The sequence below is a fragment of the Hypanus sabinus genome, chromosome 17 (genome assembly GCF_030144855.1).
Source record: "Hypanus sabinus isolate sHypSab1 chromosome 17, sHypSab1.hap1, whole genome shotgun sequence".
Lineage (NCBI taxonomy): Eukaryota > Metazoa > Chordata > Chondrichthyes > Myliobatiformes > Dasyatidae > Hypanus > Hypanus sabinus.
In genome coordinates this window covers 727136-799224 of record NC_082722.1, presented here as the reverse complement: position 1 = coordinate 799224, position 72089 = coordinate 727136, and the positions used below count along the sequence as shown (strand labels likewise).

Sequence of the window (72089 nt, the reverse complement as noted above, 5' to 3'; positions counted from 1 at the left end):
GTCTGATAAATCCTGTGGATTATTTTTGTGGAGGGAGCAAGGGATATAGAAGACCTTTGGTGAGGTCCCATATGGGAGAGTGCTTCAAAGTATTAGGGCCATAAGATATAGGAGCAGAATTAGATCTTTCAGCCCATCGAGTCTGCTCTGCCATTCCATCATGGCTGATCACAGATCCCATTCAACCCCAAACACCTACCTTCTCGTCATATCCTTTGACGCTCTGACCGATCAGGAAATGATCAAGTTCCACCTTAAATATACCCATGGACTTGGCCTCCACTGCAGTCTGTGGCAGAGCATTCTACAGATTCACTACTCTCTGGCCAAAAAATATCCTTCTTACCTCTGTTTTAAAGTGTCACCCCTCATATTTTGAGGCTGTGCTCACTAGTTCAGGGTACTCCCACCATAGGAAACATCCACCCTATCTAGTCCTTTCAACATTTGGTAGGTTTCAATGAGATTTCCCCATATTCTTCTAAATTCCAGTGAGTACTGACCCAAAGCTGCCAAATGCACCTCGTATGTTAACCCCTTTACTCCCAGAGTCATAATAGTGAACCTCCTCTGGAGGCTCTCCAATGACAACACATCCTTCCTGTATTGAGATTAATTCCCAAAACTGCACACTAGTGCAGCCTGACCAGAGCCTTATAAAGGCTCACCATTACCTCCTTGTCTTATATTCTATTTCCCTTGAAAAAAATGCCAACATTGCATTTAATTTCTTTACCACAGACTCAACAAGTAAATTAACCTTCTGGGAGTCTTGCACAGACTCCTAAGTCCCTCCGCATCTCTGAGGTTTGAAACTTATCCCCATTTAGAAAATAGTCTACACTATTGTTCCTCTTAACAAAATGCATTATCATATTCAAAGTGCATTATTCAAGAAGAAAAGGAAAGAAAAGCTTACGAAAGTTTCAGAGAGCTAGGCAATGTTAGAGCTCCAGAAGATCATAAGGCTAACAGGAAGGAGCTTAAAAAGGAAATTAGAAGAGCCAGAAGGGGCCATGAGAAGGCTTTGGTGAGCAGGATTAAGGAAAACCCCAAGGCATTCTACAAGTATATGAAAAGCAAGAAGATAAGATGTTGAAGAATAGGACCTATCAAGTGTGACAGTGGGAAAGTGTGTATGGAACCGGAGGAAATAGTGGAGGTACTTAATTCATACTTTACTTCAGTATTCACTTTGGAAAAGGATCTTGGTGATTGTAGTGCTGACTTGCAGTGCACTGAAAAGCTTGAGCATGTAGATATTAAGAAAGAGGACTTGCTGGAGCTTTTGGAATGCATCAAGTTGGATTAGTCATTGGGACTGGATGAGATGTACCCCAGGCTACTGTGGGAGGCGAGGGAGGAGATTGCTGAGCCTCTGGCGATGATCTTTGAATCTTCAATGGGGACGGGAGATGTTCTGGAGTATTGGAGGGGTGCCGATGTTGTTCCTTTATTAAAGAAAGGGAGTAGAGATAGCCCAGGAAATTATAGACCAGTGAGTCTTACCTCAGTGGTTGGTAAGTTGATGGAGAAGATCCTAAGAAGCAGGATTTATAGACATTTGGAGAGGTATAATATGATTAGGAGTAGTCAGCATGGCTTTGTCAAGGGCAGGTCGTGCCTTATGAGCCTGATTGAATTTTTTCAGGATGTCACTAAACTCATTGATGAAAGATGAGTCTATCCAATGTTGTCTAAGATATATTTACTGAGGCAGCCTCCACTACTTCACTGGCCAGAGAATTCCACAGATTCACCAGTGTCAGGGAAAAGTAGTTCCTCTTCATCTCCGTCCTAAATTTACTCCCCTGAATTTTGAGGCCATGATCCTTATTTCTAATCTCACCTACCAGTGGAAACAACTTTCCTGTCTCTATCTTATCTATCCCTTTCATAATTTTATACATTTCTATAAGATCTCTCATTCTTCTGAATTCAGTTGAGTCCAGCTCCAGGCAACTTACTCTTACCTCAAAGTCTAATACCCTCATCTCTGGAATCAACCTAGTGAACCTCCCTGATCTTAAATTCAGTCCCTCTAGTAATGAAGGCTAACATTCCATTTGCCTTCTTGATAGCCTGCTCCACCTGCCAACCAACCCTTTGTGATTCATGAACTTCCAAGTCCCCTCTTCCAGTTTGTTAATGTATACTGTGAATAGTTGTGGGTCCAGCACTGACCCCTGTGGCCCATGTATCCCATCTTTCTGCTTTCTATTAGTTAACCAATCCTCTATCCATACTAATACATCGCCTCCAACTCTATGCATTCTTATCTTATAGATAAGTCCTTTATGGTGCAGCTTATTGAACGCCTTCTGGAAATCCAAGTAAATAATGTCCAGCTGTTCCCCTCTATCCACTGAGCTTGTTATATCCTCAAAGAACTCCATTAACTCCACCTCTCTCCATTATCTTCCGCCTTCTCCCACTGCCTCTCCTTCCTCCCCCTGTCTCCCCCCTTCCTCCCTCTATGCCCTCCTCTCTCCCCCCTCTCCACTGCCCCTGCTCCCCCTTGGAATATCATGCAAATTCTGAAACTCTGAATTTGAAATGCATGGCAGTGATTATAACCATAAAAACATAGAAAACCTATAGTGCAATACAGGCCCATCAGCCCACAATGCTGTGCCAAAAATGTACATACTTTAGAAGTTATCCAGGGTTACCCTTTGCCCTCTATTTTCCAAGCTCCATGTCCCCTATCCAGAAGTCTCTTAAAAGACCCTATCATATCCGCCTACATCATTGTCGCTGGCAGCCCATTCCATGCATGTTCAGTGTAAAAATACTTACCCCGACATCTCCACTGTACCTACTTCCAAACACACTAAAACTGTGCCCTCTCATGATAGCCATTTCAGCCCTGGGAAAAAGCCTCTGACTATCCACACGATCAATTCATCTCATCATCTTATATACCAGGTCGCCTCTCATTCTCTGTCTCTCCAAGGAAAAAAGGCCAAGTTCACTCAACTTATTCTCATAAGGCATACTCCCCAATCCAGGCAACGTCCTTGTAAATCTCCTCTGCACCCTTTCCACCTCCTTCCTGCAGTGAGGTAACCAGAACTGAGCACAGTGCTCCAAGTAGGGTCTGACCAGGGTCCTAAATAGCTGTAACATTATCTCTCAGTTCTTGAACTCAATCCAACGATTGATGAAGGCCAATGCAATGTATGCCTTCTTAACCACAGAGTCGACCTGCACAGCAGCTTTGTGTGTCCAGTGGACTTGGACACCAAGATCCCTCTGATCCTCCACACTGCCAAGAGTCTGACCTTTAATATTTTATTCTGCCATCATACTTGACCCACCAAAGTTAACCACCTCATACTTATCTGGGTTGAACTCCCTCTGCCACTTCTCAGCCCAGTTTTGTATTCTATCGATGTCCTGCTATGACATCTGACAGCCCTCCAAACTACCCACACTACCTCCAACCTTTGTGTCATCAGCAAATTTACTAACCCATCCCTGCACTTCCTCATCCAGGTCATTTATAAAAATCACGACGAGAAGGGGTCCCAGAACAGATTACTGAGGAACACCTCTGGTCATCAACCTCCATACAGAATATGACCTGTCTACAACCACTCTTTACCCTCTGCAGGCAAGCCAATTCTGGATCCACAAAGCAGGGTCCTCTTGGATCCCATGCCTCCTTACTTTCTCAATAAGCCTTGCATGGGGTACCTTATCAATTGCCTTGCTGAAAGCCATATACAATACATCTATGGTTCTACCTTCATCAATGTGTTTAGTCACATCCTCAAAATATTCAATCAGACTCATCAGGCATGACCAGCCCTTGACAGAGCCATGCTGACTAATGCTAATCATATTATAGTAAGGCCATATTAAGGCCTTTGGTAAGGCCTTTGACAAGGTTCTGCATGGAAGGTTAGTTAGGAAGGTTCAATCGTTAGGTATTAATATTGAAGTAGTAAAATGGATTCAACAGTGGCTGGATGGGAGATGCCAGAGAGTAGTGGTGGATAACTGTTTGTCAGGTTGGAGGCCAGTGACTAGTGGTGTGCCTCAGGGATCTGTACTGGGTCCAATGTTGTTTCTCATATACATTAATGGTCTGGATGATGGGGTGGAAAATTGGATTAGTAAGTATGCAAATGATACTAAGGTAGTTGGTGTTGTGGATAATGAAGTAGGTTTTCAAAGCTTGCAGAGAGATTTAGGCCAGTTAGAAGAGTGGGCTGAATGATGACAGATGGAGTTTAATGCTGATAAGTGTGAGGTGCTACATTTTAGTAGGAATAATCGAAATAGGACATACATGGTAAATGGTAGAGCATTGAAGAATGCAGTAGAACAGAGTGATCTAGGAATAATGGTTCATAGTTCCCTGAAGGAGGAATCTCATGTGGATAGGGTGGTGAAGAAAGCTTTTGGTATGCTGGCCTTTATAAATCAGAGCATTGAGAATAGGAGTTGGCATGTAATGTTAAAATTGTACAAGGCATTGGTAAGGCCAAATTTGGAGTATTGTGTACAGTCCTGGTCACCGAATTATAGGAAAGATGTCAACAAAATAGAGAGAGTACAGAGAAGATTCACTAGAATGTTACCTGGGTTTCAGCACTTAAGTTACAGGGAAAGGTTGAACAAGTTAGGTCTTTATTCTTTGGAGTGCAGAAGGTTGAGGGGGAACTTGACAGAGGTAATTAAAATTATGAGGGGGATAGATAGAGTTGACGTGGATAGGCTTTTTCCATTGAGAGTAGGTGAGATTCAAACAAGAGGACATGAGTTGAGAGTTAGGGGGCAAAAGTTTAAGGGTAACACGAGGGGGAATTTCTTTACTCAGAGAGTGGTAGCTGTGTGGAACGAGCTTCCAGTAGAAGAGGTAGAGGCAAGTTTGGCCTAGCATTTAAAGTAAAATTAGATAGGTATATGGACAGGAAAGGAATGGAGGGTTATGGGCTGAGTGTGGGTCAGTGGGACTAGGTGAGAGTAAGCGTTCGGCACGGACTAGAAGGGCCGAGATGGGCTGTTTCTGTGTTGTAATTGTTATATGGTTATATGGTTATTATACCTCTCCAAATGTTTATAAATCCTGCCTCTCAGGATCTTCTCCATCAACTGAAGTAAGACTCACTGGTCTCTTCTTCTTTGGCTGCCCATCGATTTCAATGTAGACTGTGCTGAGAGTTTAGTCTCTGCAGGCATGTTTAGGGCCAAGAAACCAGCTTTGGATCGGCATTGTCTCCCACATGGGTTGCATTTGTGATTTGACTGGTCTAGCACCGAATGTCTGCGTTCATGACCTGATCCATATTTCTTCTGCCATTTCTCCTCGAAAGCTGGAATAGCTGATTAACTTCTTGACAATGCAGCGCCAACTTCTTCTGTCCAAAGTATCTTTCTCCCAAGTGTTGACATTCATGTCAGTGCTTTTCATATGGCGCTTGAGCACATCTTTGCAGCGCAGCTTCTGACCACCATGCTTCCTCTTTCCTTCCTTCAAGTAGCTCGCCAAAGAAAACAGCTTTGGGTGAACGATCATCGCTCATTCTTGTGACACGACCAGTCCAATGCTGCTGAAAAGCTGTGATGAGCGACTCTGTGCTGACTGTCCCAGCACGTTTGAGCACCTCCACATCTGGTACCCTCTCTTGCCACTTGATGTGTAATATTTGGCGTAAATGCCTGAGTTGTGTCTTGGTCAATTTCTTGATGTGCTTCTGATACAATGTCATAGTTTCAGTTGAATAAACAGCTGTATTATACACTTTGACCTTGGTTGCCATTTTAATGTCGTGGCGAGATCCAAGTTGCTCCTGCAAAGCAGCAAAGACTTTTGTAGCTGATTGAATTCTCCTCTCAACTTCCAGATCTGATGAGTTGGTGTTGGTCACAGCTCTTCCTAAGTATGTGAAAGAGTCAGAGCATTTCAGTGCTACCCCATTGATCGATATGACTGGTTATTGGGTCTCACTGGGACTACACAGAGGAGGAGGCTGTACAGAAGTTTGGTTTAGGAGACATTGTTCCTTAGGCCAAAAAGAGTGGCAGCAAATGTGAAATGGTCTACAATTTTGTAGGAGGGGCCTATCTCTACTCCCTTTCTTGAATAAGGGAACAACATCTGCAACCCTTCATTCTTACAGAACCTCTCCTGACCCCATTGATGATGCAAAGATTATTGCCAGAGGCTCAGCCATCTCCTCCCTCACATCCCACAGTAGCCTGGGGTATATCTTGTCTGTGACTTATACAACTTGATGAATTCCAAAAGCTCCAGCACATCCTCTTTCTTAATGTCTATATGCTCAAGCTTTTCAGTCTGCTGTAATTAATCCTAACAATCGCCAAGGTCCTTTTCCATAGTGAATACTGAAGCAAAATGCTCATTAAGTACCACCGTTATCTCCTCCAGTTGCATACAGACTTTTCCACTGTCACACATGATTGGTCCTATTCTCTCTTGTCTTATCCTCTTGCTCTTCACATACTTGTAGAATTCCTTGGGGTTTTCCTTAATCCTGCTTGCCAAGGCATTCTCATGGCCCCTTCTGGCTCTCTGAATTTCATTCTTGAGCTCCTTCCAGCTAGCCTTATAATCTTCTAGATTTCTATCATTACCTAGTTTTTTGAACCTTTCATAAGCTTTTCTTTTCTTCTTGACTAGATTTTCAACAGCCTTTGTGCACTACAGTTCCGATACCCTACCATCCTTTCCCTGTCTCATTGGAACGTACTTATGCAGAACATCATGCAAATATCCCCTGAATGTTTGCCACGTTTCTTCCGTACATTTCCTGCAGAAAATCTGTTCCCAATTTATGCTTCTAGGTTCCTGCCTGATAACTTCATATTTCCTGTAGAATTGTGACCACTATCTCCAAAATGCCCTCTCACTGAGAGCCCTGACTCCTGACCAGGTTCACTTCCCAATACCAGATCAAGTACAGCCTCTGCTCTTGTAGGCTTATCGACATACTGTGTCAGGAAACCTTCCTGAACACACCTAACAAACTCCACCTCATCTAAACCCATTGCTTCCTCAATGTCCCTGTTACTGGATGTTTTATAAAAAACACACAGTAGAGTTATTGACCCCTTCCTGTTTCTAACTTCCACCCACAGAGACTCAGTAGACAATCCCTCCATGATTTCCTCCTTTTCTGCAGCTGTGACACCATCTGTGATTAACAGTGCCATGCCCCCACCTCTTTTGCCTCCCTCCCTGTCCTTTCTGAAACATCTAAAGCCTGGCGCTCGAAGTAGCCATTCCTGACCCTGAGCCATCCAAGTCTCTGTAATGGCCACAACATCATAACTCCAAGTACTGATCCATGCTCTAAGCTCATCCACTTTGTTCATGATACTCCTTGCATTAAAATAGACACATCCTTTCTCTATCACCTGCCTATCCTCCCTCTCACATTGTCTCTAAGCTTTCTCGATTTGTGAGCCAACTGCCCCTTCCTCTGTCTCTTTAGTTCAGTTCCCACACCCACCCCCAGCAATTTTAGTTTATACTCTCAATAGCCTTAGCAAACCTCCCTGCCAGGATATTGGTCCCCCTCGGATTCAAGTGCAACCTGTCCTTTTTGCACAGGTCACACCTGCCCCAAAAGAGGTCCTAATGATCTAGAAATCCACCTCACTCTATTCCTATTCTCAGTGTCGCGTGACACAGGCAGTAATCCTGAGATGACTACCTTTGAGGTCCAGTTTCTCAACTTCCTTCCTAACTCCCTGTAGTCTGTTTTCAGGATCTCCTCCCTTTTCCTACCTTGTGTCATTGGTGCCAATATGTACCATGACCTCTGGCTGTTCACCTTCGCACCTTAGGATATTGTTGATGTGATCAGAAACGTCCCAGACACTGGCAGCAGGGAGGCAAACTACCATCCATGTTTCTTTCCTGCATCCACAGAATCGTCTGTCTGACCCCCCCTAACTATAGAGTCCCCTATCACTGCTGCCACCCTTTTCCTCTCCCTACCCTTCTGAGCCACAGGGCCAGACTCTGTGCTAGAGGTGTGGCCACTGTTGCTTCCCACAGGTAGGCCGTCTCCCCCAACAGTACTCAACAGGAGTACTTATTGCTAAGGAGGACAGCCACAGGGGTACTCTCTGCTATCTGACTTTTGCCCTTCCCTCTCCTGACTGTTACCCTTTTCTCTGTTCCCCAAGGCCCTGGTGTACCTATTTGCCTATAGCTCCTCTCTAACACCTCCTCACTTTTCCTGGCCAGATGAAGGCCATTGATGCGGCCTCTAAGGAGCTGCAGATCATCGCACCTGGTGCAGAGGTGGCTGCCTGATTAGCATGTCACTGATGGAATTAATATGATAGTAGTCAAAGGGTCATTCAGTAACAGAGCTTAGAAGTTGACCTCTCAGCCCAAGTATTGAATCCGCTAGCTAGCTTGTTAGTTCTGTCTGGATAATGTGAGTGAATGTAGTTTTTTTGAACTTTATTTCAGCTGGAGTTTTATGAAAAGATGCTGTACTTGTTCTACCTATAATGCAGCTCACAGTTCCATACTTATGGCCTAATTTAAGCATCTGGTCAGAGGTTTCATTGCAGTCTTGCTGATTCACCCTCATAAATTAAATCTTAACACCCTCTGAAACAGCTAATGACTATTTCCGCAAAGAAAACCTTTTCCCTTTATTCTCTTGGGACATTCCATAAGATACTAACTTTCTGTTTAATGCTTTTTAAAAAAAATACTCAGAAATAACTTATGCTTGTTTGAAATGACTCATTTGTGATCTAGGAAATAAGGGAAAGTATTACTACTTCAGAGTCCTGCTCCAAATTTAGAACTTTGAAATAACACAGAAAAGATTGCAGCAACTTCCTCCTACATCTGATTTTATCCAATATGCAACATTTTTATTACCATTGAGTGAATTTTATTTGAATTGACTCGTCAGCTCACAGATCCAGACCTGATGCCCAATTAAACTGAACATCTTCTACATGTACAAAACATTACTCGCCATTCCCTGCATACCTTTATGTTTATCTAAATGTATTTTAAACACCACGATTGAATCTGCTCCCACCACGCCACCTGGCAGCTCGTTCTGGGCATAATTCATTATCTGTGTAAAAATGAAGAAATAAAATGCAGACTGTTTACCCTCTCATGTGCTAGCCCTCAGTCTCCAATAATCCAGAGTAAATTGCCTTGGTTTGACCAACCTCTACATATATAAAAATAACAGGGTTGTTAACAGGGGGATTTCAACTTCCTTAATAAAAACTGGAACCTTCTTAGTGCAAGGGGTTTAGGTAGGGCAGAATTTGTTAAGTGAATCCTGTTTTCTATGTCTATGTTTCTTATCCAAGAGGGTTTCTTGTAGATGGTCCAATGAGAGCAGGGACTGTACTGGGTAACGAGTCTAGTCAGGCGACTGACCTCTCAGTGGGTGAACAGTGACCACAACTCCTTAACTTTCGAGATAGCTATAAATAAGGATAGTTATGATCTTTGTAGGAGAGTCTTAAATTGGAGTAGGGCAAATTATGAGGACATTAGGCAGGAACTAGGAAGAGTTAATTAGGAACATCTTCTTTTCTGGCAAGTCCATATCAGACATATGGAGAGTGTTAAAAGATCAATTGCACAGAGTACAGGAAAGATATGTTCTGTTAGAAAGAAGGACAAGAGAATTAGGAAAGGTCCTTGGCAAGTAGGATTAAGGTAAACCAAGTTCGATGTCCATTCAGATCCTGTGCAGTGCTACGCACCCCCTCCCTCATACCTAATGGTAGTGCAGCCAGTTAGAACGCTCTCCACTGTACGTCTGTAGAAATTTGCCAGTGTCTTTGATGAAATACCAAATCTTCTGTTAGTCTGAATGAAATATAGCTGCTGTCATGCCTTCTTTGTAAATGCATCAATATTCTGAGCCCAGAATAGATCCTCAGAGATCTTGACACCCAGGAACTTGGATTTACTCATCCTGTCCACTACTGATCAGTGTGTGTGTGTGTGTTTGTGTGTGTGTGTGTGTGTGTGTGTGTGTGTGTGTGTGTGTGTGTGTGTTTGTGTCCTCATCTTACCCTTTCTGAAATTTACAACTAGTTCTTCGGTCTTACTGATATTGAGTGCAAGATTGTTGCTGTAACACCACTCAACCCTGTACACTTCTTTAGGATCTATCTCACTCCTGTACGCCTTCTTGTCACCATCTGAAATCCTGCCAGCAATAATTGTGCTGTCAGCAAATTCACAGGTGGTTTTTGAGTGGTGCCTAGCTACGCAGTCATGTTGTAGAGAGAGTAGAGCAGTGGACTAAGCACACATCCTTGAGGTGCGCCAGTGTTGATTATCGGTGAAGTGGAACTCTTATTTCTGATCCCCACAGACCGTGGTTTTCGGGTGAGAAAGTCAAGGACCAAGTTGCAGAGGGAGGTATAGAGGCCCAGGTTTTGGAGCTTTTTGATCAGAACGGAAGGAATGATTTTGCTGAACTCTGAGCTGTGGTCAGCGAACAGCAGCACGCCATAAGTATTAGTATTGTCCAGGTGATCCAAGGCCACATGAAGAGCCAATGAGATTGCATCCACTGCAGATCTATTGTGGTGATAGCTGGAGTTAATTCTAGCCACAACCAACCTCTCAAAGTGCTTCATCTCAGTAGATGTGAGTGCTACTGGACGATAATCATTAAGGCAGCTTATCCTGCTCTTCTTGGGCACTGGTAGGATTGTTTCCTAGCCACTTTATCCCTCGTAATAGCAACACAACTCACTACTGCCCCCTGACACTCTAGAACCTTCAGCATACTGCTAGTGTTTTCCACACTGAGGACTGATGCAAATACTTATTCAGTTCATCTGCCATTTCCTTCTTCCCCATTACCGCCTCTCCAGCATTATTTTCCAGTGGTCCAATATCCATTTTCATCTCACATCTACTCTTCATATATCTGAGAAAACATTTGGTATCTTCTTTGGTTTTTGCCTAGTTTACCATCATATTTCATATTTTCCCTTCTGATGGTTTTTATAAGTTCCCAATCTAACTTCCCATTAATTTTTGCCCTATCATGTGCCCTCTCTTTGGCTTTTATGTGGTCTTTGGCATCCTTTGTTCGCTTCAATTGTATGCATGATTTGTATTTTCTTTTTCTTTTCTTTTGTGCATCAGGTATTGATCTTTTATTTTTTTCTTTAATTTGGTTCTTTCATGTTTCTTGCTTTGTGGCTACCTGTAAGCAAACAAATCTCAAGGATGGATAATTTATACATTCTTTGATAATAAGTATACTTTGAATCTTTGAATTTTCGAGCTTTGTCAGCCAGAGTTTTGTTATCCTGCCTTTAGAATACTTCTTTGGGATGTATCTATCGAGCATCAATCAAATTGTCCCCAGAAACTCCAGCCATTGCTTTCGATACAATGTGTATCCTTAGATGTTAAGCTCTCAACTATAATCTTCTTTCAGTCATGACTCAGTAATGTATGCAACGTCATACCTGCCAATCACTAACTGCACTACAAGATCATCTACCTGATTCTGAATAGTGCGTGAATTCAAATACAACACCTTCAGTCCTGTATCCGTCAGGACTGGAGACAAAAACTGAGGAGCAGATTTAGAAGGTGGGGGTGGGAAGAAAGAAACACAAGGTGATACGTGAAACTGGGAGGGGGAAGGGTGAAGTAAAGAGCTGGGATGTTGATTGATGAAAGAGATACAGGGCTGGAGAAGGGGCAGTCTGATAGGAGAGGACAGAGGCCATGGAAAGAAGAAGGGGGAGAGAAGCACCAGAGGAAGGTGATGGGTAGGTAAGGAGATACAGTGAGAGAGAGAAAAGGGGACGGGATATGGTGAATGGGGAATGCTAAACGGGTGGAGGGGGCATTACCAGAAGTTCCAGAAATCGATGTTCATGCCTTCAGGTTGGAGGCTACCCAGAAGGAAGATAAGGTGTTTCTCCTCCAAACTGACACTAGAGGAGGCCATGGACTGACATATTGGAGTGGGAATGGGAGGTAGAATTAAAGTGGGTGGCCACTGGGAGATCCCGTATGTTCTGTGGACAGAGCGTAGGTGCTCAGTGAAGCAGTCTCCCAATCTATGTTGAGTCTCACCGATATACAGGAGGCCACACTGGTCTGAGTATATGACCCCAACAGACTAAGGGGTGAAGTGCTGCCTCGCCTAGAAGGACTGTTTGAGGCCCTGAATGGTAGTGAGAGAGGAGGTGTAGGGGCAGGTGTACGACTTGTTCTGCTTGCAAGGTTAAGTGCCAGGAGGGTGATCAGTAGGGAGGGATGAATGGGTAAGGAAGCCATATATACAATGCGATCCCTGTGGAAAGGTGGGGAGGAGAGATGTGTTTGGTGGTGGGATCCCATTGGAGATAGTAGATGTTCCAGAGAGTTATGAGCTTGATTCAGTGGCTGGTGGGATGGTAGGTGAGGACAAGAGGAACCCTATCCCTGGTAGTGTGGTGGGAAGGTAAGAGCAGACGTACGTGAAATGGAAGAGTTGCAGTCAAGGGCAGCATTGACAGTGGAGAAAGGGAATTCCCTTTTTTTCAAAAAGGAAGGCGTGTCCTTCATTCTAGAATGAAAAGCCTCAACTTGAGAGCAAACGTGGTGGAGACGGAGGAAGGGCGAAGAGGATGGTGTTTTTACAAGTAACAGGGTGGGAAGAGATATAGTCCGGGTTGCTGTGGGAGTCTGAGGGTTTATAATAGATATTAGTAGATAAGTTGTCTCCAGAGATAGTCATTGAGATTGAGAAATGGGAAGGAAGTGCTGGAAATGGACTAGGTAAATTTGAGAGCAGGGTGGAAGTTGGAGGCAAAGTGAATGAGCTTAACGAGTTCCATATGGGGGCAGGAAGCAGCACCAATGGAATTGCTGATGTAGCACAGGAAAAGTGAGGGACGGAACATAGACTGTTCCAGATAGCCGACAAAAAGGCAGGTATAGCTGGGACACATGCGAGTGTCTGTGACTACACTTTTTGTTTGAAGGAAGTCAGATGAGCCGAAGAGAAATCATTAAGAGTGAGGACATTCCACTAGATAGAGGGGAGTTGTGGTAGAGGGGAACTGGTTGGGTCTGGCGACCGGAAAGAAACGGAGAGCTTTGAGGCCTTCCTGGTGGGAGATGGGGGTGTATAGGGACAGGACGTCCATAGTGAAAATAAGATGATAGGGGCCAGAGAACTTGAAATTATTAAAAAGATCCAGAGTGTGTGAAGTATAATGGATGTTGGTAGGAAGGGACTGAACTAGGGGGGAATAAAACAGAGTCGAGGTATGCAGATATAAGTTCAGTGGGGCAGGAACAAGCTGAAACAAAGGGTCTAGCTGGACAAGCAGGTTTGTGGATTTTAGGTAGGAGGTAGAAATGGGAGGTGCGGGGTGGGGAACTACGAGGTTGGTGGCAGTGGATGGGAGATCCCTAGAGCAAATAAGGTTGGCGATGGTGTGGGAGACAACGGTTCTCCTTAGTGGGATCCTGTTCAAGGAGTAAGAGAAGGTATCTGAGAGTTGTCTCTGAGCCTCAGCATGATAGAGGTCAGACCACCAGGCTACTACAACACCCCTTTATATACAGTTTCGATAGTAAGATTAGGATTAGTGCGGAGGGAGTGGAGAGCCGAGCGTTTGGAAGGCATGAGGTTGGAATTGGAAAGAGGACTGTTGAAGTCGAGACAGTTGATGTCCCATCAACAGATGGCAATGAAAAGTTCCAGAGCAGGTAGAAGATCAGGGTGAGGTGTCCTGGAAGAGGAAGAGGGTTGAAGGCGGGAGAAGGGGTCATTGGTGTGGAGTGGAGAGTCCTTACCAAAGAAATAGGCTCAGGGATGGAGGCGGCCAAAGAACTCAGTGAAACTCACTGAAGTATGGGCGCAGGTGGACAAAGGTGAGACCCTTACTGAGGACAGAACATTCTGCCTCAGAGTGAGGAAGGTCGGAGGGGATGGTGAAGACGCAGCATGGATGAGTATTGGGATTGGAGGGGGGAAGAGGATGGTAGTGTTTGAGGAGAAGGGAGATTTGAGGTGTTCAGGGATGGTGGGGTGAGAGGAAGATGGAGTCTCCAAGGACCCAAGAGCTGGTGGTGGGAACTGAGAGAGGTGGGATTGCAGAATGGTGGTTTCACTTATCATCTTGTGTTTCTCTTTCCCCTCTCCCACCTTTTAAATCTACTCCTCATCTTTTTTCCCCCAGGTCTGTTGATGTGTAAGCTAGAAACATAGACTGTATTTTTTTTCCATAGATGCTGCCTGACCTGCTGAGCTCCTCCAGCATTTTGTGTGTGTTGTTTGAATTTCCAGCATCTGCAGATTTTCTCTTGTTTGTGACTGGCCAACATATTATAGGATCCTGCAGTAATGTAACTCAGTCTGATTACTGACACAGGAAAACATCATTTACCAAAATCTTGCTTTAAAATACAAACTTATAAAAGACACCATACCTTACTATAAATACAGGCCTGATTCAGTTTCAGAGTCAGAGTTCTACATATTACATTATGACCAATCCATTATTACAAATAGGACAATCCAAAATAACCATCCAGGTATATGCAGAATTAGGCCATTTGGCCCATTGAGTCTGCTCCACCATTCAATCATAGCTGATCCTTCTTTCTCCTCCTCAGCCCCACTCTCCGGCATTCTCCCCATAACCTTTGATGCCATGTCCAATCAAGAACCTATCAATTTCTGCTTTAAATACGCCCAACAATCTGGCCAAAAACAGCTGCCTGGGGTAACAAATTCCACAAATTCACTAATCTCCGGCTAAAGGAATTTCTCCGCATCTCTGTTTTAAATGGACGCCCCATATCCTGCGGCTGTGCCCTCTTGTCCTAGACTCCCCACCATGGGAAGCATCTACTCTGCTTAGGCCTTTCAACAGTTGAAAGGTTTCAATGAGATCTGCCCTCCTCCTAAATTACAGTGAGTACAGACCCAGAGCCATCAAACGTTCCTTGTATGATAATCCTTTCATTCCCAAAGTCATCCTTGTGAACCACCTCTGGACTCTCTTCAATGCCAGCACATCTTTTCATAGGGACCCAACACTGTACACAATACACAATGTGAGGCCTCACTGCTGCTCTATAAAGTCCCAGCATCACATCCCTGCTCTTGTATTCAAGACCTCTTAAAATGAATGCCAGCATTGCATTTACCTTCCTCACGAATGACTCAACCTGCAAGTTAACCTTTAGAGTGTTCTGCACAAGGACTCCCAAGTCCCTTTGTATTGCAGATTTTTGGGTTTTCTTCCTGTTTAGAAAATGGTCTGCACAAATGTCTGCACATTTAGGGTATCTAAGGGATCTTAAGGATAGGATCAATGAGCATTTGGAGAAGTAGAGTATCGTGGATAGTGAACATGGATTTGTGAAGGGAAGCCTTATTGAGTTTTTTGAAGAGGTAACAAAAGAAATTGATGAGGGTAGGGCAGTGGATGTGGTCTACATGGACTTTAGCAAGGCATTTGACAAGGTCCCTCACGAGACACTCATCCAGAAAGTCATGAGGCATGGGATAAGTGAAACCTTGGCTGTTTGGATAAAACATTGGCTTAAAGGAAGAAAGCAGAGGGTATTTGTGGAAGGAAAGTATTCTGCCTGGAGGTCGGTGACTAGTGGAGTGCCACAGGGATCTGTCCTGGGACCACTGCTATTTGTGATTTTTATTAATGACCTGGATGTCGAGGCGGAAGGATGGGTGAGTAAGTTTGCAGATGACAGGAAGATTGGAGGAGTTGTGGATGAAGCTGCAAGTTGTCAAAGGTTACAAGAGGATATAGACAGGCTGCAGAGTTGGGCAGAAAAATGGCAGATGGAGTTCAATCCAGATAAGTGTGAGGTGATGCATTTTGGAAGGACAAACCAGAAGACTGAGTACAGGGTTAATGGTCAGTTACTTAAGAGTGTGGATGAACAAAGGGTCCTTGGGGTTCAAATCCATACATCCCTCAAAGTCGCTGCGCAGGTTGATAGGGTAGTTAAGAAGGCCAATGGGATGCTAGGCTTCATTAACAGGGGTATTGAGTTCAAGAGTAAAGAGGTCATGTTGTAACTCTACAAATCTCTGGTGAGACAGCACTTAGAGTATTGTGTTCAATTCTGGTCACCTCATTATAGGAAGGATGTGGAAGCTATAGAGAGGGTGCAGAGGAGATTTACCAAGATGTTGCCTGGTTTGGAGAACAAGTCATATGAAGCAAGGTTAGCAGAGCTGGGACTTTTCTCTTTGGAGTGTAGAAGAATGAGAGGGGACTTGATAGAGATCTACAAGATTATGAGAGGCAGTGGATAGTCAGTACCTGTTTCCCAGGGCACGAATAACAAAGACCAGAGGGCATATGTACAAAATTAAGGGAGGGAAGTTTAGGGGAGACATCAGGGTAAGTTTTTTACACAGAGGGTTGTGAGTGCCTGGAATGACTTGCCAGGGATGGTGGTGGCAGCTAAAACATTAGGGGTATTTAAGAGCCTCTTGGACAGGCACATGGATGAAAGAAAAATAGAGGGTTAAGGGGTAGTGTGGGTTTAGTACTTCTTTTTAAGGATTATATGGGTCCACACAACATGGAGGGCTGAAGGGCCTGTACTGTGCTGTAGTGTTCTATGGTTCTACGGTTCTGTGGTTTAATATCTACTTCCAAAGTACATGGCCATGCATTTTCCAACATTGACAGGCAGACAGACATACTTTATTGATCCCGAGGGAAATTGGGTTTTGTTACAGTCGCACCAACCAAGAATAGTGTAGAAATATAGCAATATAAAACCATAAATACTTAAATAATAATAAGTAAATAATGCCAAGTGGAAATTAGTCCAGGACCAGCCTATTGGCTCAAGGTGTCTGACACTCCGAGGGAGGAGTTGTTAAGTTTGATGGCCACAGGCAGGAATGACTTCCTATGACGCTCAGTGTTGCATCTCGGTGGAATGAGTCTCTGGCTGAATGTACTCCTGTGCCTAACCAGTACATTATGGATTTCATTTGTCACTTTCTTAGCCATTCTCCTAATCCAAGGCCTTCTGCAGCCTATTTGTTTCCTCAATAGTACCTGCCCCTCCACCAATTCTCATATCATCTGCAAACTAGGCACCAAAGCCATCTACTCCATCTAAATCATTGAAATTCAGCATAAATAGAAGTGGTCCCAACACCGACTCCTGTGAAACACCACTCGTCACTGGCAGCCAACCAGAAAAGCCAGTTCTGACCAGCAGGCAGCAGATGTTGTTTAGTTGAACTGGTAGGAGTTTTCAGCAACTGCTTTTCATCTTGTAGCTCTGCCAGCTGCCTTGTGCTCTTTACCACTGAGTTATCTCCCTCATTTGCTACTCCTTAGATCAACTGCCTTTTGAAAACATAGCAAGATCAACAGTAATTCCATTCTCAGGTTTACCACCTTTGATTCAGCCAACAACTGTGATGCCATCAGCAAACTTACATATGCCATTAGAGACGTGCTTAGACTCATAGTCATAAGGATGAAGCAAGTAAAGCAGGGGCAAAGCAAACAGCCATTCGGTGCACCAGTGTTGACAGAGATTGTGGAGGAGAAGTTGGCAGGATACTTGGTAGTGTGGAGGAGCAGAAGGATCTGGGGGTACTTGTCCACAGATCCCTGAAAGTTGCCTCACAGGTAGATTGGGTAGTTAAGAAAGCTTATGGGGTGTTAGCTTTCATAAATCAAGGGATAGAGTTTAAGAGACGCGATGTAATGATGCAGCTCTATAAAACTCTGGTTAGGCCACACTTGGAGTACTGTGTCCAGTTCTGGTCGCCTCACTATAGGAAGGACGTTGAAGTGTTGGAAATGGTGCAGAGGAGATTTACCAGGATGCTGCCAGTATGGATTATGATCAGAGATTAAGGGAGCTAGGGCTTTACTCTTTGGAGAGAAGGAGGATGAGAGGAGACATGACAGAGGTGAACAAGATATTAAGAGCAGACAGAGTGGACAGCCAGTGCCTCTTCCCCAGGGCAACTCTGCTCAGTACAAGAGGACATAGATTTAAGGCGAGGGGAGGGAAGTTCAAGGGGGATATTAGAGGAAGATTTTCACTCAGAGAGTGGTTGGTGTGTGGAATGCACTGCCGGAGTCAGTGGTGGAGGCAGATACACTAGTGAAGTTTAAGAGACTACCAGACAGGTATATGGAGGAATTTAAGGTGGGGGGGGGGTTATATGGGAGGGAGGGTTTGAGGGTCGGCACAATATTGTGGGCCGAAGGGCCTGTAATGTGTTGTACTGTTCTATGATCTATGTTCAAACTGACTGCAATCAAGGAAATTAAGGATGTCACACAAGGATATATTGAGGTCTTGATTCTTAATGACTGATCTTGAGAGGATGATAGTATCAAATGCCAAGCTGTAGCCAATGGAAAGCAGCCTGACGTGTGCATCTTCACTGTCCAGATATTCCAGGGCTGAGCGAAGAGCCAATGAAATGGCATCTGCAGTTGACCTGCTGTGATGTCAGGCAAATTAGAGTGGATACAGTTGCTTCTCAGGCAGGAGTTGATATGTTCCATCACCAGTTCCTAACAGGACTTCATGACAGTGGATGTAAATGCTACTGGACGATTATCCTTGAGGCAGGTTATGAAGTTCTTCTAGACTTTGAAGAACTAAACAAGCTTCTGCAGATATAATCATTCCAAGATTGATGAGTCCAGCAGAAATGCAGTGGGATGATTAGTATAAATTCAAGGGAAGAGATCAATGTGGAAGTCCTTGTACATCACAACAGAGCTCCTCACTAGAAAAATCGATTATCAAGGTTAACTACCAGCTGGAAGATTGCTGCCTTTGTATATCCAACAATTTGTGAAAATTTTCCATTTGCGGGAGAGAAGGTGTAAGGAAGCATTGATGTGGAGACCAAGCTAATGCTCTTGGATTGGAATCCTTGTGTCCGTTTCTCTGTCTGAAAAGTGTTCTGTTACAGTTTATACTCTACTGGACACTTACCTTTTAGTTTGATCAAAATATGAGGGGTGATTAATAAGTTTGTAGCTTAAGGTAGAAGGAGTCAGATTTGGAAAACCTAGCACATTTATTTTTCAACATAGTCCCCTCCTACATTTACACACTTAGTCCAGCAGTTGTGGAGGATACGGATCTTGGACCTCCAGAAAGTGTCCAAAGCATGAGTGATTGATAAGTTTGTGGCCTAAGGTAGAAGGAGATGAGTTATACAGCTCTCATTACAGGCACATGCAGGTCAACTCTTTGAATGCTTATAGAACAGTACAGCACATCACAGGCCCTTCATCCCACAATGTTGTGCCGACCCTCAAACCCTGCCTCCCATATAAACCCCCACCTTAAATTCCTCCATATACCTGTCTAGTAGTCTCTTAAACTTCACTAGTGTATCTGCCTCCACCACTGACTCAGGCAGTGTATTCCATGCATCTACCACTCTCTGAGTGAAAAACCTTCCTCTAATATCCTCCTTGAACTTCCCTCCCCTTACCGTAAAGCCATGACCTCTTAATTATGCCAAAAGTTGAAGTTAATAACTCATTAACTCATAGCTAAGAGCAAAAGGATTTCAAGGGACATAACTGGTTTCTGCAAGATCAGAATGACAATCTACTGTATGCGTGGAGATCTTAAATGTATGTTTTCCATCTGTTTTTACTCAGGAGACTGATGCAGAGTTTGTAGAAGTGAGGGAAAATAGCAACAAGCTCACAGATCCCATACAGAATACACAGGAGAAGATGTTAGCTATCTTGAGGTAAATTAGAGTGGATGAATCCCCAGGACTTGACAAATTGTTCCCTTGGACCCTGTGAGAGGGAGGTGCAGAAGGAGGTATTAGTGACAGGTGAGATACTCTTGGATTAGAGGATAGCTAATGTTGTTCTGTTGTTTAAGAAAGGCTCCAAAATTAAACATTGTAATTATAGGCTAGTGAGCCTAACATCAGTAGTGGGAAAGTTACTGGAAGGTAGTCTAAGGGACTGGATATATGAATATATGGATGGACATGGACTGATTAGAAATAGTCATCATACCTTTGTGTGTGGTAGGTCATGCTTAGCCGATCTGATAGCGTTTTCTGTGTATGCTTCCAGGAAAGTTCATGAAGGCAAAGCAGTGGAAGTAAGAAGGATATTCTATCGTCAACTGAAGGAACAATCAGACCCTCGTATTTTATTAAGATGGTGGCCGACTCTGGAAAAGGGGGGAATCTTTCCCTCGTGACAGTCATGACGGTCATTCGGGAAAGCAAGGCAGAATTATCAACACAAATCGACTCTAAAAGATTAACATCCAATCCTCGCTAATTAAGATAGAATCTGCGTTATCAACACTGGCTGACCAAGTTAAGGAAATGGAGGGGCGTGTATCTGCCGAGAAGACAAGATAATTGAAGTCACCATGCACATCGAGAAATTGGAGAAAGAGGTGCAATTGTTGAAAGACAAGGTGGACGACCCGGAAAACAGGAGTAGGCGGAACAATATTCGGATGCTGATTCTCCCTGAGAAAGCTGAAGATAGCAACGCAGCTGGATTTTTGGATTGAATCCTATCAGAAATTTTTGGCGTTGAAAACTTTCCTACCCCCATCACCTGCGAGAGAGCCCACTGCCTGGGAAAACTCCCCAGCGGCGCTGATGACTCACAGAGACCGAGACCTATAATCGCAAAGCTCCTCAATTTTAAGAACAAGGAGAAGATTATGCGTCTGGCCAGGCAAAAAGGAGCGGTTCACTACGAAAATAACAGGAATGACATATTTCATGACTGTAGTCCGAGATTGCAACGCCTTAAGGACTCCTTCAAAGAGGTTAAGAGGACCCTACGGGAAAGGGGCACTGATTATTCCCTGCACTATCCAGCTAAACCTCGGATTATCCATAAGGGAGTCACCAAGCAGTTTGTTACTCCTGATGCAGTAATGGAGTTTTTGAAAGTTATCGACAATAATGACTGATAGTCCTTTTGCTCTGTGCACAGTGGACGGGTTATTGTGAGCTTAAGCACTCTATACATTGAGTGACTTTTACTTAAAGTGATTATTGGATGTACTGCTGTGACTGATATGAGGACACGAGTAAGTTTCACACTATGGATACTTTCCCACCTGGCTATCGTGGAAAGTGCGTCTCCTTAATTTTTGATGACATTTCGTCTCACACTTGTGCCTTGAGATGTTTTTGATTTGTGGTGTTCCTTTTACTAAACAGTTTTATATGCTGTAGTCTGAATACTGTTCAAGTTGCTTTGCCAGGTTTTATGTGCATGCTCCCAGGCCTCGATTATACTCGTTTAAAGGTTGTAGAACCTGGAATTCTTAATTAATGTATGCTCACTATATTTTTCTGTAACTGTTGAGAACCCTTGCGTACTTAAAGAGAGTAGCCTACCCCCTGGGGATGTTTAATCTAGGGGGTGTCAACGGGTGGGTCTCATACGAGGATATGGTATGGTTCTGTTTCTTAATTACTCTCATTCTTACAGTTCTCACACTATCTTTATGCTCTGAGGTATCTATTATTTTTTTCTTTAAGGTATGTCTAGTTAACTTAAAATAATATCCTTGAATGTATGGGGGATTAATTCTCCAATTAAGAGGAAAAAAATTCTTACATATTTAAAGAGACATTCCACTGATATGGCATTTATACAAGAGAATATATAAAGTTAAAAAGGGATTGAGTTGGATATGTTTACTATTCTTCATTTCCCACAAAAGCAAGGGGAGTCAATAAAAACATGAGGTTTAAATTAATATTAACAGAAAAAGACAAGAATGGTAGACTTCTTTTAGTTAATTGTGAGCTAAATATGAAAAGGGTCACAGTGATTAATGTATATGGCCCCAACTATGACAATCCTGTTTTTTTAATGATTTTGTATTAAAATTTACATTGGCTTTGGACCACTGTCTGGTTGGTGGTGACTTCAATTTGGTCTTAGACCCAGCAATGGATCGATCCACACTAAGATCTTTTAATCGTTCAAGGGCAGCCTCTGTCCTGGATCAGGGCATGAGGGATCTGGGGTTTTGTGATATTTGGAGTCAACTTAATCCAAATGTAAAAGACTTTTCCTTCTTTTCAAATGTCCACAGCTCCTATTCTAGAATTGATATGTTTTTAATGTCCCAAAGTATGGTATCCAGGGTTTTTGAATGCTCCTACCTACCAACTATTGTCATGGTCCTGGCTGGCATTTCTCACCTTTTCCCTTTCCTCCCTAATTGGTCCCTAATCCCCACACCTGATTCCCAATCTTTCCCAATTCCTCTCAATCACCAGCACCTGGTTTCCATTAGCCACCAGAGGATAAGACTCCAACAGCTCTGGTCAGCCCTTGCCAGATTGGAGGGAGAGGGAGAGGGAGAGGGAGAGGGAGAGGGAGAGGGAGAGGGAGAGGGAGAGGGAGAGGGAGAGGGAGAGGGAGAGGGAGAGGGAGAGGGAGATCTCTAAGTCTTCAACCCCATATCTCTTCGTAAACCAAATCTCCCAGGTCCTGACTCAGCCTGGTCCCAATTCTACACTCGCTACGGAGATTCTGCCTCCTGATCCTGCCTCTGCATCAGAGTCCTGCACTTGGGTTTGTTTTCCTGCCATGTCCCCGTCACAGCTATACTCTCTGACTATAATCCAATAAAGATGATTTGGAGGATGGATATTACACAGTCTTCATCTTATAGTTGGAGATTTAAGACATACAGGTATATGCTTAGTGATCCTGAATTTCTCCGATTTATGAACAGCCACATTGATTTTATTTATGGAAAATAATTCAAATCCTTCTTCCTACACTAACATATGGGAGGCTTTAAAAGCATATACCAGAGGACAAGTCCTTTCATATAGCACACATAAGGGAAAAAAGGAAAATTCTTATATCTCTAGAGGAAGAGATTAGAAATCTTGAACATAAACATGCTTTTACCAAAAGTGAAGAAATACTTAAAACACTGACTTTAAAATGGATTCAATACAATAATTTATGTACAAGAAAAGCTGAGGCAGATATGGCCAGAACTAACTATCATTATTACGAATTCAGAAACAAAACTGTTAAGTTACTTGCCTGGCAAATAAAAAAGGAAGAGACCAATAGATTTATTCAATCTGTTGTTATGGGTGATGACAGATCCCTCATTAACCCACAGGACATAAATCAAGAATTCAGAAAGTTTTATGAAACACTATATAAGACAGATCATGATATAGAAAATACCAAAGCAACACATGAACTTTCTTGAACTTATTAAATCTGCCCAAGTTAGATCCTCAGGATGAAGATAGTCTTGACTCTGGTAAAGCTGAAGAAGAAGTTCTTGGCGCTATGAAGTCTCGACAGAACAGTAAAGCTCTGGGGCCAGATGGCTTTCCAATTGAATACTTTAAAGCCTTTTCAGATAAGCTTTTAATCCCTTTAACAAATATGTTTAAGGAGTCACTGATTAATAAAACTCTGCCTAGTTCTCCCAGTTTTCTGCCTAGAAATGGCTACAATAACATTACTGCCAAAACTGGAGAAGGACCATCAAAAATGTACTTCTTATCGGCCCCTTAGTCTTTTGAATTCAGATTACAAGATTTTATCAAAATTAATTGCATTAAGATTAGATGACATTATCCCTAAAATGATTAATGCTGATCAGACAGGTTTTGTCAGAAATTGATGTGGATCTGACAATGTATGGAGACTTTTTCACATAATGGAAGAGGCTCAGATGCAAAATGATCCCATGTTGATAATGTCGATGGATGCAGAGAAGATGTTGGACAGGATAGAACCTACCTTCCTTTTGCAAACTTTTAAAGCAATGAATTTTGGAGAGAGATTTATTCAATACATTGAAACATTTTTTGCTGGTCCTAAAGTTCAAATTCTAACTAATGGAGTCTTGCTGGGTACCTTCTCGCTATCCAGAGGAGTCCACCAAGGTTGTCCAAGTGCTCTGCTGCTGTACTTAATAGCTATTGAGCCGCTGGCTATTGCCATTCGTTCTAATCCCACCATTACCGGAATTAAATTTGGCTCAAATGGACACAAACTAGCCCTTTACGCTGATGACCTCTTATTTTTCTTGTCTTATCCAGAAACGTCATTACCCTCCCTTCTACAATGTTTCCAACAATACAGTGCTGCTTCTGGATATAAATTAAACCTTACAAAAAGTGAAGTCATATCTTTTAATATACAGGATAATAACTTTAAGGACCTAGTCAAACCCTCACAATGGTGCGCGAATGGATTTAAATATTTAGGCATAGAAATGAGAAGATCTGCAGATGAAATCCTTAAAGATGATTACATCAAATTATTGAATCAGGTTAAATTAGATCTACAGAAATGGAGAGAACTGCCATTAACTTTAATTGGAAGAGTGAACTTAATTAAAATGAATATACTCCCCAAATTTCTATATTTATTCCAATGTGTTCCAATTAAAATTCCCAAAAGTCTATTTAATGATTTAAACAAATCAATGTCCAGCTTTTTATGGAAAGGTAAAATCCCTAGAGTCAAACTCTCAACCCTTCAGGCCCCTTATGCCAAGGGAGGATTAAGTCTTCCTAATTTTAAATGTTATTATCTTGCAGCTCAATTCCGTCCAATATGGTGTTGGTTGCACTCTGAGAACAATGAGACTAGATGGCTTCCTATTGAACAACATCAGTTAAAAAATGTTCCCTTAAAAGTTCTTCCTTTTTTAACATCTAAGAAAGCACTTATAAATATTACTAAGAAATCTATAATTTTAAATTCTTTTGCAGTATGGCAAGAAGCTCATGCAGTTACTGGTATAAATACCTCATTATTTTGGAAAACTCCTCTGTGGAATAACCCCAAAATCCCCCACCTGATTGCTGATAGAATTCTAAAAAATTGGGTTAATAGTGGTAGAAAAACAGTTGAAGATTTCAATAGCCAAGGTAACTTTGCCAAATTTCAACAATTGTCTGGTAAATTTAATCTACCAAATCATAATTTACTTAAATATTTTCAGATTAGACACTGGGTCCGTAACAGTTGTACAGGCTATCCACAAATTCCAATAGAATCCCCGTTTGAAAAGCACTTGTTTAGTGAAGCCCTGTACACTACAAAGGGTCTTATGTCATCTATTTATATTATTTTAAACAGTAACTTGCCAATCTATACTAAGAGTGATATTAAAAAAAAGTGGAAATCAGATCTTGAATGCAATTACAATGGTGCTGATTGGTATAACATCCTTCATGTGTCTCAAACTGTATTAATTTCAACTAAACATAGACAAATACAGTTTAATATTTCTAACAGGACCTACTACACCCCATATAGACTGCACAAAATATGCCATTACGCTTCTCCTAATTGTCAGAGATGTAAATTTTGTGACAGAGACTTACTTCATATGCTTTGGAATTGCTCTTATCTGGAAGACTTTTGGAAATACATTGTTAGAATAATCTCAGATATTATAAAAGATGCAAGTTCATTTGATCCTAGGGTCTGGATTTTGGGAGATCTACAAGGTCTTAATGTGAATTACAATAAAAAAATACTTTATATTGCTTGCGGATACAGCCGGGAAAAAGTGTATCCTACAAAATTGGAAATCTGAATTTCCTCCCTCACACAGGCAGTGGTTAAACGAGTTAACATCCTGTAGTAAACCTGAAAAGATCTTGTATAGTGTGAGGAAGAAACCAGCAACATATGAAAAAACATGGGCTCCTTGTTGGCCTTATTGCCATCGTTACACCTCCTCGGCTACTGAATTACTATGGATACCTGTCTTCCCATGCTCCTACTATCTGCTTAGTGTAGTAATATACACTTTGTTAATATACATTAGGACCTCATACCTTGATTGAATTTTATTTTTGCTATTTTTCAATTGAGAATGAGGAAGAAATTTTTACCATACCAGGGTTGTGGGTGAGGGGGGGTGTGGGAGGGAGTATTTTGTCTGTTTTTTGTTAGTGTGTTTTTCTTATGTCTGTTTATAAAAATATGTTTTTTTTGCTTCAATAAAAATATCAATATAAAAAATTGGAGAGGGCATACATTTAAGGTGTGAGAGTATATTTAAAAAGGATCTGAGTTGTAACTCCACCATCAGCTGCCAAAGGTGGCATTGATGTCTGCACGACTGTTAAAGACTTCGGATAAGCACATGGTTTGGAAGCATTATGAAAAATACAGTCCAATCACGACAAACAGTGGGATGATTGAACAACAGTGGAAGACTTTCAAAGAGATTTTTCACAGTGCTCGACAAAAGTATATTCCAGTCAAAAGCAAGGACAGTAAAAGTGGGGAGAGCCAGCTATGGATAAAAAAGGATATAAAGGATGGTATCAAACTAAAAGCTCGAGACTACAAAGTCATCAAGAGTGGTAGGAAACAGGAAGCTTGGGAAAACTTTATAAAAGAACAAAGAACTACTATGCGAGCTATAAAGAAAAGAGAAAATAGATGATGAAATTAAACTAGCATAGAATATAAAAACTGAAAGTAAAATTTTTTATAATTATATAAATCGGAAAACAGTAGCTAAAGGAAATGTAGGTCCTTTGGAGGACGAGAAGAGCGAATTGATATTGGGTAATGAAGAAATAGCACAGGCTTTGAATGAATATTTTATGTCCGTCTTCACAGTGGCGGACACCTCTAACATACCAAAGAGAGATGATATGGATGCAATGGGTGGTGAGGAGATTGATACAATACTTACACTAAAGAGGTCGTGCTGAACAAACTTGTGGGCCTGAACATAGACAAGTCCCCTGGTCCTGATGGAATGAATCCCAGGGCACTGAAAGAAATGGCAGAGGCTGTAGTTGAGGCTTTGGTGATAATTTACCAAAATTCCCTAGGCTCTGGGCTGGTCCCAGCAAAACGGAAGAAGGTAAATGACATGCCACTGCTCTAAAAAGATATAAGCAAAAAGCAGGTAACTATAGGACAGTTAACTTAACATCTGTAGTTGTAAAAAATACTTGGAGCTGTCATTAAAGAAGAAATAGCGAGCATCCAAAATGAGATGGATACACCATGCAGACGCAGCATGGATTCAGCAAAGGCAGGTCCTGCTTTAGCAATCAGTATGCTGCAGGGGTCTGTGCTGGGCCTGCAAGTGTCACGATATACATTAACGATCAGGAAGAGTGGACCGAGTGTAATGTATCTAAGTTTGCTAATGACACTGCATTGAGTTGAAAAGCAAATTGTGTAGAGGATGCAGAGAGATAGGAGAGATAGGAGAGATAGGTTAGGTGAGTGGGCAAGGGTCTGGTAGATGGAGTACAGTATAATGTTGGTAAATGTGAGGTCATTCACTTTGGAAAGGAAAATGGAAGATCAGGTGTTACAATGAGTGGCGGGAAGTGGACCCAAGTGCAGGACACAGGCACGGAGACTCGACACGGAGATAGACTCAGACTCGACTTCTCCTCGGAGCTGGGACTCGGACTCGACTTGGCCCTGGAGCCGGGACTTAGACTTGACTGGAACACAGAGCTTGGACTTGGACTGGGACACGAAGAGACAGAGTAGCGGCAAATGGCCGGACCTACTCAGCTGGAAATGAGACGACTAAAACAAACAACAACAGACAATACGTATCGTGACATGGAGACGCTCATGACGACCGTCCCTTATTCTTGGTGGCTCGGAAGACAGTTGTTATTCTAGGTGGCTTGTTCTTGGCGGCTTGGAACGAACAAAGCCTCACAGCCCCGGAGACGGACCGGCCCCGAGTAGCTGTAAGCTGGAGTTCTTATCCTGCCGGGTAGGATGAAAATCAAGTGCCTTTATCAAGGAGCCAGGTAAACATGGGGAAAAGGAAATTAATGAGAAATGAGCAATCAATGGACCGTATCCTGAGAGCAGATGCGGCTTTGATGGAGGAATTGTGAGAACGGGATGGCATTTTTGCAAGAGGCAGGGTGGGAAGAGGAATAGTCCAGGTAGCTGTGAGAGCCTTAGGCTTATAGTAGATATCAGTAGATAAGCCGTCTCCAGAGATGGAGACAGAACGATCAAGAAAGAGAGGGAGGTGTCAGAAAAGGACCAGGTAAATTTGTCTGCCAGAGAAAGCAGGATCTCCCAGTGGCCACACATTTTAATTCCACATCCCATTCCCATTCTGATATGTCTATCCATGGCCTCCTCTACTGTCAAGATGAAGCCACACTCAGGTTGGAGCAACAACACCTTATATTCCGTCTGGGTAGCCTCTAACCTGATGGTATGAACATTGATTTATCTAACTTCCATTAATGCCAAGGAAAAGGAAATTAATGGGAAATGAGCAATCAATGGACTGGACCATGACATCAGGTTATTACTTAAATGATAAAAGCTTACAGCATGCTGCTATACAGAAGGATTTGGGAGTGCTTGTTCATGAGTCACAAAAGATCAGTTTGCAGGTGAAACAGGCTATCAAGAATGCAAATTGAATATTGGCCTTCATTGCTAGAGGGATTGAATTTCAGAGCAGTGAGGCTATGCTGGCACTGTACAGGGTACTGGTGGGGCCGCACCTGGAGTACTGCGTCCATTTCTGGTCTCCTTACTTGAGGAAGGATATACTGGCTTTGGAGGTGCTGCAGAGGAGATTCATCAGGTTGATTTCAGAGATGTGCTGCTTAGGCTATGAGGAGAGATTGAGTGGCCAGGGACTGTACTCACTGGAATTCAGAAGAATGAGAGGAGATCTTATAGAAGCATATATAATGATGAAATGAATAGATATGATAGAGGCAGGAAAGTTGTTTCCACTGGTAGGTGAGACTGGAACTAGGGGACATAGCCTCAAGATTCGGAGAGAGGGTTTAGGATGGAGATGTGGAACAACAGTTTTTCACAAAGAGTGGTGAATCTGTGGAATTCTCTGCCCAGTGAACCAGCAGAGACTACTCAGTAAATAAATTTAAGACAAGGTTGGATAGATTTTTGCAAAGTAGGGGAATTGAGGGTTATGGGGAAAAGGCAGGTAGGTGGAGATGAGTCCATGACCAGATCAGCCATGATCCTATTATATGGCGGAGCAGGTTCGATGGGCCAGATGGCCTACTCCTGCTCCTATTTCTTATGTAAATAGGACTAGGTTGGTGGTCACTATGGTAAGCAAGGTCGAGATGGACTGAAGGGCTTGTTTCCTGCTTCATGACCGAATGAGCCCGACAGTCTCATTAACCAATCCCTCCAGGCTATCCTCCCTGAGTACCATAGTGATTTTCTTCCCGTTCAGGAGTGCCATACCCATGATGTGGATATCAGCTGGATGTGGAGAGAATGTTTCCTGTGGTGGGGACATCCAGAACTAGAAGTCACAGCCTCAAAATTGAGTGGTATCTTTAAGATCACAGGTAAGGAGTGATTTTTTTCTTTAAGCCAGAGAGTAGTAAATCTGTGGAATGCTCTGCCACAGACTGCAGTAGAAGCCAAGTCTGTGCATATATTCAAGGTGGAAGTTGATCTTTTTTTGTTAGGTTAGGGCATAAGAGGATATGGCAAGTATGGGGCTGAGTGGGGTCCAGGGTCAGCCATGATGGAATAGTGGAACAGACTTGATGGGCTGAACAGCCTGATTCTGCTCCTGTGTCTTATGGTCTTATGATCTTATGCCACACCTGGAACTTCTGTAGCCTGGAACACTGAGCCGTCAACCCAGTACATCACTCAAGCAACTTTCATAGATTGCATCAAAATCATCGTCCCAGGTGCTGATCCAGCATCTCTAAATGGCTGATCTTGCAGTTTTATTCATATCCCAGTGCACGGAGACAACTTGTATAATTGGAATTGTATTCTTATTATTCAATTTTTCTTCATCTTTGAAAACAGACGGTGTGGAATTTCTGAAGGAAGTCAGAGGTGCCATTACATAGAATGTGGGCCCAGGAAGTTAACTCAAGAACAGCCAGTCGGAGAATTCCTGCACTTCCCTTTTTATGGAACACTGAAGCAGTGGCCAGTGCTAGTGTTTGAGGGACTTTCCAGACAAGCCCTAATTTCATAAAGCAGAATATGGGAGCTGGTGAATCACACGATCATCAATTCCATCCTGGTATAGGACAAGATAAAGGCAGCGTTCTGTGTGGTCGTAATTTTGAAAGCTCTGTGGATCTGCTGTTTCAAGCAAGCTGCACCCGCCCCGGGTAAGAGATTTTCCCGCTACATGTTTTTGGATTTCTCTGGAATTTTTGATCTCCATCTGAACTTTGACACTGACTTTGCTGGTCCTCTGGATTTACTACTCTGTAAATACCATAGTGAACACAGTACTTGGACTGTGATTTGGTCACTGCTTCAATGCCCTGACACTTCCAGGGGACCATTTTTGCCCCTTGCTATCCCTATGCTCTTAACAAATCTGTAGATGGCTTAGGATTCTCCTTTACCTTGTCTGCTAGAGCAACCTCATGCCTCCTGGTTTCTTTGTTAAGTGTTTTCTTGCATGTCTCAAATTCTTATACTCCATGAGTACATCATTTGTGTTGCCAATACCTGCTATTCGCCTCCTTTTTTCCCTAAACCTGTTTTCTTTACCTTTTTATTCTGACAGGCATGGACAAGCTTTGTGCTGTCAAATTTTCACCTTTGAAGGCCTCAGGCTTACCAAGTCCATCTTTGTCAGAAAACAGCCTGTCCTAATCCAGCTCCTTTCTGATACCTTCAAAACTGAGACGTACAAAAAAGCTGGATGAACTCAGCAGGTCGGGCAGCATCCGTTGAAAGGAGCAGTCAACGTTTCAGGTCGAAACCCTTCATCAGGACTGAAGAAAGCGGGGCCAGGGGCCCTAAAAAGAAGGTGGGGGAAGGGTGGAAAACCAATCAGAGGAAAGATCAAGGGGTGGGGGAGGGGATAGGCAGGAGAGGTGAAGAAGGAATCTAAGGGGAAAGCACTATGTGTAGTAGGAGAAGGCTGAGTCATGAAAGGTGATAGGCAGCTAGAAGAGGAGACAGAGTGAAGGTGGGATGGGGAAGGGAGAGGGAGGGAATTACCAGAAGTTGGAGAATTCGATGTTCATTCCAAGGGGCTGGAGACTACCCAGACGGTATATGAGATGTTGTTCCCCCAACCGCAGTTTGGCCTCATCATGGCAGTAGAGGAGGCCAGGTATGGACATATCTGAATGGCAATGTGAAGGAGTGTTGAAGCAAGTGGCAACCGGGAGATCCTGTCTTTTGTGACGGACAGAGCGTATGCGCTCGACGAAGCGGTCCCCCAACCTGCGTCAGGTCTCGCCGATGTAGAGGAGGCTGCACCAGGAGCACCGGATGCAATAGATTACCCCAACAGACTGACAAGTGAAGTGTTGCCTCAGCTGGAAGGACTGTTTGGGGCCCTGAATGGTGGTAAGGGAGGAGGTGTAGGGGCAGGTGTAGCACTTACGCTTGCAGGGATAAGTGCCAGGTGGGAGTTCTGTGGGGAGGGACGTGTGGACCAGGCAGTTGTGGAGGGAACGATCCCTGCGAAAAGCAGAGAGAGGTAGCGAGGGAAAGTTGTCCTTAGAGGTGGGTTCCTGTTGAAGGTGGCGGAAGTTGCAGAGGATAATATGCAGGATCTGGAGGCTGGTGGGGTGATAGGTGAGGACAAGGGGAACGCGGTCCCTGTTCTGGTGACAGGAGGATGGGCTGAGGGCCGAAGTGTGGGAAATGGGGGAGATATGGGTGAGGGCATCATTGATAACGGCAGAAGGGAAACCACGATTCTTAAAGAAAGAGGACATTTGGGATGTCCTGGAATGGAAAGCCTCATCCTTGGAGCAGATACGGCAGAGACGGAGGAACTGGGAATAGGGAATAGAATTTTTGCATTTGGCAGAGTGGGAAGAGATATAATCAGGGTAGTTATGGGAGTTGGTAGGTTTATAGAAGATGTCAGTGGACAGTCTATCTCCAGAGATGGAGACCGAGAGGTCAAGAAAGGGCAGAGAAGCGTCCGTGATGGACCAAGTGAATTTGAGGGCTGGGTGAGAGTTAGAGTCAAAGTGGATGAAATTGACGAGCTCAGCATGGGTGCAGGAAGCAGCACCAATGTAGTCGTCAATGTATCGAAGGAAAAGTTGGGGAGCAGTACCAGTATAGATTTGGAGCATAGACTGTTCCACATAACCCACGAAGAGGCAGGCATAGCTAGGGCCCATGCGAGTGCCCATAGCTACTCTATGACCCTTGGTCTGAAGAAAGTGGGAAGAGCCAAAAGAGAAGTTATTAAGTGTGAGTATCAGTTCCGCTAACCTGAGGAGTGTGGTGGTGTTGGGGAACTGGTGAGGTCTATTGCCTACCCATCAAAATTGGCCTTTCTCCAATATAGAATGTCAACCCACGGACCAGACCTATCCTTTTCTATATTTACTGTGAAACTAATTGCATTATGATCACTAGATGCAAAGTGGTCTCCTGCACAAACTTCTGTCACCCGATGTCTCATTCCCTAATAGCAGATCAAGTATCGCACGTTCTCTTGTCGGCACTTCTGTGTACTGATTATGGAAAGATTCCTGAACACATTTGACTGTCACTTAACCCCGTGACGGGTTAAAGAACCAGCAGAAATGGAAAACACTTTGAAGTCTGGTATTGCTGTTAACTAATAGTGTTTATTAGCAACTATGCCATACAGTAATAAAAATGCAGATATATCAAACAGGTTAGCAATGATTATATATATACATAAGTGTGGAAATAGGAAAACCAAGCTTCTTCAAGCCTAGGGGTAAATAGATACAGTCTTATGATGATGAAGAAAGTTCAGTTCAGTTTGTGGTATTTAGTAGGGAAGAGCTGGAGAGAGAGAGAGGTGTGTAGGTCTTCAGGTGAGCTGGTACCGTCGATCTTCCCGTTGTCCTCTGAAATCCTTTTAAAGTCACCGACTGTGACCATAACAAAGGTGACCGTTCTTCTGTGGTGGAATTTTCAAGCCAGGCCAGGGTTGGACAGAAAAATAACTCCCCACCGGTCACACCTTTTCTGCACTGCGAGAGCCACTGATCGGTTCTCCTGATCGTTCCTCCAAAAACCCACCTTCCTGTGGGCACAACAAAGCTCATCCAGTGTCCAAAACCGTCTGTCTGTGTGTCCAGCAGCTGACCTGGCATTCATCTCAGCATGCAGAACCCCAGCTGTCTATCAAACTGCTCCACCCTCCTCTCTCTGTAAGAATTGACAAGCAGGCAGTGTCCTTGTGGAAATGTAAACAAACAGCCGAGAAGCCACAACATCAATCTCCTGAGCATTCTTCACCTCCCTCTCTCTCTCTCTCTCTCTCTCTCTCTCTCTCTCTCTCTCTCTCTCTCTCTCTCTCTCTTAATAACAAGGATTCTGCATTGTACACCTCCCTCTTTCTCTTTCTTGTTAAGAGCAGAGTTCATAGGGTCAATTCAAGACCCCATCACATGACAAACTCCATTCCATCTGGTACTTTTACAGTGTAGGAGTCTCAGACAATAATTGACAAAAATAATTTAATAAATAAATTAAACACTGTAATCCCACCCAGGATTAAAAAGAAATTTCTTAGTAAAAGTTCAAAGTGAAATTTATTCTGTACAAACATGTCAGCACAAACAACCACGCGGTTCTTCCTCTGTGGGCATACTAACAAATCTATAGAACAGTGACAGTAAACAAGATGTAGAAACTGTAAACATCAGTAGGCTAGGCAACCCTAGGGAATTTCTCAGGTAGGGATATGTTCAGCACAGCTTTTTGGACTGAAGGGCCTGTATTGTGCTGTAGGTTTTCTATGTTTCTTTCAGAAACTGTAGAAAACTGTGCAAAAGCAGAATCTGGGCTAGAAGCCACCAGAATATTTTCAAGGAAAAACTTGCCTCCTTTCACACTACTGTATGTTCTGCAAGCAGAGCCCATTTCCAGGATTATTACAGAGAACAGCAGTGATTGGAGAATATTGTTCTCAACTACAACCCAACTCTTCAACTATGCTCTGACCAACAATGCCCTAGTAGATCATCTGCCACAAAATGTGAGGAACTTACAATATTTTTAAATCAACAAAATTACTGTATAGTTAGATAGTGGTATCTTCCAAAACAAAACTCATAACTCCATACATGCAAACACCCCTCCCTCATCTTACATTCTAGCCCTGTATTCTTCTTCTCTGGTCCTTCCAGGATATTCACCCTTTTTACAACTGTAACAATTCCCTTGATCAGCAGGTAAACATTCCCTTCTCATCTGCACCTCCACCTGTCATGCCTGAAACCTCTATTCTCGTACACTGAAAACCACTCTTTTATTCCCAAGTTGTAACTGTGCAGTGTCACAGGGTGGTGATGAATGCTTTTAGACTATTTGAGCTGACAAGTTACTGTATGGCACATTTGGACAAGTCATTGATAAGGCCACGCTTTGAGTATTGTGTCCGGTTTTGGTAGCCCTGTTATAGGAAAGATACCATTAAACAGGACAGGTTGCAGGGAAGATCTGGGAAGATGCTAACAGAATTTGAGCATCTGCATTACAAGGAAAGGTTGGGTAGGCAAGGACTTTATTCTTAAGAATTTGGGAGATCGAGGCGTGATCTTATAGAGAAGTATAAAATGATAACGAGCACATAAATCACGTGCAGAACGCAAAAAGATATTCCCCAGAGTAAGACAACTAAAATGGACAGGAGAGAGTATCCTTAAAAAGGATCTGAGTTGTAACTCCGCCATCAGCTGCCAAAGGTTTCATTGATGCCTGAACGACTGATAAAAACTTCGGATAAGCACATGGTTCGGAAGCATTATGAAAAATACAGTCCAATCGCGACGACTGGGACCAGGTTGCTGGTCACTATGGAAAGGACGAGCTGGACTGAAGGATCTGTTTCCTGTTGAGTGACCGAATGAGCCCGAGAGTTTTATCAGCCCATCCCTCCAGGACATCGACCCTGAGCAGCGCAGTAATTCTCTGCCCCATCAGGAGGGCCATGTCCGCTCTGTCACTCCTGGAGTTTCTATACTCAGGGACATTGAATCGCCAGCCCTGTACTTCACTCAACCAACTTGATTGCAACTCAATCAACTTTCTTTGATTGCAACAGTATTATCATCCCATGTGCTGTCTCTAAACGGTTGATCTTGCACTTTCATCCATATCCCAGTCCACGGAGAGAACGCATGCGTTTGAAACTAGCTCTTGTATTTCAACTTTCTCTTCCCCTCTGAATCGGATGTGGGATTGCCTGAAAGAAGTCAGACGCGCTAGTACTAAGAAAGTCCGCCCCAGAAAGTTAAAGAGCGCCCTTTACAGCTGAACTACCGAACGGCCATTCGGAGAATTCCTGTACTTCCCTTTTTATGGAACATCGGAGCAGTGGCCAGTGCTGGTTTGGGGACTTTCCAGGGAAGCCCTAAATTGATGACCATGAGTGCTGCCAACCCCCTTTATAAAGCAGACTATGGGAGCTGGTGAATCACACGGCCATCAATTCCATCCTGGTACAGGACAAGATGAAGGCAGCGCTCTGCGTGGTCGCAATGTTGGCAGCTCTGTGGATCTGCTGTTTCAAGCAAGCTGCACCCGCCCCGGGTAAGAGATTTTCCTTATTCCCAATATTCCATACCCAATCCCGACAATGCACCGTGATCAGCTGCGGGGAGCAGCTCTCCCGCTTCCCATCGGTTGGCGGTGATATTGAACAGCTCACAGTGGAATGATTCTCTTGGAGGGAGGGTCGGGAATGGCAGTCAGTCAAAGGGACTGGAAGGGTCATCAGATCGGTAGGGGAATGGCGTACAGTAGTTTATATGAAGGACGGGGTTACACCGTTAAATGTCTTGGGTTGGAAAGGCCTTCATGCGCGAGGCAGTGCGTTCACGTGGGTTAAGGTGGGTTGAGTTATCTAGCGGTATCTAACTATTTGTTTTTCCTTCTCCCTCAGCTTCAATCATAACGCTAGAATGCTGTGAGAGGTTTAGGACCACGCCCATTCCTCGCAAGAGGCTTAAGAGCTACACGGAAGCTCTCTTGTGCCCGACACCTGCTGTCATGTAAGTGTTTCAACGTGCAACTGCAAAATGTTTGAGAACAATGGTTGATGACTCTCCCGTAATCGCCACTGTTTGTTCTGCTTCAGATTCACCAACAAGAGGAATATGAAGATTTGCACTAGAGCCAAGGAGGAATGGGTTAAAGAGTCAGTGGAGTACCTGGACAGGAAACACCAGGGTGGCAAAGACGAAGTGAAATCTCCAGACTTCAACGAGGTCTCAAGAGCTAGTTTTGAACGTGGGTTCAATTCTTCCCGGCTCCCGAATGGAGGTGAAACTTCAGCATTGACTCGGGAAGTTGACGCTGGTGCCCAGTGAAGAAAGAGAGCTGAGTTTGAATCATATTCACAGTTTACAGACAGACAGCCAGGAATACTTTATTCATCCTGAGGGAAATTGGGTTTTCGTGACAGTCTCACCAACCAAGAATAGTGCAGAAATCTAGCAATATAAAAACATAAATAATTAAATAATGATGAGTAAATTATGCCAACTGGACATTAGTCCGGGACCAGCCTATTGACTCAGGGTGTCTGACACTCCGAGGGAGGAGTTAAAGCCGTGTCTGCATGTTTCATTCAGAGGTCAGATTAGGACCCGGTGCGTTATAGTATCATAAACCTACGATGTTAACTGGATCTCTATCGCGTGTTGTATGGAGTTGTTAAATTAATCTTATTTTGTTTGTACATTTGTTAAGTATTAATAAAGATTGAAAGTGATGTGGGCTGTGCTGTGTGTGAGCTTTGATCAGCGTCACCTCATTTGCATGAGCTGGGAGTATCGCTGCAGGGGAGGGGACGTGTGTGTGATCGTTGACAGATCTCTCCATGTCATTCCTTGCAATGGGACTGGAATTCGGAGATACACTTCAGGGTGAGGAACGTTAGGAAAGAATCAAACTTTTGGGCGAGTTTGCCCATCCAGTTTCCGATCACTGAGTTCCCTCACTGACCCGTCTTTCACAGACTAGGAAGTGCTGGAGCCCCAGTACTGATTCCTGCCCCACTCCGCCCCCCCCCCCATTCGTTAATGATGTTGAATGGCAAATCGGCCCACTGATTCCGGCTCTCTGTACTTGTCAGTGCTCCACTCTCCGCCCTCTGCCCTAACCACTGTGCCATGGTGCCACGGATGTTCTACTAGGTCGTATTTCTTATCGACGAGGAAGAAGGACGTCTCATCATTTCTCCCTCTCAGTCATTCGCATAGTCCCATTCCGCCTTATTCTCTGTAACGTATTCTCTCTGCGATGGGATCTGCTCCCCGATCCTCACTGGGGCCAATAACAAAAGTCAATTAAATCTGTCATTCTCGTGCCACCTTATCAGATACTTTTTGGAAATCCTGTACACTCCCTCTGCTACTACCTTATCATCTTAACTGTTCCATAGGTGCCATGGGTTCATGCAGCACAGAACCAGGCCCTAACATAGCATTTGCCAACTGAACAGGCTATGACCAAGGTTCTCTGAAGGTGGCAACACAGACAAATAGAGTGGTGAAGAAGGTATGGGGTGGGGGGTGGGGGAGGTTTGGCCTCCATTACCCAGGGCTAGGATGTATCCTTCTTGTTATTTCTTCAAAGAATTACAACAGATTCGTCAGGCAGGATTTTCCCTTGAGGAACCTATGCTGATGACGCATGTGGCTTCAAGTACCCTGAGACCTCATTCTTAATAATCAAATCTAACATCTTCCCACCCACTGTGGTTTATAGCTTCCCTTCTGCCTCTCTCTGTTCTTGAAGAGTAGAATGATATTTTCCAGTCTTCTGTAACAATTCCAGAATCTAGTGATTCTTGTCAGATCATTATTAATGTCTCCATGATCTCTCCACCCACCTCTGTCAGAACCCTGGGGAGTACAGTATCTGTTCCAAGTGACTTATCTATCTTCAGACATTTCAGTTTCCCAAGAACCTTCTCTCTAATTATGGTAACTTCATGTACTTCATGCCCCTGACACCTGGAACTTTCACCATACTGCTAGTGTCTTCCACAGTGAAGACTGGTGCAAAATACTTATTAATTTCATCACCATTTCATTTTTCTTCATTACTACCTCTCCAGCATTGTTTTCCAGCTGTCCAATTATCCTCTCTCACCTCATTTTTACATTTTCTGTATCTGAGGAAACTTGGTATCCTCTGTAATGTTATTGGCTAGCTTAATTTTGTATTTAATCTTTAGCTTCTTTATGAATTTTTAGTCACCTTCTGTTGGTTTTTAAAAGCTTCCCAATATTCCTACATCCCACTAATTTTTGCTCTATTGCATGCCTTCTCTTTGAACTTGATGTTGATTTTGACTTCTCTTGTTAACTACTGTTGTGTCATCTTTCCTTTAGAATGCTTTTTCCTCTTTGGGATGTATAAATGACGGGGCTTCTAAATTCCATCCAATGCTCCTTTGCCATCATCCCTGCCAGTGATCTTTTGTAATCAATTTGGACCAACTCCCCTCTCAAGCCTTTGTACTTCACTCCACTGTAATAAGAAACATCTGAATTTAGTTTCTTCTCAAATTTCGGGTGTAATGGACATATTGTGATCACTTGCCCCTAAGCGTACTTTTACCTTCAGCTCTCTAATCAATTCCAGTTCATTGCAGAACTCCCAATCCAGAATGGCTGATCCCCTGGTGGGCTCAAACACGAGCTGCTCTAAAAAGCCATTTCATAGCCACCCTAGAAATTCCACTCCCATCCAGATCTCATTTTTCCAATCTACCTGTGTAATAAAATCGCTGATGACTATTGTAATATTGGTCCTTTGGTATGTATTTTCTGCCTCCTATTGAAATTTGTAGACTACATCTTTGCCATTGTTTGGGGATCTGAATACAGCTCCCACAAAGACCTTTTAATTCAATGCATTTCCTTAGTTCTATCAACAATGATTCAACACCTTCTGACCCTATGTCTCCTCTTTCTAATGATTTGACAAATGTAAATACTATTCTCTTGTCCTACATTCTATATAGATAATCTCCTTGGCAAATCTCATCAGCAAATTTTGCTATGCTACACTCAGTCCCCTCTTCTAAATTATCAATGTAATTGGTAAACAGCTGCAGGCCCAGCACTGGCCCCTGCTGCACCCCACTCACCACTGACTGCCAACTGGAGAAACACCCATTTACACCAACTCTCTGCCTTCTACCGGTTAACCAATCCACTATCCATGCCAATACACTTCCTCCGACTCCATGCATCCGTATCTTATTTTTAAGTCTCTTGTTCAGCACCTTATCAAACGCCTTCTGGAAATCCGTGTCTATGACATCCACCTGTTCCACTCTATCCACTGCACTCATTATGTGCTCAAAGAACTCCAGTAAGTGTGTCAAACCGGACCTGCCCTTTCTGAATCCATGCTGCGTCTGTCTAATGGAACCACTCCTTTCTAAATGTTTCTCTATTTCTTCCTTAATGACAGCTTCAAGCATTTTCCTGACTACAGATGTTAAGCTAACTGACCTATAGTTGCCTGTCTTTTGCCTACATCCTTTTTAAAAGGTGACGTGACATTTGCTGTCTTTCAATCTGCTGGGACCTGCCCAGAGTCTGGAGAATTTTGCTAAATGATTACCAACGTGTTTGCCAATTCCCTTAGCACCCTGGGATGCATCCCATCAGGACCAGGGAACTCCTCTACCTACAGGCCCTCTAGTTTGCTCATCACTATCTCTTTAGTGACAGTGATTTTATCCAGTTCCTCACCTGCCATTTCATCCATAATATCATTCTTTGGCATATTAGATGTGTCCTCCACCGTGAAGACCGACACAAAATAGTCGTTCAAAGCCTCAGCCATTTCCTTATCACCCAATATCAATTTCCCCTTCTCGTCTTCCAAGGGACCTACGTTGACTTCAGCCCCCCTCTTCAGCTTTATATATTTATAAAAACTTATGCTATCTGTTTTTATATTCTGTGCTAATTTACTTTCGTACGCTATCTTCCCTTTCCTTATTTCTTCTTTAGTTGTTCCTTGTTGCTTTTTGAAGTATTCCCAATTCTCCAGTCTCTCACCATGCTTTGCGGCTTTGTACACACAAGCTTTTAATTTGATACTATCTTTCATTTCCTTGGTTATTCAAGGCTCGCTCTCCCCACACTGACTGTCCTTACATTTGACTGGAATATACTTTTGTTGAGCACTGTGAAAATCTCTTTGAAAGTATTACACTGTTCATCAACTGTCCTACCAAATAGCCTGTGGTCCCAATCCACATTAGCCAACTTCTCCCTCGCCCTGTTGTAGTCTTCCTTGCTCAAGCATAATACACTAGTTTTAGATCTAACTACTTCATCCTCCATCTGTATGCCACTGACCCATAAAAGATCATAAATGATGCAGTGGTATTCCTTAAATCACCACCATTGCTGAAATTATACTTGAATAATTTTCCTAATGCATTTATGGACCTCTCGCCTTAAACCATTGGAACGCTCTTCCCTCAGTTCTGGACGCTGGTTTCAGCCCAGAGTTCATTCTCCTCAGACTGAACCTGAAACTCTACGTTGCTGTGATCTCTTATCCACAAGTGTTGGTTATATTGATATTGGAATTGGAATTGGTTTGCGTGTCCCGAGCTACAGTGAAAGGTCTGACTTGCATAATGCTGATATAGATAAACCAATTAGACATCGAGATAATACAAGGTAAAAAATTAGTGGAATGCAGAATAAAGTGTAACAGTTAGAGAGAAAGAGCAGTGTAGGTAGATAATAGATCACAAGATCAAGATCTCTTTTATCACACTATGGAATCTTTAATAGTCTTATAACTTGGCATAGAATCTACCTTTTAACCAGGAGACACGTGTTCTTTTTTTTGCCTTCTGTCTGCTGAGAAAGGAAGGAGAGAGTATATCCCTGTGGGAAGGGTCTTCCTGCTTCAGTAAGACAGTGAGAGGTACCAATGGAGTCCATGGAGGTGAGGCATATTTCTGTAATATGCTGATCTGTGTTCACAACTCTCTCAAGTTTCTTGGAGTCATGGGCAGGACAGGGGCCCGATCCGGCCATGATGCATCTCTGTGGTACATTGATAGAAGTTTGGAAGAACTGACAGGAAATATCCAGTTTCTTTGGCTTTCCAAGGAAGTTGTGAGTTTTCCTCACTGTGACGTCTATGCGGTTGGACCAGGCCAACCTGATGTTGATTTTCGCTCCTAAGAATGTCATGCTCTCAACCCTCTCAACCATAATACCATTGATGTAGACAGGAGCTGGTACATTACCACCTCCACCCTGCACCCCACATTCCTCAGGTCACTGACCAACTCTTTTGTTTTGATGTTATTGAGGGAAAGGAGTTATCGTAACACAATGTCACTTGGATCTCTATGCACTTCCTGTACTACAGATACAGATACAGATACAGAAAGCTTCATATACTTTGATTTATGAAGGTCAATGTGTTGAAAGTTTTCTTTACAACCCTATCTAACTGTGACACCAATTTCAATAAATTATGGACCTATATTCCCAGATCCCTTTGATCTGCCACACTCTTCAGTGCCCTATGTGTAAGACCTACCCAGGTTGGTGCAACACCTGACACTTGTCTGCATTAAATTCCATCTGCCTTTTTCAGCACATTTTTCCAGATAAAACAGATCCCAACGCAAGCTCTGATAGTCTTCATGTCTGTTTGGTACTCCTGGTGTCATCCGCAAATTTGCTCATCCAGTTAACAACATTATCATCCAAATCATTGCACCAGTCCCTGCAACGCTACACTAGTCATAGGCCTCCAGTCAGAGAGAGGAATAACTACTGCAGATTTCTGGCTTCTCCCACAAAGCCAATGTCTAATCCGATTTACTTTCTCATCTTGAATGCCAAGCAACCGAACCTTCTTGACGAACCTGCCATGTGGAATCTTGTCAAATTGCTTGCTAAAGTTCATGCAGACAACATCTATGACCTTGCCTTCATTAAGCTTCCTGGTAACTTCTTTAAAAAAATTGCATAAGTTTAGAAAGCCCTACAGCACAATACAGGCCCTTCAGCCCACAATGCTGTGCTGAACATGTACATTCTTTAGAAATTACCTAGGGTTATCCTTAGCCCTCTATTTTTCTAAGCTCCATGCGTATGACTAGCCACATGACCAATGCCTCTCATCATCTTATACACCCCTATCAGGTCACCTCTCATCCTCCGTCACTCAAAGGAGAACAGGTCAAGTTCACTCAAGCAGTTCTAATAAGGCATGCTCCCCAATCCAGGCAACACCCTTGTAAACCTCTTCTGCACCCTTTCTATAGTTTCCACATCCTTCCTGTAGTGAGGCGACCAGAAATGAGCACTGTATTCCAAGTGGGGTATTACCAGGGTCCTATATAGCTACAACATTACCCCTCGGCTCTTGAACTCAATCCTATGGTTGACGAAGGCCAATGCACTGTATGCCTTCTTAACCACAGAGTCAACCTGTGCAGCAGAGTGTCCAGTGTATTCAGACCCCAAAATCCCTCTGATCCTCCACACTGCCAAGAATCTTACCATTTGTCAGTACCTCCAGTCGTTTGTCGTTTTTTATGTTTTCCCTCTACTCGTCAGTCTGAGGTTTTGTATTGCTAAGTCCTCTTGTTTGTTTTCATGCCCCATGTGCTCCTGTCTCTGCTCCTGCTCTACTCTGGCCCCTGTATCACTGAGTACTCTGCCTCTTACCTGTTTCTCATTTTTACCTGTTTTGCGACCACATCTGTCTCATTGTGCTCCACCTATCGTCTGCCTCTCTGTTTATTGCTCAGTGTAGTTTAGTCCTGTGTTTTCACTTGTTTGTTGCCAGATTGTGCCAGTGAGTTTTCCTGAGCCTTTCCAGCATTTGTATCTGAACTCTGTCCATCCGAATATCAACTCTGCCTGTCTCCCGATTCTGGTTTTTGGATTTCTCTGGAATTTTTGATCTCCATCTCAACTTTGATCTCTGGCTTCAGGTTTGTAGATAATTGGGCTTTGTTCCAGGGAAGGTGGGATCTGTTCCGAAGGGACGGTTTACAACTGAACTGGAGCGGCACTAACATTCCTGCAGTGAAGTTTGCTAGTGCTTCTTGGGGGGGTTTAAACTAAATTTGCAGGGGGCGGGGATCCAGAATGTGAGAGAGGATAGCGAGAGGAAGAATAAAGGACGGGGGGAACTACATGGTTCCAGAATATTAAGTGTGTAGTAGAGAAAGGTGAGGCGGAACAAGTGATAAGGAGATGTACAGAGGGATGTACAGAGGGATGGTCTGACGGAACATGGAGTTAAATGTGTTGAAAGAGTCAGTAAATTTAGGAAGGACAACACAATTCTAGAGGTGTATAGCCCGATGGGAGTTCAGGGAACTGGGTTAAGCACAATAGGCAGCAATTCAAACAGAGAGAGGAGAAGAGGGCTAAAAATTCTATGTCTGAATGCACGAAGTGTCAGAAATAAGGCGGATAAGCTTGAAGCCCAGGTGCGAATGGGTAACTATGATGTTGTTGGGATAACGGAGACATGGCTGCAGGGAGATCAGACCTGGGAAACGAATGTACAAGGGTATACGTGCTATCGTAGGGACAGAAATGTGGGCAGAGGGGGTGGGGTGGCCCTGTTGGTGAGGAATGAGATTCAGTCCTTTGCAAGGGGGGACATAGGGTCAGGAGAAGTAGAGACTGTGTGGATAGAACTGAGGAACAGTAAAGGCAAAAGGACCCAAATGGGTGTTGTCTACAAGCCACCAAACAGTAGCATGGATATGGGGTGCAAGTTGAATAGGGAGTTAACATCGGCATGTGGCAAAGGTAATGTCGCAGTAGTTATGGGGGATTTCAACATGCAGGTGAACTGGGAGAATCAGGTTGGTGCTGGATCACAGGGTAGGGAGTTTGTAGAGTGCCTACGGGATGCATTCTTGGAACAGCTTGTACGAGAGCCGACCAGGGACAAGACTATTCTGGATTTAGTGTTATGTAATGAACAGGATTTGATAAGTGATCTTGCAGTAAAGGAGCCATTAGGAGGTAGTGATCATAAGATGGTAAGTTTTTATCTGCAATTTGAGAAGGATAAGGGCAGCTCGGAGATGTCAGTGTTGCAGTTGAACAGGGGAAACTATGGAGCCATGAGGGAGGAGCTGGCCAAAGTTGACTGGACGGATAGCCTAGCAGAAAAGACAGTGGAACAGCAATGGCAGAGTATTCTTGGGAATAATGCGCAAGGTGCAAAATCAGTTCATCCTCCAGAGAAGGGAGGATTCAAAGGGGGGAAAGGGGCCACAGTGGTTGACAAAGGAAGTCAGAGATTGCATAGCATTAAAAAAAAAGGAAGTATGACAGAGCTAAGGTGAGTGGGAGGACAGATGATTGGGAAGTTTTTAAGGAACAACAGAACTTAACTAAAAAGACAATACAGGGCGAAAAAATGAGGTACGAACACAAGCTAGCCAGGAATATAAAGGAAGATAGCAAAAGCTTTTTTCGGTATGTGAAGAGAAAGAAGATAGTTAAGAACAATGTTGGGCCCTTGAAGAATGAATTGGGTGAAATTGCTATGGGAAACAGAGAAATGGCAGAAGAATTTAATGAGTACTTTAGATCTGTTTTCACAAAGGAAGACACAAGTAATCTCCCAGATGTATGGATGGGCCAAGGACATAAGGTAACAGAGGAAATGAAACAGATTGACATCAGGAAGGAAACGGTGATGAGTAGACTGATGGGACTGAAGGCAGACAAATCCCCAGGTCCGGATGGTCTGCATCCTAGGGTACTAAAGGAAGTGGCCCTGGAAATTGTGGATGCATTGGTAATCATTTTCCAATGTTCCTTAGATTCAGGATCAGTTCCTGAGGATTGGAGAATGGCTGATGTTATCCCACTTTTTAAGAGCGGAGGGAGGAAGAAAACAGATAACTATTGACCTGTCAGCCTGACATCGGTGGTGGGGAAGATGCTAGAGTCCATTATTAAGGGTAAAATAGTGGCATATCTAGATAGCAGTGACAGGATTGGGCCGAGCCAGCATGGATTTACCAAGGGTAAATCATGCTTGACTAATCTGTTGGAGTTTTTCGAGGATGTAACCAGGAAGTTAGACGGGGGGAGATCCAGTGGCATTTGATAAGGTCCCACATAGGAGATTGGTGGGTAAAATCAAAGCTCAGGGCATCAGGGGGAAGACATTGACATGGATAGAAAACTGGTTGGCAGATAGAAAGCAAAGGGTAGTGGTGAATGTGTGTTTCTCGGAATGGCAGGGAGTGACCAGTGGAGTGCCACAGGGCTCGGTATTGGGACCACAGCTGTTTACAATTTACGTCAACGATTTGGATGAAGGCATTGAAAATAACATCAGCAAATTTGCTGATGATACTGAGCTGGGTGGCAGTGTGACATGTGATGAGGCTGTTAGGAGAATTCAGGGTGATTTGGATAGGCTGGGTGAGTGGGCAGATACTTGGCAGATGACGTTTAATGTGAATAAGTGTGAGGTTTGGGAGTAAGAACAGGAAGGCAGATTATTATCTGAACGGTGTAGAGTTAGGTAAGGGAGAAATACAAGGAGATCTAGGAGTCCGTGTTCATCAGTCACCAAAGGTGAATGAGCAAGTGCAGCAGGCAGTGAAGAAGGCAAATGGAATGTTGGCCTTTATTACAAAGGGAATTGAGTACAAGAGCAAGGAAATCCTCTTGCATTTGTACAGAGCCCTGGTGAGACCACACCTGGAGTATTGTGCACAGTTTTGTCTCCAGGGTTAGGGAAGGACATCCTGGCTGTAGAGGAAGTGCAGCGTAGATTCACAAGGTTAATTCCTGGGATGTCTGGACTGTCTGATGCAGAGAGGTTAGAGAGACTGGGCTTGTACACGCTGGAATTAAGGAGATTGAGAGAGGATCTGATTGAAACATAAAAGATTATTAAGGGATTGGACAAGATAGAGGCAGGAAATATGTTCCAGATGCTGGGAGAGTCAAGTACCAGAGGGCATGGTTTGAGAATAAGGGGTAGGTCATTTAGGACAGAGTTAAGGAAAAACTTCTTCCCCCAGAGAGTTGTGGGGGTCTGGAATGCACTGCCTCAGAAGGTAGCGGAGGCCAGTTCTCTGGATGCTTTCAAGAAGGAGTTAGATAGGTATCTTATGGATAGGGGAATCAAGGGATATGGGGACAAGGCAGGAACTGGGTATTATTGATAGTAGATGATCAGCCATGATCTCAAAATGGCAGTGCAGGCTCGAAGGGCCGAATGGTCTACTTCTGCACCTATTGTCTATTGTCTGTTGTCTATGACTTTAACGCTGACTTTGCTGGTCCTCTGGAGTTACTACTCTGTAAATACCACAGTGAACACAGTACTTGGACTGTGATTTGGTCACTGCTTCAATGCCCTGACACTTCCAGGGGACCAATTTTGTCCCTTGCTATCACTATGCTCTTAACAAATCTGTAGAATGGCTCAGGATTCTCCTTTACCTTGTCTGCTAGAGCAACCTCATGCCTCCTGGTTTCTTTGTTAAGTGTTTTCTTGCATGTCTCTAATTCTTATACTCCATGAGTACATCATTTGTTCTGTGTTGCCAATACCTGCTATTCGACTCCTTTTTTCCCTAAACCTGTTTTCTTTACCTTTTTATTCTGACAGGCATGAACAAGCTTTGTGCTGTCAAATTTTCACCTTTGAAGGCCTCAGACTTACCAAGTCCATCTTTGTCAGAAAACAGCCTGCCCTAATCCAGCTCCTTTCTGATACCTTCAAAACTGAGACGTACAAAAAAGCTGGATGAACTCAGCAGGTCTGGCAGCATCCGTTGAAAAGAGCAGTCAACGTTTCAGGTCGAAACCCTTCATCAGGACTGAAGAAAGCGGGGCCAGGGGCCCTAAAAAGAAGGTGGGGGAAGGGTGGAAAAACAATCAGAGGAAAGATCAAGGGGTGGGGGAGGGGATAGGCAGGAGAGGTGAAGAAGGAATCTAAGGGGAAAGCACTATGTGTAGTAGGAGAAGGCTGAGTCATGAAAGGTGATAGGCAGCTAGAAGAGGAGACAGAGTGAAGGTGGGATGGGGAAGGGAGAGGGAGGGAATTACCAGAAGTTGGAGAATTCGATGTTCATTCCAAGGGGCTGGAGACTACCCAGACGGTATATGAGATGTTGTTCCCCCAACCGCAGTTTGGCCTCATCATGGCAGTAGAGGAGGCCAGGTATGGACATATCTGAATGGCAATGTGAAGGAGTGTTGAAGCGAGTGGCAACCGGGAGATCCTGTCTTTTGTGACGGACAGAGCGTCCCCCAATCTGCGTCAGGTCTCGCCGATGTAGAGGAGGCTGCACCAGGAGCACCGGATGCAATAGATTACCCCAACAGACTGACAAGTGAAGTGTTGCCTCAACTGGAAGGACTGTTTGGGGCCCTGAATGGTGGTAAGGGAGGAGGTGTAGGGGCAGGTGTAGCACTTACGCTTGCAGGGATAAGTGCCAGGTGGGAGTTCTGTGGGGAGGGACGTGTGGACCAGGCAGTTGTGGAGGGAACGATCCCTGCGAAAAGCAGAGAGAGGTAGCGAGGGAAAGTTGTCCTTAGAGGTGGGTTCCTGTTGAAGGTGGCGGAAGTTGCAGAGGATAATATGCAGGATCTGGAGGCTGGTGGGGTGATAGGTGAGGACAAGGGGAACGCGGTCCCTGTTCTGGTGACAGGAGGATGGGCTGAGGGCCGAAGTGCGGGAAATGGGGGAGATGCGGGTGAGGGCATCATTGATAACGGCAGAAGGGAAACCACGATTCTTAAAGAAAGAGGACATTTGGGATGTCCTGGAATGGAAAGCCTCATCCTTGGAGCAGATACGGCGGAGACGGAGGAACTGGGAATAGGGAATAGAATTTTTGCATTTGGCAGGGTGGGAAGAGATATAATCAGGGTAGTTATGGGAGTTGGTGGGTTTATAGAAGATGTCAGTGGACAGTCTATCTCCAGAGATGGAGACCGAGAGGTCAAGAAAGGGCAGAGAAGCGTCCGTGATGGACCAAGTGAATTTGAGGGCTGGGTGAGAGTTAGAGTCAAAGTGGATGAAATTGACAAACTCAGCATGGGTGCAGGAAGCAGCACCAATGTAGTCGTCAATGTATCGAAGGAAAAGTTGGGGAGCAGTACCAATATAGATTTGGAGCATAGACTGTTCCACATAACCCACGAAGAGGCAGGCATAGCTAGGGCCCATGCGAGTGCCCATAGCTACTCTATGACCCTTGGTCTGAAGAAAGTGGGAAGAGCCAAAAGAGAAGTTATTAAGTGTGAGTATCAGTTCCGCTAACCTGAGGAGTGTGGTGGTGTTGGGGAACTGGTGAGGTCTATTGCCTACCCATCAAAATTGGCCTTTCTCCAATATAGAATGTCAACCCACGGACCAGACCTATCCTTTTCTATATTTACTGTGAAAATAATGGCATTATGATCACTAGATGCAAAGTGGTCTCCTGCACAAACTTCTGTCACCCGATGTCTCATTCCCTAATAGCAGATCAAGTATCGCACATTCTCTTGTCGGCACTTCTATGTACTGATTATGGAAAGATTCCTGAACACATTTGACTGTCACTTAACCCCGTGACGGGTTAAAGAACCAGCAGAAATGGAAAACACTTTGAAGTCTGGTATTGCTGTTAACTAATAGTGTTTATTAGCAACTATGCCATACAGTAATAAAAATGCAGATATATCAAACAGGTTAGCAATGATTATATATATACATAAGTGTGGAAATAGGAAAACCAAGCTTCTTCAAGCCTAGGGGTAAATAGATACAGTCTTATGATGATGAAGAAAGTTCAGTTCAGTTTGTGGTATTTAGTAGGGAAGAGCTGGAGAGAGAGAGAGGTGTGTAGGTCTTCAGGTGAGCTGGTACCGTCGATCTTCCCGTTGTCCTGTGAAATCCTTTTAAAGTCACCGACTGTGACCATAACAAAGGTGACCGTTCTTCTGTGGTGGAATTATCAAGCCAGGCCAGGGTTGGACACACAAATAACTCCCCACCGGTCACACCTTTTCTGCACTGCGAGAGCCACTGATCGGTTCTCCTCATCATTCCTCCAAAAACCCACCTTCCTGTGGGCACAACAAAGCTCATCCAGTGTCCAAAACCGTGTGTCTGTGTGTCCAGCAGCTGACCTGGCATTCATCTCAGCATGCAGAACCCCAGCTGTCTATCAAACTGCTCCACCCTCCTCTCTCTGTAAGAATTGACAAGCAGGCAGTGTCCTTGTGGAAATGTAAACAAACAGCCGAGAAGCCACAACATCAATCTCCTGAGCATTCTTCACCTCCCTCTCTCTCTCTCTCTCTCTCTCTCTCTCTCTCTCTCTCTCTTAATAACAAGGATTCTGCATTGTACACCTCCCTCTTTCTCTTTCTTGTTAAGAGCAGAGTTCATAGGGTCAATTCAAGACCCCATCACATGACAAACTCCATTCCATCTGGTACTTTTACAGTGTAGGAGTCTCAGACAATAATTGACAAAAATAATTTAATAAATAAATTAAACACTGTAATCCCACCCAGGATTAAAAAGAAATTTCTTAGTAAAAGCTCAAAGTGAAATTTATTATCAGAGTTCTGTACAAACATGTCAGCACAAACAACCACGCGGTTCTTCCTCTGTGGGCATACTAACAAATCTATAGAACAGTGACAGTAAACAAGATGTAGAAACTGTAAACATCAGTAGGCTAGGCAACCCTAGGGCATTGCTCAGGTAGGGATATGCTCAGCACAGCTTTTTGGACTGAAGGGCCTGTATTGTGCTGTAGGTTTTCTATGTTTCTTTCAGAAACTGTAGAAAACTGTGCAAAAGCAGAATCTGGGCTAGAAGCCACCAGAATATTTTCAAGGAAAAACTTGCCTCCTTTCACACTACTGTATGTTCTGCAAGCAGAGCCCATTTCCAGGATTATTACAGAGAACAGCAGTGATTGGAGAATATTGTTCTCAACTACAACCCAACTCTTCAACTATGCTCTGACCAACAATGCCCTAGTAGATCATCTGCCACAAAATGTGAGGAACTTACAATATTTTTAAATCAACAAAATTACTGTATAGCTAGATAGTGGTATCTTCCAAAACAAAACTCATAACTCCATACATGCAAACACCCCTCCCTCATCTTACATTCTAGCCCTGTATTCTTCTTCTCTGGTCCTTCCAGGATATTCACCCTTTTTACAACTGTAACAATTCCCTTGATCAGCAGGTAAACATTCCCTTCTCATCTGCACCTCCACCTGTCATGCCTGAAACCTCTATTCTCGTACACTGAAAACCACTCTTTTATTCCCAAGTTGTAACTGTGCAGTGTCACAGGGTGGTGATGAATGCTTTTAGACTATTTGAGCTGACAAGTTACTGTATGGCACATTTGGACAAGTCATTGATAAGGCCACGCTTTGAGTATTGTGTCCGGTTTTGGTAGCCCTGTTATAGGAAAGATACCATTAAACAGGACAGGTTGCAGGGAAGATCTGGGAAGATGCTAACAGAATTCGAGCATCTGCATTACAAGGAAAGGTTGGGTAGGCAAGGACTTTATTCTTAAGAATTTGGGAGATCGAGGCGTGATCTTATAGAGAAGTATAAAATGATAAAGAGCACATAAATCACGTGCAGAACGCAAAAAGATATTCCTCAGAGTAAGACAACTAAAATGGACAGGAGAGAGTATCCTTAAAAAGGATCTGAGTTGTAACTCCGCCATCAGCTGCCAAAGGTTTCATTGATGCCTGAACGACTGATAAAAACTTCGGATAAGCACATGGTTCGGAAGCATTATGAAAAATACAGTCCAATCGCGACGACTGGGACCAGGTTGCTGGTCACTATGGAAAGGACGAGCTGGACTGAAGGATCTGTTTCCTGTTGAGTGACCGAATGAGCCCGAGAGTTTTATCAGCCCATCCCTCCAGGACATCGACCCTGAGCAGCGCAGTAATTCTCTGCCCCATCAGGAGGGCCATGTCCGCTCTGTCACGCCTGGAGTTTCTATACTCAGGGACATTGAATCGCCAGCCCTGTACTTCACTCAACCAACTTGATTGCAACTCAATCAACTTTCTTTGATTGCAACAGTATTATCATCCCATGTGCTGTCTCTAAACGGTTGATCTTGCACTTTCATCCATATCCCAGTCCACGGAGAGAACGCATGCGTTTGAAACTAGCTCTTGTATTTCAACTTTCTCTTCCCCTCTGAATCGGATGTGGGATTGCCTGAAAGAAGTCAGACGCGCTAGTACTAAGAAAGTCCGCCCCAGAAAGTTAAAGAGCGCCCTTTACAGCTGAACTACCGAACGGCCATTCGGAGAATTCCTGTACTTCCCTTTTTATGGAACATCGGAGCAGTGGCCAGTGCTGGTTTGGGGACTTTCCAGGGAAGCCCTAAATTGATGACCATGAGTGCTGCCAACCCCCTTTATAAAGCAGACTATGGGAGCTGGTGAATCACACGGCCATCAATTCCATCCTGGTACAGGACAAGATGAAGGCAGCGCTCTGCGTGGTCGCAATGTTGGCAGCTCTGTGGATCTGCTGTTTCAAGCAAGCTGCACCCGCCCCGGGTAAGAGATTTTCCTTATTCCCAATATTCCATACCCAATCCCGACAATGCACCGTGATCAGCTGCGGGGAGCAGCTCTCCCGCTTCCCATCGGTTGGCGGTGATATTGAACAGCTCACAGTGGAATGATTCTCTTGGAGGGAGGGTCGGGAATGGCAGTCAGTCAAAGGGACTGGAAGGGTCATCAGATCGGTAGGGGAATGGCGTACAGTAGTTTATATGAAGGACGGGGTTACACCGTTAAATGTCTTGGGTTGGAAAGGCCTTCATGCGCGAGGCAGTGCGTTCACGTGGGTTAAGGTGGGTTGAGTTATCTAGCGGTATCTAACTATTTGTTTTTCCTTCTCCCTCAGCTTCAATCATAACGCTAGAATGCTGTGAGAGGTTTAGGACCACGCCCATTCCTCGCAAGAGGCTTAAGAGCTACACGGAAGCTCTCTTGTGCCCGACACCTGCTGTCATGTAAGTGTTTCAACGTGCAACTGCAAAATGTTTGAGAACAATGGTTGATGACTCTCCCGTAATCGCCACTGTTTGTTCTGCTTCAGATTCACCAACAAGAGGAATATGAAGATTTGCACTAGAGCCAAGGAGGAATGGGTTAAAGAGTCAGTGGAGTACCTGGACAGGAAACACCAGGGTGGCAAAGACGAAGTGAAATCTCCAGACTTCAACGAGGTCTCAAGAGCTAGTTTTGAACGTGGGTTCAATTCTTCCCGGCTCCCGAATGGAGGTGAAACTTCAGCATCGACTCGGGAAGTTGACGCTGGTGCCCAGTGAAGAAAGAGAGCTGAGTTTGAATCATATTCACAGTTTACAGACAGACAGCCAGGAATACTTTATTCATCCTGAGGGAAATTGGGTTTTCGTGACAGTCTCACCAACCAAGAATAGTGTCGAAATCTAGCAATATAAAACCATAAATAATTAAATAATGATGAGTAAATTATGCCAACTGGACATTAGTCCAGGACCAGCCTATTGACTCAGGGTGTCTGACACTCCGAGGGAGGAGTTAAAGCCGTGTCTGCATGTTTCATTCAGAGGTCAGATTAGGACCCGGTGCGTTATAGTATCATAAACCTACGATGTTAACTGGATCTCTATCGCGTGTTGTATGGAGTTGTTAAATTGATTTTATTTTGTTTGTACATTTGTTAAGTATTAATAAAGATTGAAAGTGATGTGGGCTGTGCTGTGTGTGAGCTTTGATCAGCGTCACCTCATTTGCATGGGCTGAGACTGAGCTGGGAGTATCGCTGCAGGGGAGGGGACGTGTGTGTGATCGTTGACAGATCTCTCCATGTCATTCCTTGCAATGGGACTGGAATTCCGAGATACACCTCAGGGTGAGGAACGTTAGGAAAGAATCAAACTTTTGGGCGAGTTTGCCCATCCAGTTTCCGATCACTGAGTTCCCTCACTGACCCGTCATTCACAGACTAGGAAGTGCTGGAGCCCCAGTACTGATTCCTGCCCCACGCCGTCCCCGCCTCCCATTCGTTAATGATGTTGAATGGCAAATCGGCCCATTGATTCCGGCTCTCTGTACTTGTCAGTGCTCCACTCTCCGCCCTCTGCCCTAACCACTGTGCCATGGTGCCACGGATGTTCTACTGGGTCGCATTTCTTATCGACGAGGAAGAAGGACGTCCCATCATTTCTCCCTCTCAGTCATTCGCATAGTCCCATTCCGCCTTATTCTCTGTAACGTATTCTCTCTGCGATGGGATCAGCTCCCCGATCCTCACTGGGGCCAATAACAAAAGTCAATTAAATCTGTCTTTCTCGTGCCACCTTATCAGAAACCGTTTGGAAATCCTGTACACTACCTCTGCTACTCCTACCTTATCATCTTAACTGTTCCATAGGTGCCATGGGTTCATGCAGCACAAAACCAGGCCCTTTGACCTATTATGCCCATGCTATCACAACAAGACATCTAACCCGATCCCAGCTAGCAATACTTTGTCGGTATTCTTCTGGACCTTGACCTATGGCCACCTGGTAGCATGGCCCACCATGGTAAGAAGGTGCATGAAACCACGGGTGGGGGGGGGGGGGGGAAGGACCAACATTGGCATTGTCAAACCGTCACTCAGTGACTTCAAAAAATGCCAATGGTACCTGAACGTGACGGTTAATTTTTGCCCTCTGGCGCTCCACACAGCGACAGCCAATCACGCATTTTCTTTCTGAGGTCGTGTGAAACAAACTTCAGTGCAGCCTGTTTCTGTGAGGGCTTTCAGCCCAGATGTTGAAAACAGTCCACCTTCATTTTGCGAACACGATGAGGCGAGGCGACCAGTTGAGACTTTGCACACAAGAGAAACCCCAGCTTCCCCAAGTGTGGTGTCAGCCAACTGCAGGCTAGTTACTGCTGTTCAGTAAGCCTGTGTCTCCGGGTCAGTAACTTGGCCGGCTGCAGTGCTGGCATAGTCATTCCCGATGTGTTTGACCTTAGCGGCTGACCGTTAGAGGCAATCGGCCACTGCATTACTTTTCCCCTTGATATGTTGTATATCTTTGTGAATGTGAGTATGTCGGCCAGGTGGCATTGCTGTCATGCAGACAAAGGGTCTGATATTTTGGCCGTTGTGTGAACAATGGGTTTGTGGTCAACAAGGCTGTGATACAGTGACCCTCTGATCGAAAATGAAGATGGCAAGCAGCCGGAGAGAGACTGAGAAGCTGATGGTCAAACATGCTGTACTTCTTTTTGGGAAAGAGAGGATAAAACAGCTGATGGAAGAAGGGAATGGCTGCCACACACCTCTGACAGCTGTTCGTGACCAGCATCCACAGCATAATACATAGGAGTAGAATAAGGCCATTCAGCCCATCAAGTCTGTTCCACCATTCAATCATGGCTAATCCTGGATCTCACTCGTCTCCATACACCTGCCTTCTCACCATATCATTTGATGCTCTCACCGATCGAGAAATGATCAACTTCCACCTTAAGTATACTCACGGACTTGGCCTCTATCCCAGTCTGTGGCACAGCATTCCACAAATTTACTACTCTCTGGCTAAAACAATACCTCCTTAACTCTGTTTTAAAAGGTCACCACTCAATTTTGAGGCTGTGCCCTCTACTTTTGGATAATCCCACCAAAGGAAACGTCCTCTTCACATCCAGCCTATTTAGTCCTTTCAACATTCAGTAAGTTTCAGTGAGATCCCTACACATTCTTCTAAGTTGCAGAGAGTAGGGGACCAAACATTCCTTATATGTTAACCCCTTCATTCCCAAAATCATCCTCGTGAACCTCCCCTGAACTCTCTCCAATGACAGCTCATCTTTCCTGAGCTATGGGACCCAAAACTGTCGACGATACCTTAATTGTGCCCGACTAGTTTTCATACTCTATTCCTCTTGAAATAAATGTCATAGTTGCATTTGCCTTCTTTACGACAGACTCAAGTGTAAATTAACTTTCTGGGAGTCTTGCACAAGGACTCCTAAGTCCCTCTGCATCTCTGATGTTTGAACCTTCTCCCCATTTAGATACAGTAACAGGCCACACTGTTGCTCCTTTTACCAAAATGCATTATCATACATTTTCCAACACTGTATTCCATCTGCCACTTTTTTGCCCATTCTTCCAATTTGTCTAAGTCCTGCTGCAGGACTACCAACCTCTCCACCTACCTTTGTATCATCCGCAAACTTTGCCACAAAGCTATCAATTCCGTTATACAAATCATTGACAATGTGAAAAGTAGCAGTCCTAATACTGACCTCTGAGGAACACCACCAGAAAAGGCCCTTTTATTCCCATTCGCTGCTTCCTGCCTGTCAGCCCTTCCTCTATCCATGCCAGCATCTTTCCTGTAATGCCATAGGATTTTATTTTGTTAAGCAGCCTCTTGTCTGGCACCTTATCAAATGCCTTCTGAAAATCCAAGTAAAAGACATCCGCAGCCTTCCCTTTGTCCACCTTGCTTTTTACTTCTTCAAAGAACTCTAACAGATTGGTCAGGCAAGATATCCCTTTACAGAAACCATGCCAGCTTTGACTATTTTATCATTAGTCTCCAAGTACCCGGAAACCTAATCCTTAATAATGGACTCCAACACTTTTCCAACCACGGAGGTTAGGCTAACTGGCCTATAATATCCTTTCTTTTGCCTTCCTCCCTTCTTTAACAGTGGAGTGACATTTGCAATCTTCCAGTCCTCTGGGACCATGCCAGAATCAAGTGATTCTTGAAAGATTATGACCAATGCATCTGTTATCTCTTCAGCAACCTCCCTCAGGACTTTGGATTGTAGTCCATCTACCCGGTGACTTATCTACCTTGAGAACTTTGAGACTGCCTAGCACATTTTCCTTTGTAATAGCCATGACACTCACTGCTGCTCCCTGACACTCACAGACCTCTGGCACACTATTAGTGTCTTCCACAGTGAAGACGAATGCAAAGTACCCATTAAATTCATCTGCCATTTCTGTGTTCCCCATTACTACCTCACCAGCATCATTTACCATTGGTTCAATACCAACTCTCAACTCTCTTTCACTCTTTATATAATTGTAAAAACTTCTGATGCCCTGCTTAATATTATTGACTAGATTTTCCTCATATTTCATCTGTTCTCTGCGTATAGCTTTTTTTAGTTGCCTTTTGTTGGATTTTAAAAGCTTCCCGATCATCACTCACTTTTGCTACATTATATGCCCTTTCCTTGGCTTTTATACAATCCTTATCTTCCCTTGTCAGCCATTGTCGCCTACCCCTGCTTTTTGAGGACTTCTTCTTCCGTGGGACATATCTATCTTGCGCCTTGTGAACCATTCCCAGAAACTTCAGCTGCTTCTGTTCAGCTGTCATCCCCACGAGTATCTCCCTCCAATCCACCTGGGCAAGCTCCTCCCTCAGGCCTCTGTAGTTCCCTTTATTCCATTGTGGTACAGATCCATGTGAGTTATGCTTCTCCCTCTCAAATTGCAGTACAAATTCTATCATATTATGATCACTGCCTCCTAAGGGTTTCTTTATGTTAAGCTCCTTAATAATATTTGGTTTATTACACAACACCCAATCTAAGATAGCCTTTCCCCGAGTCGGCTCAACCTTAAGCTGCTCTAAAAAGCCATCTCATAGGCACTCAACAGATACCCTCTCCTGCAATTCAAAATCAACCTCATTTCCTCAATCCTTTTGCATATTGAAGTCCCCCATCACAATTGTGTCATTTCCCTCTTACGTGCCTTTTCCAGCTCCCTTTGCAATCTCAACTCCTCACATTGGCTAACATTTGGAGGCCTGTATGTAATTCCCGTAATGGTTTATTTTTACCCTTGCAGTTTCTTAACTTCACCCACAAAGATTCAACATTCTCTGACCCTATGTCACCTCTTTCTAAAGATGTAATACCATCTCTTACCAAAATAGCCACAACATCACCTATGCCTTGCTGTATGTCCTTTCGATACAAAGTATATCCTTTAATGTTAGGCTCCCAACAATGGCCTTCTTTCTGTCACGACTCAGTGATGCCAATGTCATACTGACCAATCTCTAATTATGTCATAAGTTCATCCACCTTTTTCCAAATGCTACATGCATTTAAATACAGCATCTTCAGTCCTGCATTCTTCACCCTTTTTAATTTGGCCACTGTGGTAGAAGTTAGCATTTTGCTCTGTCTGCATTTGTACCCAGTCATTGGCTTGTCCTTCCTTACGTTCATGTTACACCCATCATCTACTTGTAAACCTGCTGGCTCATCCTCAGCTCTGTCATACTGGTTCCCATCCCCCTGCCATATTAGTTTAAACCACTCCCAACAGCTCTACTAAATCTGCCCACTAGAATATTGGTTCCACTCGGATTCAAGTGCAACCTGTCTATTCAGCACGGTCTGATGCATCAGAACTAATGTTATGGGGGTATTGGGGAGTGGGTGCACCAATAGGGTCACGTTAGAAAGAACTCGTTCAGTATCATCAGATGCTCTGGTCATGTCCACTGACCATTAGACCAGGGGGGAGACGATCATGCCAACATTAGGGGTATTGTCTTTAACCATAAGTTCAGCAGCTCATGGAATGAAGCAGTGATAGAAATTCACCAGGCCCAAAATCTCCTGTAATATTTTAGTAGTTTTGGGCACTGGGAATTCCATAATAGTGGCTACTTTGATGGAATCGCCTTCTGCGATGATGTGGTAGCTGAGAAAGTCAATGTTTGACAACTAAAGCTGGCACTTAGCGGGGTTAATAATCAACCAATGTTGGTTTAGGCTCTCAAAAAGCGTGCAGAGATGAGATACGTGTTCATATTGGGACTCACTGGTGAGAACTATGTCATCCAGGTAAACAAAAAGCAACTCTACGTTTACCTTTCAGTAACTTAGGTACTCTAAGGGTCCATCAGTCTTTGGAAAATCTGTGCTGCATTTGCAGAAGCTCAAAAATGCAATTTTATCTCAGCTGCTTTGGGAATGTCCTCCAAGCATGCAGGCACCTAATGATAGCCCCTAACTAGTTGGACTTTGGAAAAAATTAACCTTCCGGCTAAATGAACCAAAAAGTCCTGGATATGTGGGGCCGGGTAATGATCAGGGGTGGTGGCCTTGTTAAGGCATCAGTATTGACTATATGGGCAGCAGCGACCATTGGACTTAGGGACCATGTTAAGGGCTAAAACCCAGGGGCTATTGCACCAACATACAATGCCAAGTCTTTCATGTTTGCAAACTGAGCCTGCACGTGTGGTCGAAAACTGACACGGCAGTTGTGAGAATGTGGTGCTTGGCCCCATGTTTTGTAACTGTAGTGGAGAATGAGGGCTTGGTGAGGTCTGGAAATTCACCCAGCAGTTGAGTAAACTCACATGCGTTGGTGCATGTGCTTGACAGATTTGTTGTGGGGAACTTACTGAGGGAGCAGAGTAACAACCCAAAGACCTTGACATCCACAGATTGGCAGTTCTTAAGATCAACCAAAGGTCTTGGAAATACAGGAAATCTGCACCAAGCAGAGATCTAGTCACTTAAGCCTTGACAAAGCCCTATGTGTAACATCACTCACTGAAGCAGAATATCACCCGTCATGTCCTGTAAGTCTGGATCTTTGTGGCTTCCAGCAAGGTTTCATTGCTTTTTGGCTTCTCATCAATAGGTGATGATGGCAACACACTCTCTTGAGCACCTGTGTCACCCTGAGTGGGTGTCCGTAATGAACAGCAGATGACCCAGGCAGCTGGAACCCACAGTGTTCACAGACCTCTGATGTCCCAATGTGCTGGCACTGTCGAAGCTGAAAGGTGGACAGCAATTACTGGTGCTCGTACCAAAGCGAGCATGATGAAAACACAACCCTGGCATCACCTGTTTTGCAGGAGTAGGCATCGTTCTGTTGAGGGTCTTGCTGACCAGCCTTCTTGAATTAGAGAAAGGAAGAAGAATGATGCACTGCTCTCTGGCTGTGTGTGGACTGTCAGCCATTTTAGCAAGCTCCCTATCGTCTATCATAGGTGCATTAGCGAGGGCTACATGAACTGGATCAGGCATTTGCTGCATGAAGAATTCTTTAAAAATAAAACAAGGATGCTGATTTCCCAGGAGAGACAGCATTAGCTCCGAAGGCCTGGCATTGCTGAGAAGAGTAACTGTTTGGCAAGTTCAAACTCCAAAAGTCCAAATGTCTGTAAAAAGTGAGTTTTCAATTATCGTATTCAAGCAAACTTACTAATCTCGCAGCTGTGGAATAGCTGAGCAAGACTACAACATGTTACAACTTCGTGTTGTCCATGGAGATTTCTCACAGAGCAAACCGGGCCTCAACTTGTACAAACCAAGTGATAGCAATTTGCTCCCAAAACTCCCACAGTTTCAAAACAACTGTGTTGGCCGACATGTTCAGTAACTCTGGAATCATCCTAGACAATCGGGATCACCAAAGTAGGTTTCCACAGATAAAACAGAATGAGGCGTTATATGATTAATGAAACCTTTTACATGTTTTATTGAAGTCCAAAACCTATACACAGAACACCCTAAAACTCCTAATGTAACAATATCATCACATCAGAACAGCCTCTTGGCGAGACCCCAACTCAATGTGGGTGGTTGTGAATTATGTACATCTCTCCCAATTATGTTATCCTACAATATGACCGTCCCATTTTAACCTCACAAAATGTATCAACTCACATTTGTTGGAATTAAATTTCATTTGATAATGCTCCACCCAACCTTTCAGCTGATCTGTATGGTGCCATAGCCTTAGATAAACTCCTCTATCTATCACACTGGTTATCCACAACCTTATTGAACACATCTCCTATATACACAAGGCAATGGTGCTTGGCATCCATCTGTCTTGAAGGCCAATGGGTGATGATGATGATCATCACAAGCCTGGGTGGAAGGTATGGAGATCCTGAGATGCCCAGTCATTAAGATCCCCCTCTCAGCCTCACCGGTATAGTCCAAAGGAAAGCTTATGAAGCAATATGTTTGGCACCAGCTTGGCTGCAGGATCTGCTGAAAGGATGTTCAAAGATGTCCAGCTGCCTTAGGGGCTCCACTGGGTTTACTCTTGTCACCTTCATCTCTCCCGAGGCAGCCCACAAGGTAGTGGGGCTATTTACCCAGAGCTGAGGATCTGGTTCACAAGCACTGGTAGGCCTATGTGCTTTGTGTGCAGGGGAAAAATCTCTTCCCCATCCTCTGTAATTCAGCCTGAGTCCAAAAGGAGTGCAGTTTCCATGTGTCGCCAGTGAGGAGGCACTACGTGAGCCTTGCTGTTGGAGAGGCTGTGTACTGGCAGGAAGAAACTTACACATTCATCTCTCCTTTTTGCAAGACTGCTAGACAGCGGTGGAAGCAGAAAGTGAAAGCAACAAGCAGTACACACTACACTACCATGCTAGATGCGTCATAACAACCATTTTGAAACCATATAAACACATGCAGTCTTTATATCACTGAGAGTAAAGTCCCATGTATCCAACCCTGTCATCCACCACTGGTCAGAGACCACCAATGGGAAAGCACCATTCACCATTATCCTCTCCCTCCTGCAGAGTGTTCCCTGAGTGCTGTGTCCACTGCAGAGCCAGCTCTGAAGTTGTGCCCAGCGAGTGCAGTTATTCCTGTGACTGATAAAACTCATTTACTCTATACCAGACACCAGACTCCCGAAAATGATTCTCTCCACTCAGCACTCTCACATAACAAATTCCCAGCCGGACAGAGAAAAGAATCAAAAATGTTCTCCAACCTTCCCTAAAAAGCCAAACACTCCCACTGACTGTCCTCAATTTTGGTATCTGAAGTCAAGGAGGAGTTTGTCCATCTCCATCTCAGCCCTTGCTACACACTAGGTGTTTTCATTCCCAGAGCTCCCTCTGGGAGCAATCTTTCATGGTCCATGTTTGGTTATTTCAGTCGGGATGATCGGCTCAAGGAATCCAGCTATTTTGGATCAGTATATATCAGACCATGGGTCAGGTACATGCATCCACGGTGCTGTTCCTCGGTGTGAGGGCGGTATGATTTGGTTTTGGTACCTGTTTATACAGATCATTACCCAATGAACTGAGGTAGATCAAGGTAAAATGACAGCAAAACAGAATGAAGTGTAACAGCTAACGAGAAGGTGCAGTGAAGGTAAACAATAGAAGCTCAAAACGGAGTTGATTATGAGATCAAGAGTCCATCTTGTCATACTTTGAACCATTTAAGACTCTTATAAAAAGGGCTGTCCAGAAGCCTGGTGGTACGTGTAACTTTTGCTCAATGGAAGAATGGGGAAGAGAGTATGCCCAGGGGTGGATAGGGGTCTTTGATTATGATAGCTGCTTTACTGAAGAAGTGTGAAGTCTACACAGACTCCAGAGACAGAGGGCTGGTTTCCTGGATGTGTACACCCTGCATTTCCTAGTGTTACATACAGAACAGTTGCCATAGCACGCCATGAGAGTTGTGCAGATAAATGATGCAATATACGTCCAGAGAGGATGCATCGACTAAAGCTGTTCAGGGTCGATGGGGATAAGACAAATTTCTTGAGCTTTTAGTGAAGCCGAGAAATCGGTGAGCTTCCACGTCCATGGAGTCTATGTTGTTGGAGAAGGACAGGCTATTGGTGATGTCTTCAACCTAACCAGCTGAATTACTGAGGTGCAAACTTTCGCCTTTTCTCCCCCATGCACAATGTTTATTGACATGCTCACACAGTTGCACAGTTCACTCCAGCCCTTAAAGCTGAATGAAGAATTTCATTTCTCCCTGACAAGGAGTTTGTTGACCTCCACCTGGAGAATTCTGGAGAGACCTTCCGGCCCAGCCCGTGTAGTCCACAGCTCTGTCCAGAATTCTCCAGATGGAAACACTGGCCACTGAACCTAATGGTGCAGAAATGAGAAGCCACGTAACGAGCTCTCCCTCCACATATTGTTCATGGTGTTACAAAGCAGTGAAGAGTGAAAAACTGAGAACTCAGTCCAATGATCAACGCTGACTAGTTGACAGCCCTGGTAAGAATCCTATCCCCAGCACTTGGTTCAAAATGTTCTATGTCCAACATGTATGTTGGACATGTGTTACTAGTGCCCAAGGTAATACAATAATGATTCCAGTTTATCTCCTGGAATCACAGAACTGGATGAAAGTGGGAGGTGTTTGACAGGGAAGAGGGGGCAAAATATGAGTGACATTACTCAATGAATCAGCAAAGATTCACTGGGCTGAATGGCCTCTTTTTGCGCCGCACAAATGGAAAGATAAGACCCCTCTGCCATTTGCCTTGATTCCTCTCTCAGCAACACAGAATGCCTCCAGAATGTTTCAATGACATCACCCTCCGTTTTTCTAAACTCTAGTAAATACAGGCCCAAGCTGCTCAATCTCTCTGCTAATGGTCAACCCTGTGATCTCCATCCCTCCTTAATACCAAAATTGTGTTCAGTATTCCAGGAGTGATCTCACATGCTCCGGTAAAGTTGCATGAAACCCGTCCTCCTTCTTCTGCTGAAGGCCAACATTGCTCTCGACTTTCCAATCACCAGCAGTGCCTGTGGGACAACTCTTCGTGTTTCATCAAAAAATTCCCTGTGTCTCTCCTTAGAATAACATCCTGAGGACTCGCTGCTTAAATTAGAACTTGATCTATATTTCTTTCTAAACCAGATATCTTCACTATTTTCCCACATGTTCTTCAACTGCCAGCCTCTCAACCACTCAGTTTTCTTACACAGAAAACCAGAGTAGTAACTGCGTTAACATCTGGTGAATATCACATATGGGAAATGGAAGGAAGGACATAAAAAATGTAAGGAGAAGGAAGTGAGCCTGTGAGAGGAGCATTAGTTGTGTGTTGTGAGTAAAGAGTTAGACTGGAGAAGGTAGTGTCTGGGGTGTTGGACGAAGAGAATAGAGACCATGTGCAGCGGCAAGAAAGTCATGCTGTTGAGTTGCAACAGCTGATAAATTGAGGTATTAGTTTAGCACAAATTGGAATAATGTGTGGCAGAATTTGGGGAGTGGTGTCAGTGGACTGGGATGTGGTGTCTACAAAGGGGCATGAGTGGACCGGGATGTGGTGTCTACAAAGGGGCATGAGTGGACCGGGATGTGGTGTCTACAAAGGGGCATGAGTGGACCGGGATGTGGTGTCTACAAAGGGGCATGAGTGGACCGGGATGTGGTGTCTACAAAGGGGCATGAGTGGACTGGGATGTGGTGTCTATGAAGGGGCATGAGTGGACTGGGATGTGGTGTCTACAAAGGGGCATGAGTGGACCGGGATGTGGTGTCTACAAAGGGGCATGAGTGGACCGGGATGTGGTGTCTACAAAGGGGCATGAGTGGTCCGGGATGTGGTGTCTACAAAGGGGCATGAGTGGACCGGGATGTGGTGTCTACAAAGGGGCATGAGTGGACCGGGATGTGGTGTCTACAAAGGGGCATGAGTGGACCGGGATGTGGTGTCTACAAAGGGGCATGAGTGGACCGGGATGTGGTGTCTACAAAGGGGCATGAGTGGACCGGGATGTGGTGTCTACAAAGGGGCATGAGTGGACCGGGATGTGGTGTCTACAAAGGGGCATGAGTGGACTGGGATGTGGTGTCTACAAAGGGGCATGAGTGGACCGGGATGTGGTGTCTACAAAGGGGCATGAGTGGACCGGGATGTGGTGTCTACAAAGGGGCATGAGTGGACCGGGATGTGGTGTCTACAAAGGGGCATGAGTGGACTGGGATGTGGTGTCTATAAAGGGGCATGAGTGGACTGGGATGTGGTGTCTACAAAGGGGCATGAGTGGACCGGGATGTGGTGTCTACAAAGGGGCATGAGTGGACCGGGATGTGGTGTCTACAAAGGGGCATGAGTGGTCCGGGATGTGGTGTCTACAAAGGGGCATGAGTGGACCGGGATGTGGTGTCTACAAAGGGGCATGAGTGGACCAGGATGTGGTGTCTACAAAGGGGCATGAGTGGACCGGGATGTGGTGTCTACAAAGGGGCATGAGTGGACTGGGATGTGGTGTCTACAAAGGGGCATGAGTGGACCGGGATGTGGTGTCTACAAAGGGGCATGAGTGGACCGGGATGTGGTGTCTACAAAGGGGCATGAGTGGACCAGGATGTGGTGTCTACAAAGGGGCATGAGTGGACCGGGATGTGGTGTCTATAAAGGGGCATGAGTGGACCAGGATGTGGTGTCTACAAAGGGGCATGAGTGGACTGGGATGTGGTGTCTACAAAGGGGCATGAGTGGACCAGGATGTGGTGTCTACAAAGGGGCATGAGTGGACCGGGATGTGGTGTCTACAAAGGGGCATGAGTGGACCAGGATGTGGTGTCTACAAAGGGGCATGAGTGGACCAGGATGTGGTGTCTACAAAGGGGCATGAGTGGACCAGGATGTGGTGTCTACAAAGGGGCATGAGTGGACCGGGATGTGGTGTCTACAAAGGGGCATGAGTGGACCGGGATGTGGTGTCTACAAAGGGGCATGAGTGGACTGGGATGTGGTGTCTACAAAGGGGCATGAGTGGACCGGGATGTGGTGTCTACAAAGGGGCATGAGTGGACCGGGATGTGGTGTCTACAAAGGGGCATGAGTGGACCGGGATGTGGTGTCTATAAAGGGGCATGAGTGGACCAGGATGTGGTGTCTATAAAGGGGCATGAGTGGACCGGGATGTGGTGTCTACGAGGGTGTGTTAGCGGGCCGGGATGTGGTGTCTACGAGGGTGTGTTAGCGGGCCGGGATGTGGTGTCTATAAAGGGGCATGAGTGGACCGGGATGTGGTGTCTACGAGGGTGTGTTAGCGGACCGGGATGTGGTGTCTACGAGGGTGTGTTAGCGGACCGGGATGTGGTGTCCAAAAAGGAGTGTCAGTGGATCGGGATGTGGCATCTACAGACGGGTGTCAGTGTGTTAATTTCACCTTCCACGTATCCCATGGATATTCCAGCAGCAATGTGCTGAGAAGAGTTCCTGTCCAGCACAGAGTGAGTATGCGCGCTGATGGTCTGGATGATTTGCACCTACTTGGAGATTCTGCTGAGGTACACAGCCGTCCTTCATCAAGTGCATCCCGAATGTCAGAGGGACCTGGAGGTGCAAGGCTGAATTTTATTTCCCTGCTCCCACCTCAGATAATAAATCCCACCTACAAAAATTGGTGGACACAGCCCAGTACATCACAGGCAAATCCCTCCACATCATTGAGCACATCTACAAGGAGCATTGGCATAAGAAAGCAGCATTCACTATCAAGGAAGCCCATCCCAGGGCTTGCTGGGCAGTGGGGTCATCCTGGCATCAGAAAGAAGGTACAGGAACCTTAGGTCCTACAGCATCAAGGTCAGGAACAGTTATCACATTTCAACCATCAGGCTCCTGAATTAGCATCGATAACGTCAATCATCTCAACTCTGAACTAATGCTTCAACCTCTGGACTCACTTTCAAGGGCTCTATAACTCATGTTCTCCGTGTTATTTATTTGTTTATTTATTTCTATTTATCTATCTGTCTGTCTATCAATCTCTCTCTCTCTATCTATTTATTAACCGGTCAATCTATCTATCTTTCTATCAATCAACTATTTACTTACATTTATTTTTTAAATTTGCACAGTCAGTTTATCTTCTCTCAGTCTCGTGTATGTAGCTTCTATTGTATTACACTGTTCTTCGGAGAATGCCTGCAAGAAAATGAATCCCACGGTAGTATACGGCAACATATATGCGCTTTAGAAATGTATTACATAGCATAGTGGTTAGCACACCACTTCACAGTACAAGTAACCCTAGTTCATTTCCCACCACTGCCTGTAAGGAGTTTGTATGTTCTCTCTGTGATCGCGGGAGTTCCCTCCGGTTTCCTCTCACATCCCAAACATGTACAGGTTGGTAGGTTAATTGGTCATTGTCAATTGTCCCATTATTAGGTTAGCATTAAAATAGGAGCTTGCTGGGCAGTGTGACTCATAAGGTTAGAAGGGCATACTCCACACAGTATCTCAATGAATAAATAAAAATAAATAGAACATAGAAAACCTACAGCACAATGCAGGCCCTTCAGCCCACAATGCTGTGCCAAACATGTACTTACTTTAGAAATTACTAAGCGTTACCCCTAGTCCTCTATTTTCTAAGCTCTATGTACCTATCCAGGAGTCTCTTAAAAGACCCTATCATATCCGCCTTCACCACCGTCACTGGCAGCCCATTCAACGCACTCACCACTCTCAGCATAAAAGACTCACCCTGACAATTCCTCTGTAGCTACTCCCAAACACCTTAAAACTGTGCCCTCTCATGTCAGCCATTTCAGCCCTGTGAAAAAGCCTCTGACTATTCACACAGTCGATGCCTCTCATCATCTTGTACACCTCTATCAGGTCACCTCTCATCTCCGCCACTCCAAGAAGAAAAGGCCAAGTTCACTCAACCTATTCTTGAAAGGCATGCTCCCAATACAGGCAACGTCCTTGTAAATCAACTCTGCACCCTTTCTATAGTTTCCACATCCTTCCTGTAGTGAGGTGACCAGAACTGAGCAGAGAATTCCAAGTGGGGTCTAACCAGGGTCCTAGATAGCTGTAACATTAGGGTCAATAACTCTACTGGGTGATTCTTTAAAGACCACCTTGCCTTCTTAACCACAGAGTCAATCTGCGCAGAAGCTTTGAGTCCCTATGGACTCAGACCCCAAGATTCCTCTGATCCTCCACACTGCCAAGAGTCTGACCATTAATACTTTATTGTGCCATTATATCTGACCTACCAAAATGAACCACCTCACACTTACCTGGGTTGAACTCCACCTGCCACTTCTCAGCCTAGTTTTGCATCCTATTAATGTCTCACCGTAACCTCTGGCAGCCCTCCATACTATCCACACCCCCATCAGCAAATTTACTAACCCATCTCTCCACTTGCTCATCCAGGTCATTTATAAAAATCATGAAGAGCAGGGATCCCAGAACAAATTCCTCAGGAACACCACTGGTCACCAAGCTCCATGCAGATCCGTCTACAACCACGCTTTACCTCTGTGGCCAAGCCGATTCTGGATCCACAAAGCATGTGGATACCATGTCTCCTTACTTCTCAATAAGCCTTGCATGGGCTACCTTATCAAATGCCTTGCTGAAATCCATATACACTACACCTACTGCTCTACCTTCATCGACATGTTTAGTCACATCCTCAAAACATTCAATTTGGCTCATAAGGTACAACCTGACTTTGATAAAGCCACACACACAAAATGCTGGTGGAACACAGCAGGCCAGGCAGCATCTATAAGGGGAAACACTGTCGATGTTTCGGGCCGAGACCCTTCGTCAGGACTAACTGAAAGGAAAGATACTAAGAGATTTGAAAGTAGTGGGATGAAGCTAGGAGCTGGAAAGGTGATTGGTGAAAGTGATACAGAGCTGGAGAAGGGAAAGGATCATGGGACGGGAGGCCTCGGGAGAAAGAAAGGGGGAGGGGGAGGCACCAGAGGGAGATGGAGAACAGGCAGAGTGATGGGCAGAGAGAGAGAGAGAGAAAAAACAAACAACTGAATATGTCAGGGATGGGGTAAGAAGGGGAGGAGGGGCATTAACGGAAGTTAGAGAAGTCAATGTTCATGCCATCAGGTTGGAGGCTACCCAGCCGGTATATAAGGTGTTGTTCCTCCAACCTGAGTGTGGCTTCATCTTGACGGTAGGGGAGGCCATGGATAGACATATCAGAATGGGAATGGGATGTGGAATTAAAATGTGTGGCCACTGGGAGATCCTGCTTTCTCTGGCGGACCGAGCGTAGGCGTTCAGCGAAACGGTCTCCCAGTCTGCGTCGGTATATAAGGTGTTGTTCCTCCAACCTGAGTGTGGCATTTTGTGTGTGTATGAATTTCCAGCATCTGCAGATTTCCTCGTGTTTGATAAAGTCATGCTGACTATTCCTAATCATATTATGCCTCTCCAAATGTCCACAAATCCTGCCTCTCAGGACTTTTTCCATCAACTTCCCAACCACTAAAGTAAGGCTCATTGGTCTATAATTTCCTGAACTATCTCTTCTTGAATAATGGAACAACATCTGTAAACCCCCAATCCTCTGGAACCTCTTCCATCCCCATTTATGATGCAAAGATCATTGTCAGAAATTCAGCAATCTCCTCCCTTGCCTCCCACAGTAGCTTGGGGTACATCTTGTCTGCAAACTTAACCAAATGGATGCTTTCCAAAAGCTCCAGCACATTCTCTTTCTTAATGTCTATATGGTCAAGCTTTTCAATCCACTGTAAGTCATCCCTACATTCGCCAAGATCCTTTTCCATAGTGAATACTGAAGCAAATTATTCATTAACTACTTCTGCTATCTCCTCCAGATCCATATACACTTTTCCATTGTTATGCTTGATTGGTCCTATTTTCTCACGTCTTATCCTCTTGCTCTTGACATACTTGTAGAATGTCTTGGGGTTTTCCTTAATTCTGCTTGCCAAGGCCTTCTCATAGTCCCTTCTAGCTCTCCTAATTTCATTCTTAAGCTCCTTCCTGCTAGCCTTATAATTTTCTAGATCCCTATCATTAACTAGTTTCTTGAACCTTTCGTAAGCTTTTCTTTTCTTCTTGACTAGATTTTCAACAGCCTTTGTACACCATGGTTTCTATACCCTAGCATCCTTTCCCTGTCTCATTGGAACATACCTATGCAAAACGCCACGCAAATATCCCCTGAACATTTGCCACATTTCTACCATACATTTCCCTGAGAACATCTGCTCCCAATTTGTGCTTCCAAGTTCCTGCCTGATAGCCTCATATTTCCCCTTACTCCAATTAAACACTATCTCAACTTGTCTGTTCCTATCTCTCTCCAGTGCTGTGGTAAAGGAGCTAGAATTGTGATCACTATCTCCAAAATGCTCTCCCACTGAGCGATCTGACACCTGATCAGGTTCATTTCCCAATACCAGATCAAGTACAGCCTCTCCTCTTGTAGGCTTATCTAGACATTGTGTCAGGAAACCTTCCTGAAAAACTCCACCCCTTCTAAACCCCTTGCTCTAGAGAGATGCCAATCAATATTTGGGAAATTAAAGTCTCCCACCACGACAATCCTGTCATTGTTCCACTGCTCCAGAATCTGTCTCCCTATCTGCTCCTCGATGTCCCTGTTGCTATTGGGTGTCCTATAAAAAAACAACCAGTAGGGTTATTGACCCCTTCCTGTTTCTAACCACAGAGACTCAGTAGACAATCCCTCCATGACTTCCTCCTTTTCTGCAGCCTTGAGACTATCTCTGACAGCAGTGCCATGTCCCCACCTCTTTTGCCTCCCTCTCTGTTCTTTCTGAAACATCCAAAGCCCGCATTTTGAGTAATCTTTCCTGTCCCAGCACCATCCAAGTCTCTGTAATGGCCACAACATCATAGCTCCAAGTACTGATCCATGCTCTAAGCTCATTTACTTTGTTAATGATGCTTCTTGCATTAAAATAGACACATCTCAAACCATCAGTCTGAGTGTTCTCTTCTCGATCACCTGCCTATCCTCGCTCTCGCACTGTCTCTAAGCTTTCTCTATTTGTGAGCCAACCGCCCCTTCCTCCATCTCTTCAGTTCAGTTCCCACCCGCCCCCAGCACTTCTAGTTTAAACTCTCCCCAGAAGCCTCAGCAAACCTCCCCACCAGGATATTGGTCCCCCTGGGATTCAAGTGCAACCCATCTGTTTTGTACAGGTCACACCTGCCCCAAAAGAGGTCCTAATGATCCAGAAATCTGAATCCCTGCCCCCTGCTCCAATCCCTCAGCCGCACTTTAAACAAATAAATAAACTTTACTACTTGTGCACAGGTGTTTCCATGCAAGGTAACTGGACCCTCAACAACTAATGTAAGTATCCACTGGAGATGGAAAGGGTTTTTGTCAAATCAATGTGGGTACTTCAACGTGGGTATGTTGCAAATAATTGTGAAATTGGTGGATACTTCATGACTTCACTGTAACAGAAGAGTGACCACAGAATTTCAGATTCAGTCTGATGAAGAGGAGCTCAGTCCTGGCTCCGAAACTGAAGGAAGCAATTCCATGGTACGTATAGAGAATGAAGTTCAGCAGTGACAGGCATTTAGGGAATTTTTTGATTCATTGGTATATTTTATGGGTCAGGCAATCAGTACAAACAGGACAGTTTGCACCTGAAATGGAGGCTGACAAATATCATTGCAGGGAAATTGGCTGGTGGTACTCACGGTTATAAAGAAGTGGGACCCAGAATGAGAGTGATCACGTAGACTCATATCAGTCGAAAACAGGGGCAGGAGGGTAAAAATGAGAGGACTGGCAGATTTAACTGCATTGAATTTCATGGAAGGAGTCTCACACATCAGCTGACATTGTCAGTCAGCACATGGGATTATGATACAGTATTGCAATTAGGGAAAGGAGATTGGCGACACAGTGTTCCAGGATACAGAAGTGTCAGGCGTGATAGAAGGAGGTGGAGAACAGGAGGGGCGTTGGGATGCTGATCGGAGACAGAATTACTGCGGTACTCAGGAAAGATATACTGGGGGGGGGGGGGGTTCCGGTGATGTCATCGTCCAGAATGGCAGCTTAAGTCAATAGCTCCTCCAGAAAAATGCATATTTTGCCCCAGTAATCCATCAAATATCTTTTGAAAATATCTGAATTGATAAGGGGGGGGCAAGAATGGGGAAAACGAATGGAGATAAAAGAAAACATCACTGCGGAGTGTATGGAAGAGAGAGGTACAACGCACGGCTCTCCTACACGTGCGCGTGGTGGCGAAGCTGACGCTGGGCCGCGTTCAGGCAAAGTGACAAATATGATAAGGATTTTGGAAGAGATAAGGGAAGTCCAAAAAGATATAAATCAGCAAGTTTTTCTTTTTACAATATTTTTATTCAGAAGAAAAAAGACAAGATTTACAGAGTTCAACACATAGATACATCTCAACATAACGTGTACATTCATATAGTGTAATAAAATTGATCAAAATGTTATAGCATATCACATAAAGGTATATCACTCTGTAATCAAAAATTTAAAGATAAGTCATACATCATAAAAGAAATTTTTTATATAAAAAAAAGTTAACCCCCTACCAACTACCAAAGAAAAAAGCTGATGGATGACAATGGATAATTAGAAAAAAAAGACATATTCACTTAAGAAGAGAAGATAAAAATATACATAAAAGTCTGTGCACTGTTAAACTTTATAAATTGGAAAAGTAATTTAGGAAAGGTCCCCAAATATCAGAAAAAGATTGTTTCGAATTTAAGACTGAGCAGCGGATCTTTTCTAAATTTAAATAAGATGTAATATCACGTAGCCATTGAAGATGTGTAGGGGGATAGACTCCTTCCATTTAAGCAAGATTGCTCTTCTTGCTAAAAGAGAGGTAAAAACTAAAACCTGTAGGTTAGGAGTTATATCTTCATTTGCAATAATACCAAACAAGGCTGTAAGAGGATTTGGGTCAAATTGGACCCTCAAGAGTTGAGAGAAGGTATGAAATACTTCCCGCCAAAACTTTTCAATTGTCGGGCAAAACCAAAACATATGAATTAAAGAGGCATCAGCAGAGTTGCATTTATTACAAAGTGGAGAAACGTTTGGATCAAAACTGGACAGCTTCTGTTTAGAAGTGTAAGCTCTATGAACCACTTTAAATTGTAGAAGAGAATGACGAGCACAGAAAGATGATTTATTAACCCGTTTAAGAATTTTATTCCATCTATCATCAGAAATCTGACACCTTAGGTCATCCTCCCAAGCTTTTTTTATTTTATCTAAAAAGTTTTGTCTAGAATCAATCAACAAGTTATAGATACTGGTAATAGAACCATTAACAAAAGGTTTTAAATTTAAAAGATGGTCCAGTAAATTTTTATCAGGACCTATAGGAAAAGTAGCTAATTGGAAATGTAGAAATTCTCGAATTGGAAGGTATGTGTAAAAATGTGTTTTTGGAAGTGCAAATTTATTTGACAATTGGTAAAATGAAG

At 44.1% G+C, this 72089-nt stretch overlaps 2 protein-coding genes across 2 annotated transcripts; both read left to right on the top strand.

The window, feature by feature from the left end:
- The first annotated feature begins 35214 nt into the window (after nt 1-35214).
- Nucleotides 35215-36659, top strand: LOC132407132 (eotaxin-like). Its single transcript, XM_059993429.1, has 3 exons — nt 35215-35535; nt 35888-35996; nt 36083-36659. The coding sequence occupies exons 1-3, from the start codon at nt 35457-35459 to the stop codon at nt 36312-36314; spliced, it is 420 nt and encodes a 139-aa protein (XP_059849412.1). The 5' UTR covers nt 35215-35456; the 3' UTR covers nt 36315-36659.
- Nucleotides 36660-51264: 14605 nt separating this feature from the next.
- Nucleotides 51265-52754, top strand: LOC132407131 (eotaxin-like). The gene is made up of 3 exons (XM_059993428.1): nt 51265-51577; nt 51930-52038; nt 52125-52754. The coding sequence occupies exons 1-3, from the start codon at nt 51499-51501 to the stop codon at nt 52354-52356; spliced, it is 420 nt and encodes a 139-aa protein (XP_059849411.1). The 5' UTR covers nt 51265-51498; the 3' UTR covers nt 52357-52754.
- The last annotated feature ends 19335 nt before the right edge of the window (nt 52755-72089 follow it).

Coding starts and splice junctions, on each gene's coding strand:
- LOC132407132 (XM_059993429.1), top strand. CDS start 35,457: ATGAAGGCAGCGCTCTGCGTGGTCGCAATGTTGGCAGCTCTGTGGATC. Junction 35,536..35,887: donor GCAAGCTGCACCCGCCCCGG/GTAAGAGATTTT, acceptor CTTCTCCCTCAG/CTTCAATCATAACGCTAGAA. Junction 35,997..36,082: donor TGCCCGACACCTGCTGTCAT/GTAAGTGTTTCA, acceptor GTTCTGCTTCAG/ATTCACCAACAAGAGGAATA.
- LOC132407131 (XM_059993428.1), top strand. CDS start 51,499: ATGAAGGCAGCGCTCTGCGTGGTCGCAATGTTGGCAGCTCTGTGGATC. Junction 51,578..51,929: donor GCAAGCTGCACCCGCCCCGG/GTAAGAGATTTT, acceptor CTTCTCCCTCAG/CTTCAATCATAACGCTAGAA. Junction 52,039..52,124: donor TGCCCGACACCTGCTGTCAT/GTAAGTGTTTCA, acceptor GTTCTGCTTCAG/ATTCACCAACAAGAGGAATA.